Source organism: Emys orbicularis, chromosome 14, assembly GCF_028017835.1.
Source record: "Emys orbicularis isolate rEmyOrb1 chromosome 14, rEmyOrb1.hap1, whole genome shotgun sequence".
NCBI classification, from domain to species: domain Eukaryota; kingdom Metazoa; phylum Chordata; order Testudines; family Emydidae; genus Emys; species Emys orbicularis.
Genome location: NC_088696.1, coordinates 39,823,113 through 39,880,639, shown reverse-complemented (window position 1 = coordinate 39,880,639; position 57,527 = coordinate 39,823,113). Strand labels below are relative to the sequence as shown.

Sequence of the window (57,527 nt, the reverse complement as noted above, 5' to 3'; positions counted from 1 at the left end):
GGGCTCCGGCGCGCGCTCCTGCCCCTAGCTTGCTTCAGTGCGCGCGCGCCTGTCCCCGGGACCTCCTGAGGGGAGGGGCGGCAGCCCCCTCCCAGAGGCTCTGCCCAGCCCTATATAGAACCTATAGGCTCTTTGCCCCCTGGAGACCCAACCCACCCTAGCCCCTATATAAGTACTCTATAGACACTCTGCAGTCGCCCTCTAGACTATATGCTATGATAACACTCTTTCCCTTCCACTAGTGTGTGAGCAGGATGTTAAACAAGGGCTACTAAAGTTAGATATTTTTAGATTGCAAGTCTGGATAACTTGTACCCAAGAGTTTAAAAGAGCTGGCTGAGGCGCTCACTGCACCATTCATGTTGCTTTCCAATAAGTCTTGGCAAACCAGGGAAATGCCAAAAGACTGGAAGAAAGCAAATGTTGTGCCAATATTTCAAAAGCGTAAATGGGATGGCCAGGTGGTCTGACATTGATCCTGGGCAATATAATGGAATGGCTGATACAGGACTCGATTCCTCCCCCGCTTGCTTGCAACACAAAGGAAAGGCTGTGAAGCTCAAGACAACGTTCTGTCTAGCTAGACACCTGAGTGTGAATGGGGCAGAAGAATGACCTGAAACCCTCTCCACTGGCTGAGGCATAATTGCCTCAAGCCTGATGCTGTGACCACGGGAGCAAGCTCATGGCCAACCCTGACTAGGAAAGCAGAAGCCGTGTTGAGCCCTGCGGTCGCTGAGCCCCCTGTTGAGTGTGGGGAGACACAGGCAGGGAAGGGGGATTGCCAAACATGGTTGTCCTGTCCACAGGTAAGAGAAGCCCCATAGAAGGGTAAAGCAGCCGGAAGGCCATTGCTGGTAACGGACACATCATCACAGTGTGGTCGTGGCCATGGTGGGTTCTCTTAACCAAGAGACCCGGAATCACAGCCCACCCGGGGGTGGGGAGGACTCTGTCCTGGGGGTGAGGGCAACACATTAACCCCAAAATGGGAAATGGGTCCCTTGCATACACACAGCCCTGGGGTTGGAACACAACTCCAGAGGGGGCCTGCCAATGTAGGGGGCACTGTGCATCACCAGAGTAGGGTGACCAGACAGCAAATGTAAAAAATCGGGATAGGGGGTGGGGGGTAATAGGAGCCTATATAAGAAAAAGACCCCAAAATCAGGACTGTCCCTATAAAATCAGGACATCTGGTCACCCTACACCAGAGCCACAGACATATGGCTGGGTTAAGACCTACCTTGCAGAGGGACAAATCTACACTGATCCCCCATCCTCCCCCGCAAATGCTCAAGGGGTCACTTCCTACCCCAAGCAAAGGATAAGATAAGAACACCCCAGGGTACAGCCAAGATGGCTGACACATGCAGGAATGTGGGTTTACTGCCCTCCTCGCTCCCTGGCAGACGAGGGCAAGGAGGCGGTGGCAGGGCTCCATCCCAGTTTCAAACCCAACAGTTTTGGGGTGGCAAAAGAATGAAAACTCCCCATGTGCATCCTGCTGGTGCCATCCAACAGACCAGACCTAAGGGAGGATGTGAAACTGCTCTGGATTATGTATTGGAAGTTTGATTGATTAGAAACTGTGCTGTAAGAATCATGAAAGTGCCTGGTAGGACAGCTACCAAGGGATCGGAAATACAGTGTTTCCAACTCTCATGATTTTGTCATGCGTCTCATGATAATTATTGTTTTCCTTAAAGCCCCACCTCCTGAGGTCAAGTGGAGGTGTGATGATTTCAGCCTTCATTCTTAAAGAAAAAGTAACTTTCTAGCCCTCGTGGCTGTAGAGAAAGCTTCCAAATGTGACCGCAGTGCAACCTAAAGGCTCAAAAAGCAAGAGGCAATAAAAAGAACACCCAATCTATTATTTTTACATAATCTCATGATTTTAAAGCCAATCTCATGATTTTTGGTGCGCCTGACTCATGATTTTTGAACATTTGGCAATACTGGAAATAGGCTGTGGCATCTATGAATAATGTTTGTGTGTTCAAACTTTCCCAGCTCACTGGTTAAAGTAACCCTGCTCAGTTCAGTCTTGAAGGGGGAAGAGATATGACAAAGTGGGAATTTTCTGTAATATTTTTATAAATACTATGTGTGCCTCAGTTTCCCTCTATGTTGCATTGCTACCCAGTGGGTGTAAAACGGCCAACACTGCTCTTGGAACAGTGCAGGAGGTGTGAGTGTCACCTCGCTGTCTCTGGAATGAAGAGAGTCATTGAAGAACTGGCTCAATTCAGGGGTCCAACAAGACAGAGAGACGACCCAAGGACTGAATGATCAACACCTAACACATGAAACCCAGCAGGTGGGGCTTGGGAACTGAGCTGGAGAGAGGGTGTCAGAAGGCTGGAATTGGGGTGGCCGTTTTGGAGGGACTCAGGAACAAGGACAGAGACTAGCACCAGAGATGAGTCCATCACAGCTTGGCTGGCCCATCATGGCTTAGCCAGGGTGGACTATGGCTTAACTTCTGCCTCTCTGAGCTAACCCCGGTGTGTTCAGATTCTGTAGCCAGGTGACCAATCGATGGTGCGTGGTTTGGAGAGGCTGCCTGTGTCGCTGTGGATACTCACTGAGAGCACTGCACCCTGACGGGGGACAGCACAGATCTCCCACAGGAGTCTGGCTGGGCTGGATTCGGTGCAGGGAGCCACGAAGAGAGACGGGGTCACTGGTGCCCACAGCCCAGTCTCAGAGTCTTGGAGGTCACAGGCCTGCCCCGGTGGAACGGTGTGGGACCTCGGGGCCCAGCCCACCACAGGGGCACTCCCAGGAGACTGGTTACAGGTCGTGGAACCGCATGACAGGGTATGCTAAGGAGCTTGGATGAAGCTGGAAAATCAATTTCCCCCAACCCTGTAAGAGGGGGCTTGCATGTGAAGGGTGGAAGACCCCCCAATCCAGAAGAAAGCCCCTAAGGTATGGATGCTGGACCTTAAAACCCACAATGTTTGGAGTGGGTCGGGGAAGAGTTACAGAGCTGCACAGGGAGTTCTGGCCAGGAGAGAGAAAGAGATGGGCAGGCTCATAGCAGTGGGACGGGAGCCCAGTTTAGGTGCAGGACCCACTAAGGTCAGAGCACGCTGACCTGCGGGAGGAGCGAGACCAGCCTTGCACTGCAGGAGAAGGACCCTGGATGCCTCTAGAGGACTCTGACCCCAGCTCAAAGAATGCTCGGGAGTGGTGAGGATACTGAGGCAGGGAACAGCGTGGAGGTTTAGTGTTTTTGCATAGACCTGTGCATTTCTGGTGCGATTTAGTAAAGAGCAATGGTGACGGGGTGCTAAGACAGAGGATCTGCACCCCAAGAGGGGTCTAGAGACCCCCAGTAAGGGCAGTGCCTGGGCTCTGTTCAGACTCCAGCGGCTTAAAGCACACGGGGATTCAACATTTGGATCCTCTCAGCAGTATGCTCAACAGGCTCTCCTGGGACTCCGACACCTTCGGAGAGAGAAACGGGCGCCTCTGGCAAAGAGGTGTTTGCACAGTGTTCCTCAGTGCCCTGGGCAAGCACGTCAAGGCCAGTGTATGCTCTGCAAGCCCTGGCCTGGGCTGGCTGGAGTGATCCTAGCCTGGCCTCATAGTGCTTTATGCAGGGGCTAGCCCCCTGCTCCAGCGGATATTTCCAGGGAGGTGCTTCTCTCACAGGCCAGAGGCAGCTCTCAGTCTGCTGCAGCAATGCTTCCCACTAGGCCTAGTGCTGATGGGCTTGTGATGGCAGCAGTTAGCAAAGGCCCGGCCCCAGAGGTGTGTGCCCGCTGCAGCCGGCAATGAGGGCATGCCTGGAAGCGGAGCACTTTGCACAGTTACTGCAGAGAACAGAGACCATTTGTGCAATGGCAGATGCTGTCTGAACGTGCTCCCTTTGGTCCCTGTGCACAGCCTGGTGGGACCCCAGACGTGGGGCACTGGCCCCTCACTGCAGTCAGCCTCACAGGGCCTGTCACAGGCACTCAGTTACCTGTGGCTCTCCGGCTCTAGGATGGGGGCAGGATTCGTTCTCTTTGAGCTGAACAGCTCAGCTTCTCAGTGAGGCCCCACAAAGGCCCCTGCTTTGCAGCGCCCCTTGGGCTCAGATTTCTTGGGTGCAAATCCAAGCCTGCCTGCTGCAGAACCCAGCTCAGACCTGGCACAGGCTGGGATTGCCCTGTGGCCAAAGTGGCCTGATGAGTGTGGTGGTCTGTCTCTGGCTAGTGGCACCTAGAGATTAATGAGTCTGCTACAGCCTTGGCTAAGAGCCACGTGGCTTTTAGCTCATGCAGTAGAGGCTCATCTACTTCAGAGGTCCCAGGTTCGATCCCGTCTGCCAACAACCAGGGTCTGTCGGCATTACACTAGCTGGCCAGTGATGGTAGTGTCATGGTGACACCTGCCAGCGTGATGGAATTAGCTGGCAATGTAGTTAATTACCCATCTGCTAATATGCAAGTAACAAGCCTCTAATGTGTAATTAATCACCATTCACAACACAAAAGCCAGTCATAGCAGGAGTGGGTGCTGCTTTGCCCTCCACACGCACTCGGATTTGAACCCTTTGCTGGAGGGCAGTCGGTCGGGAGCAAAGCTGACCCCCGCTGCCTTCAGTTCATTTTGGGGTCCTTAGTGGCCCTCTGACCAGAGAGGTTCTTCCTGGCCCGTGTTGGCTCTGGGTTGGGTGGGAAGAGGGGCTTTTGCCCTCCCTGCTCCTCCGCACTGGCCTGGGAGCTGCCCAGCAGTATCTCGTTGATGTAGCTCAGTGTTTGGTTGTCGAAAACCATATTGAGGTGTTCCACTCCCGGCAGCTCCATCACATGCACTCGCTGCTTCTGCTGCTTGGCCCAGCGGCTGCACAACTTCATGCTGCGGGTGCTGACGGTGTCGTCCCCGTCCCCATAGACCACGTCCACGGGGTCCTCATAGGGGAAGTGCTCATCGTAGATGTAGGTCTCCACTGTTGGGAGGCCCGTGCCGTAGAGGCAGTAGGTCTCCACGCCAGGGGGAGGCAGCCCCTTCAGCAGGTCCTTGGTGTCGTTCCACATGTACCAGCCATCCTCAAAGTTGACGTCGAGGAAGAAGCGCCGGTAGTCCCGGTACGTGTAATTGTAGGACGGCGTGGAGATAAAGACGTGTGATTCGGGCCAGGCTATGTTGGTCGGGAACATCCAGGGGCTTGTGGTGGCCATGCGCTGTTCCTCACGCAGCTTGATGTTTGTGACCATCGGGATGCCCTGGTTATCTCCTGCAATTCACACGGGCACTCATCAGGAACAGCAGCTCTAGCAAAATTAACAGATGTCCCAAGGGTCCCAAAGCAGTGTACAGACTATATATACAGAGATCATTCACTGCTGAAATGCCACCACTGGGGGGCGGGGGGGGGGGCAAAGCTGCTGCTCAACAGATGCGCTGTAATTCAGGGCAGGAGCCCAAGAGAAATATTGTTTTGAGGTAAAACTATTGGATTATTGGCTAATCCAAATGATGGAACATCCAGCAGCACAGCCCTCAGCACCTTGTAGCCCTGGGGTCAGTCCTGACTGCGTGGGGAGAGCGCCCCCTACAGAGCACCCTGCCCTGCTGCAGCACAGCACCCTATTGCACCGCACTGGGGCATTGGGGTCAGCACTAACTCTAAGGGGAGAGCGCTCCCTATGAATCCCCCACACCACTCCTTACAGCCACAGTCCTTCCCTGCTGGGCACCTGTCCCTGCTTCTCTAAGCCCGACCAGAAGTGTGTGTGTTGGGGGGGATGGGGACAAGGTTTTGTGCTGGGGGAGTTTCTCAGCTGGTGGTGCTGGGTGTCCGGCAGGAAGGGAAACGGTCCTAAGCCTGTGTTAGGTTTTCTAAGCCGGCTCTGTGTGTGTGTTGCGGGGGCAGGGTGTTTCCAAGGGTGTTGGTCAGAACAGCTAACTCTCCTGGTTTTCCTGCGAGTCTTGTCATATTTGGTGTATTTTGGAAAGACCCTGCTCCTGGAGTCCTGTGATTATTCCAGAGAATATCCGCGTCCTTTAAACCAAAAGTAAGTTTCTGACCCTCCTTGCTGTGGAGAAAGGCATGGAAACGTGACTCTAACGCAGTACTAAAGGCACAGAGAGCAGAAGGCAAAGGAAAAGCACCCACAATGTCTTTTTTTTTCAAAATGTCATGATTTTTAAGCCCAACTCATGATTTTTGAATGTCTGGGGTTGACAATACTGGGTGAGGGCTCAGTGGTGTTCTGAATGGGGGAGAGACTGGGTAGGAAGTCGAGGGGTTCTGTGTCTCAGGGAAGAAGGTGTGTGGGGGGGTGTTTCTGAACTTGTGGGGGTAGGGCTGGGGGGAGGATTAGAGTGGGGAGGTGTAATGTAGAGGAAATAGTTTAAAAGACCTCCCTGTCTTCTGCAGCAGAAGCCACCCGAGCCCTGCCAGAGCAGCAGTGTATACACAGAGCTAGTCCTTGCTTAGTTCGTTCTTTGGACCCTAGCTGTATCTGTTGGTTTCCTCATCTTCGGAACGTGGTGTAAAGAGAGTACAGACACAATGGAGAGGGGACCGGCTGTGTTGGCAGGGTGGGGTGTGGGGGAATGGAGCCAGTTGGTGAGTGAGGGTGGGTGTAGGGCTGGTCAAAAAAACTCTCGACAAAATGTTTTTTGTTGGGAAACGTTGATTTGTTTCAATGGGGACTCTTTGCAGGAACATATTGGCTGCGATGCAGCTTTCATCAGGAGAGGACGCTGGTCACAATGGAATTTCTGGTGGGGAGAGAGACCTACCCCAGACCAGCCAATGGGCCCCGTTGTATAACTACAAGTCATCAGGCCAGAGAACAAAGCAACCAGACTCTGTAGGCCACTGGGGTGGGTGTGCACCTGGGCTGTAGGAGACACAGGTTCACGTTCTGCCATTCTAGGGGTGTGCCCTGATGCAGGGTTATAGAGTCAGTTTCTCTGGCCCAGGGATTATTTATACAAAGTGGAAGAACTTCAACAGGAGAGCCTGAGAGAGCCCTGCCCCAGAATAGCCCCTTGCCTGCTGATTAGGGCTCTCACCTAGGAGGAGGGAGAGCTTAGTTCAAATGCCCCCAAATCAGGATCTTGAACCTGGGTCTCCTGCATCCTAGCTGAGTGCCCTAACCACCAGGCGAGGGGCTATTCGGGGGGGAGGGAACTGTTTCCCAAGGAGCTGTAAGTGGAGTGAATTGGGAGGAGGGTGTGCGTGGTACATGCAGCCAATAGCAGGTAGAGCTTCAGTGGGAGTCTTTTTACTGTTGTTCCCTTTCTACGACAGGCATTTCCTCCCCGCCTGCTCTGAAGTGCTCGTCCCTGGCCAATGCGGCAATGCTACCCACAGCAAACCCTGGGCGGGCTCCCTGTGACTGGACTTGTGCTCCCTCAGGGGCACTGCCGTCAGACACCAGGTGGTTGGCGAGCTCCTGATGGAGCCGTTTGCAGATCTTTGCCCACCCTGGGGGCTCTACAACAGATTCACACCTCCCCATTACTCCATGAAAGGAAGGCAGGAAGCGGACAGTGGGCGCCATCACCCACCGGAGGCCAGGACGAGCATGGACTTGACGGCCCCGCCCCAGGGGGCACCGAGGGAGATGAAGCCCGCGATGAACCGATCTTTCCAGGCCTGGGGCTGCTGCAGCAGGAAGTAGAGGATGTTGAGGTTGCCCAGGCTGTGTCCGAGCAGGAAGACCCGTTTCTGGTAGGTGTCATGCATCTCCTCAATCAGCGCCTTCAGGTTCTGGAAATACTCGGGCTGCTGGTCTGGGGAGAGAGGGGCATCGTGCCATGGGCAGGCCAGCCATGGCCAGCAGGAGCCCAGCCGGGGGCAGGTCCCTAGACCCTGGTACAATGAGACACAGTAACCCAGGTCTGGACCCTCCAGTGGAGGCAGAAGAGGAAACGCACTGGGGGGCACTCATACAGGCCCCCCCCACGAGAGAATCACTCCCTGCAGGGTTCCTCCTCCCACATCTCTGCCAGCATGGCCCCCCCTCCCCTCAAGGGTGTCTCTTTCAGGCTCTCCCACCCTTCTCCCTGCCAGGCTTTCTGGTCTGGTCTCCCTCCTGGGCACGGGGCTCTCCCTGGGCGCCAAGCTGTCTGTGTGGGTGCCCTGCCGCCTCCCTCCCTGGCTGTCTGGGCTGAGATGGAAGCTGGTCCCAACCCTGCACTTACTGGGCCCAATCCTCCAGTCGTAGGGGGCAGCCCGTACCGTCTGGTCCCGCACGTAGCCGTTGTTCACCAAGTTCTGCACCAGGGTGTGTAGGTAACCTACAGAGAGACAGCACGGAGATTGGGGGGACCCCAAGAGAGACAGCATGGAGGTAGGGGGACCCCCAGAGATACAGGGCAAGGATTGTGGGGGTCCAGGGAGGTACAGGGTGGGGGTTGGGAGGCTCTAGAGACATAGCATGGGAGTTGGGGGCAGACTGCATTCCTCCCGCTTCTTGGCTGTGGGCAAGCTCCTGCCTGGCCTGCCCAGTGTCTGGGTTCCTCTGGCCAGAGGCGTTGGCTCAGTGCATTCTGGGCATTGTGCTCTGGGTCCCCTCACTCCCTGGGATGGTTATGCCGAGTGGCATTGTACAGCCCTCTCCTCTCAGACACGGGTCACTGCACCGTGGGCTTTGCAGAGATCTTGCCTCCCCTGGCCCTCAGCTTCCCGCCGCCCCCTCCCAGCTGTGGGGTCTGGATGTGCAAGGGTCCCGGAGCTGGGACAGATTCAGGGATAAAGGGTAATGGTCCTGGGCTTCAGAGAGCCCTGCAAAGCCAGGCCTGGGCAAATCCTGCAGCAGCTAGGGACCCTTTTCTACTGCTGGGCACCAGCAGCAGGATCAGCACCCTCGGGAGCTCCCCCCAGACCACGGGGACCCCTCGCCTTGGACACGAGAAGGGCGCCCCTTACCTGCCAGCTTGCTCTTGTCCAGGTACTCCACGGAGTAGGTCTTGCCAAAGCCGGGCACGCGGATTTGCACCCCAGGCGCGTTGGACATCTTGCCGGTGCTGCGGTTATACACCACTCTGCAGGGACAGGACAGGAGATGGCAGGTGGGTGGCAGATCCACCCCGCCAGAGCACAAAGGCGAAGCCTCTGGGTGGGGACAGAAATCCAGGCAACCCCCATCCCTCATGGGAAACACCCTGCTTGGGAATTCTGGATGGGGGTTGTGGAGAGGGCTTGTTTCTATGGCCCATTGCTCGCCGCAGGGCACGTGTCAGCCCTGAATAGCCGATGAGGTGGCTGTTAAGATTTTGTGTTATTCATGGGTATTAAGGCTTGAGGAGCGCATTGTGACCAGTCTGTATATCATGGGCCAGAGGATCTCACCCAGGGATCCCTGCATCGGCCCCAGCCCTCCCAGGTGAACTAGAGCGGGTCAGGTGCGTTGCAATGGGCAGAGATGAGTCCTGGTCAGCTAGAGGCAGAAATCCCTGGTGACAATGCAGAAGACCTGCTGTGAGGGGTTAGGGGATGGGGAAGAGGTGCCCCATAACTTGGCATTTCCTGGCTTTTCAGGGTTTGCCACACTGACCAGCCTGACCCCTCCAAGGTAAAGGTTTTGTTTTGTTTATGTAGGAGGATTTCAGGTCTGGGGGGGCAGGGATGCCCTCCAGACCCCCCCCTCCCCCCGGCGTGTGGGGACGAGGAGGGAGCGCCCATGTCTGAGGTTGCAGGGAAGAGGGGGTTAATTGCTTGCATGGAGAGGCCTGGTAAATCCATCTCTACCCTTCCCAACTCCAGCACAACGGAGCCTGTCGAGTGCTGATCTCTGACCTGTGCCCGCCAGGCCAGGCCTGGCTCCCAGAGCACAGGAGTCTCCGTCCAAGCTGCACAGCTTTAACAGAAGCTGGAGAGCCCCCGGCCCTGGAACTCAGAGCGTCTCAACCCCGGGAACCTTGGCCGTCTCTTCCCAGCCGAGCCGAGCTCCGTCACATGAGCCCTCTTCTCACAGCTTCCTGACCCTAGAACACAGGGGGCAGCCCTCTTCCCTGAGCGCAGTCTGCGGCTTCAGACCCGCTGGAAACAATCTGGCAATCTCGACTCAGCGGCAGCCTCACGTTCACACGGCTAGCAGAGCCCTCAAGTGTACCACAGCCTAGCCGAAACGGGGGGAGCGGTCCTCATTAAAACAGCCTCGGGGAAGGTGCACTGTGGTGGGAGCCAGGAGACCATGAGATCAATTCTCACCTCGTCTACTCACATCTGTTTATATTTGCATGTGTGTCACAGCCCTGAGTCCTGAGCAACGCCTGGGGCCGGGAGTAGGTAAGAGCCAGCCTCCCTGTTGTACAAATGAGGTAACTGAGGCGATCTCTGGTCACTCTGGGAATAGAACCCAGGTCTCTAACAGCAGACCCCAGTCGCAGACATGCTACCATTCAGAATACTGCCGCTAACCACCAGCCCACACCCCCTCCCAGAGCCAGGAATAGATCCCAGGCCAGACCTTTATCACCTGAACTAGAGGAGCTCTAAAACATTGGCTTGTCCAACGCTGACACTACAGTGAAGAGACCGAAGGCACCAGCAAAACCTCTGAGGAACAGGAGCCATTTTCCCAAAGGCAGCTTGTGGCACCAGTCCCGTTGGAAACAAAGGGAAACAGCAGCTATCCGCTAGGGACGCCTCTTCCACTAGCCACATAGTGTCCGTCTTTACTGTGGGCATGAGTGTCGTCACAGACTCCGAGATCCCAAGGCCAGAAGGGACCACTTGGGTCATCTAGTCTGACCCCCTGTAGAGCACAGGCCAGAAACTGGCCCAAAATAACTCCTAGAGCAGGTCTTTTAGACAAATATCAAATCTTGATTTAAAAATTGCCAATGATGGAGAATCCACCACGCCTCTTGCTAAATCGTTCCAACGGTTAATTACCCTCATTGACATCTTATTTCCAGTCTGAATTTGTCTGGCTTCAACTTCCAGCCATCGGATCGAGTTAGACCTTTCCCTGCTACATTATTAAATCGTTGTTCCCTTCTCTTTGTCAAGCTAAATAGATTGAGCTCTTCGAGTCTATCACAACAAGGCAGCTTCTTATCTTTTAATCATTCTCATGCCTCTTTTTGGACCCCTCTCTAATTTATCAACATCCTTCTTGAACTGTGGCTACCAGGACTGGACAGAGGATTCCAGCAGCGGTCGCACCAGTCCCAAATACAGAGGTAAAATAACCTCTGCTCATACTCAGAATTCCCCTGTTGATGCATCCCAGGCCTGCACTAGCTGTTTTGACCGCAGCTTCACACTGGGAGCTCCTGTTCAGCTGATCATCCACCACAACTCCCAAATCTCTTTCAGAGTCCCTGCTTCCCAAGATAGAGTCCCCCATCCTAGAAGTGTGGCCTACATTCTTTGCTCCTAGATGTAGACATTTATATTTAGCTGTATTAAAATATGTGTGTTTTAATACGACTAAGTTTATTTGCCAGTTTACTAAGAGATTCAGATTGCTCCGACTCAGTGACCTGTCCTAGTAATTATTTACCACTTCCCTGATTTTTGGGTCACCGGCAAACTTGATCAGTGATGATTTTATGTTTTCTGCCAGGCCACTGATAAAATTTTAAATAGCGTAGGTCCAAGAGCCGATCCCTGCTGGACCCCACTGGAAACATACTCCTCAATGACAATTCTCCATTTACAGTTACATTTAGAGACTATCAGTTAGCCAGTTTTTAATCCATGTAATGTGGTCCATGTTAATTTTACATCATTCTAGTTTTTAAATCTTCAATCCTATTTGGTAGCTTTGGTTCCTGTGATGGGGTATACAGACCCCACACTGGGTAGCACAGGTTAATGAGTTCTTGTGGGCTCGAGTGGCCCCACCCCATCACACCTGTGAGAGGCATCAGAGTTGGAGGGAGGAACTTAAAAAGGGCAAACCCAGCACAGCTGGTGGGAGAGCAGATCTTTGGTCCTCAGCCCCTGGAGCAAGGCAGGAGCTCCTCAGCTGACCACTGCCCTACAACTCCTCCCTGAAGAAAAGGAGGGTCACGACGCTGATCCACTTTTGATGGGACTATTCTTCCGTATTAGCCTGTGAGCCCAGTTGGGGCCAAAGCTTCCCAGAAGGAGCTGAAGAGAGAGCCTTAGCCCCCCTTGGGGCAGCTCATGTCTGTCCATGTCTTTTGTCTTTGTTGATAGCCCCAGAAGCTGCACCAGCGTGGTGGAACACCCACACAGCACAGGGCAGAGGCTGGGAGCGTGCAAAGCCTGGGCTAGAGCGTGCCTCGGGGAAGGAATGCAGAGACAGACCAGTTACCAGGAATGGGAGTAAGGGCAAATGGTGACCAAGATAGGAAAAGCACCGATTGACATTGCTTAATTACAATCTAACTTCCTTAGATGAACAGTGAAGGAATGTTGGTGGTAAATTTTAGTGGCATGCAAACTGACTGAGAACAAACCAGCCATTTGGGAACTAGAGGGTTATGGGAAAAGGGTCAGATATAGAACATTTCTTAAAAGGCCCATTTTAACAAGGTAATGGGTCACTTGCAGATCTCCAGGAAATGCACCTCGCTCCCAGGTGGTGTAATGGAAGCTGGTGAAGAGGCAGTGTATTCTCCATGCAAATTGAGAGCTTGAATCTCTGCTGCATGGGAACAGCAGGACCCTGCTTACAGCCCCTCAGTCCTCCTAACCCCACACTGGATGCAGATGGGAGGACACAGAATCAGGGCCTGAAATGGTGTATTGGAAACTGTTAAAATTATAAGCTATCACATTACGTTCTCAGGGGTTTTCCCCAGCCTGCTTGCAGGCTAGGGGGCATGGTAGGGAAGTGTGTGATCAGAGTCTTCAGCAGCCAGACTGCAAAGAGCTGACCTAGAGTAATTTGGGCCCCTCTGCCTTAGGGAGCAGCCTGCTTTGTCTCTCTCTGGTTTTGGTGCGGTAGGGTTCTGGAGGCTAAGAAATAAAGCCATGTCTAACTTCAGTTTGTATGCTGTGAATATAACACCTACGGAGGTTAAGAAACCATTCAATGAGGTGGGCTAGTCAGAGTTCAGTGGCCTGCCTTTGCAAGCCCATGGCTCTAGATTTATAAGAGCTAGATTTATGGGAGCTCTCACTGGCCAGGAGCTTTCCTTAATTCCACTTCCATTTTCCTAGTGCTCACATCTAGGCCTCGCCACACCCTGTCTCACTTTACAGACCTTCTCCCTGCTCTTCAGGTATTTGCAGACCCTCACCATGTCCCTCTGAGGAGCCCCCAGTCCCAGCCAAGTGGCCACACTTCGCCCTTCCCCAGAGCCCATCCCTCCCGGCCCGTGAACCTCCTCTGCTTCCCTCTCCATCGCTCCCACCTGGGGATGGCTTTCTGGGACGGAGGGGCCCAGAAGAGGATGCAGCATTTCAGGCATGGCTGCACCAGGGCCCTACAGAGGGATGGGGCAGAGCTGCTGCTCTTTGGGGTGCTGTGTCTCACTGTGGCTCTCCCAGCTCCCCTGTCCCTCCCGGGAGCAGGGCTTTTACCCCAGCACTAGCTGAGTCCTCAAGGGACTCTCCAGATTCCCACCGCTCCCACTTTGACCTCCTTCCATGCCGCCTCCCTGCGTTCGTGGGGCTCAGTCCCCAGGGCAAGGAGCCTGCGCAGCTTGGGGGCCGAGCAGGCTGCCATGGCCAGGGCTCCCGCCCCGGGGCTCTGAGCTGGTGTCACGGCTCTGTGCTCACAGGAGAATCTTGTCTTCGCTGAGGTAACTGGGAGTTCCAGGCGGCCCTGGCTACTGGGTCCCCCGCAGCCCTGACTAAAGCCCTGGATGGACCTGGCCTGATGTGGCTGCGAGTGTGGAGGGAGGGCGACACTCAATGGCGAGGTGGCAGGCGCTGGGTGAGTGGGTCCATCCAATGCCCCTGATGCCAGGCGAAGGGCTCCCCTTGTCCTCAGTGGGCTATGGGGCCAGCTGGCCCGGCACCAGCGAGCTAGGGCTGGCAGGGGGAGCTCCGGGGTGGGGTCGGGCAGGTACCTGGTGTTGTCGATCCAGCAGGCGACGCCAAGCGGCAGGAACATGTGCAGGTTGATCCAGAGGGTGAAGTAGTCCTCAGTTTTGCGGTGGCACATCCAGTTCACCACGTTCGGCTTGTCCAGCTTGGCCTCCAGCTGGTTCCCCAGGCACGCAGGCACTGCAGGCACCAGAGACAGAGGGGAAGCAGCCAGTCAGACCCCAGCGCCCAGCACGACAGGTCCTGGGCTCTGCTGCGTGGGGGCTGCCGGGCAGCCTTGGCTCCACAGCAGCCCTCAGGAAGCATTGGCAGTGCCCGGAGGGCTGCACCTGCCAGAGCCCATCCCTGCTGCCTCGTGTCACCATGGGGCTCCCTCAGGCTAGGGCTCTCCTAGGTGGGTGGGGCCCGCATGGTGCCAGGCAGGGACGTGCTCAGGCTGGGACACCTGTAGGGGGGCAGGGACCACACGGGTGCCAGGCAGGGACGTGCTCAGGCTGGGACACCTGTAGGGGGGCAGGGACCACACAGGTGCCAGGCAGGGATGGCTGCACAGGGGTTGCACCAATGTAGCTGCCCCCCTGCAGCCCCTCAGTGTAGACACGCAGCACTGGTATAATAATGGGTGACTTACATGGGTGCAGCTCACCCTGGTTTGAAACCCTACGTGGGTGTGTCTCTCTGGGCACTGGTGCAGGCTGCAGGCTCTTGCTGCACTGTGGTGGCCCGCTCTCCCCTGGCAGCACTTGGGTGTCACTTTGATCCTCTCTCGGATGAGCCCCAAAGCCGTTTTCGGCAGGCCAAGCATCCCTGGCTCCCCAAAAACACGGGGGGAGTATCGGGACTAGTCAATCGTTGAGGGGACTTCAGAAAAGCCAGTGGCGCAAAGCTGGCAGCGAGACTGTGACTGGTCAGTGGAGCTGGGGCTCCTGCCATGGTTAATCGACTCCTCCCCAGTTCAGCCTGGCAGGAGGAAAGCAGCCCAGGGCTGAGGCAGGGGGGCCCTTGGGTGGGGACTGAGGGCTGTTGGCAGAGCTGGGTGGCTGCAGTTGGGACTGAGGGGCACCAGCAGAGCTGTGGGTGGTGATCTAGCTGTATGCTATGCCACCAGCCCACCAGCCTCTAGCTATGTGTCCGGCCCTCATGAGCCCCAGGCTCGCCGGGACACAATGTCACACAAGAACATTAGATAATTATTAAGGGAATTTGTAACTGGGACTCCAAAGGTTATCACGGAGCTCAAGGGCGGCGGGCCGGGCAGAGCTTCTGCCAGCAGCCCGACGGGGGGGATGGGCTGGCAACCCGAGGAGCTGTGCCCGGGGATGCGGACAGGACTGAAGACTCCGGTCCGGAGTCGGACCCCCAGTGCTTGCTCTGTGCTCCCGGCCTGTTCAGAGACTCACGGACTGTCCTAGGACACCAACTCATCCAGGGGGGTTTAGGGTGCTGGGACACCAGGGCCACGGGGAGACCGACCCGGGCACAGGAGGGGACGAGGCAGGAGGCTGCTCTGGCTACAGTGTCACCACTGGGACGAGGGCGGTCAGAGCAGGGGTCAGGTACCGGGAGGTCAGAGTGTGAGGCGGGTCAGAGGGTGGACTGAGTCAGGCATCAGGAGGATTACCAGGAGATCGGGCTCCAGGTTACAGACAGCAATTGAATAGCAAAGTCGAGGGCAAACCAGGGCCAGAAGCCAGAGCACAGGGTCTGGAGTGCAGGCAGTCAGTCTGTGTTGTTACTCAGTCAGTTCCCCTTCATGGCTTCCTGGTTTATATACTGGTATCGGCCAATCAGGGGGACTGTGAGGGGCTGCCACTCCAGTCCCACTGGGCGGTACTTTCTGTTGAGCTCAGCCCCACAGGGTCCTCCTGTGGGTACCTCACCTAAGCCTCCCATGGCAATGTGGAGGTGTCAGAAACCCAGAACCTCCACGGGCCTCAGTTCTAGCTCTGTAGGGTCTAACATCCAGCAGTTGAACTCCAAGCCAGGCCCTGCTGATGCTCCTGGGACCGGGGAAGTTCCATGGGTGAAACCAGGGCCAGAAGCCAGAGCACAGGGTCTGGAGTGCAGGCAGTCAGTCTGTGTTGTTACTCAGTCAGTTCCCCTTCATGGCTTCCTGGTTTATATACTGGTATCGGCCAATCAGGGGGACTGTGAGGGGCTGCCACTCCAGTCCCACTGGGCGGTACTTTCTGTTGAGCTCAGCCTCACAGGGTCCTCCTGTGGGTACCTCACCTAAGCCTCCCATGGCAATGTGGAGGTGTCAGAAACCCAGAACCTCCACGGGCCTCAGTTCTAGCTCTGTAGGGTCTAACATCCAGCAGTTGAACTCCAAGCCAGGCCCTGCTGATGCTCCTGGGACCGGGGAAGTTCCATGGGTGAAACCCAGCCTGTGGGGAAGTGTACCTTTAAAAGGCTCTGGCAAGAGCCAGTTGTTGGAGTGTGCAGAGACTCATGTTATGCAGTGCTGGGCAGCTAGAGCTCAGACACTGACTATAGCAGAGTTCTGACAAGCACTGTGTGATCACTGAACCCCACGTGGTACCAGCGATAAAACAAACGGAGAAGAGACCCTGAGTAGAAGAATGGAGCAGGCCAAAGCCCCAGCAGAGCTGAAACAACTGGAGAAGGTTTAAACCGGGCTTGACTCTATCTGCGGGCGATGGGCACCAGCAAAGAAGAAGGTAGCCTTATTTCCCACAGCAGCTGGTTCTGAAGCGCTGTTAGCTCAGGCAGGGGAGGCTAACTATGGAACTGTAGCTCAGAAAGGTGAGGAGTGGTGCACTCCAAGTCCAAATGAAACCTAGGAGAGATGTTTTTAAGCAGAGAGAACAAAAAGAAGGTGAATCCAAGAGAAGTTTGTGACTGAGCTAAGACTGAAGAGCCAGTCTTGCCATTTTAACTGAGCACCTGATAAGAGACCAGGTCATGATCGGGACCTGGGACAAAAGACTGTCCACTCTCAGATGCAGTGCGGACTGTGCTTGCTGCACCGACGGCTCAGGATGAGACCCTGCAGAAAGTAATGAAGGCGATTTCCAATTGAAGTGGGTTTGTCACTACTAGGTCCTGTTTAGAGGCACCAGGATGGTGATTCCTAAGGTGTTACAGAAACATATGCTAACAAGGATACATGAAGATTATTTAGGGATTGACAACTCTAGGAGAAGGGCCAGAGATGTTTTACACTAGCCTCAAATGAACAGTGACATTGAAGAACCTGTCAAGGCTTGTTGCATATGCCAAAAATACAAGCGAAGTCAAGCAAAAGAGCCTATGTTGTGGCATAGGAAAAACTGGCCCCCCTGGAGCACGGCAGGCATAGATTTGTTTACGTTGGCTGGAAAAAACTTTGTACTTGTCCTAGACGATGATTCTCACTTCCCTAAGACAGCCTTACTAGAAGATACTACAGGCAAGCAGGTGATGGTGCATATCAGATTTATTTTTGCTAGACGTGGTATACTTGACATGCTAATATCTGACAACAGGCTGCGGTTTAGTGGGCATGAATTTAAGCAGTTTGCAGCGAAGTACAGGTTTAGACGTGTAACTGCTAGTCCCCACAGTCCCTAATCCAGGGGTTTAGGTGGAAGATGGTGTCAGAATTATAAAGTGCCTACTGAAAAAGGCTGCAGAGTCAGACTCTGATCCATATGTTAAATTATGGAAAGGCACCAAGGAACATAACATAAGAACGGCCGTACTGGGTCAGACCAAAGATCCATCCAGCCCAGTATCTGTCTACCGACAGTGGCCAATGCCAGGTGCCCCAGAGGGAGTGAACCTGACAGGTAATGATCAAGTGATCTCTCTCCTGCCATCCATCTCCACCCTCTGACAAACAGAGGCTAGGGACACCATTCCTTACCCATCCTGGCTAATAGCCATTAATGGACTTAACCTCCATGAATTTATCTAGTTCTCTTTTAAACCCTGTTATAGTCCTAGCCTTCACAACCTCCTCAGGCAAGGAGTTCCACAGGTTGACTGTGCGCTGTGTGAAGAAGAACTTCCTTTTATTTGTTTTAAACCTGCTGCCCATTAATTTCATTTGGTGGCCCCTAGTTCTTATATTATGGGAACAAGTAAATAAGTTTTCCTTATTCACTTTCTCCACATCGCTCATGATTTTATACACCTCTATCATATCCCCCCCCAGTCTCCTCTTTTCCAAGCTGAAAAGTCCTAGCCTCTTTAATCTGTCCTCATATGGGACCCGTTCCAAACCCCTAATCATTTTAGTTGCCGTTCTCTGAATGCCAGGAAGCACGGGCTGTCACCTGCTGACATTTCATCCAACGGAAAACTGAAAGCAAGAGTGCCTGCACTGTTAGAAACGGATGTCAGAGTCACTGGGGACTTGTAGTCCCCAGTGACTCTGACGTATAAAGAGACAGATAAGGCAAAATAAAAAACTCAGCATGATTTTGGGTCACAGGAGCTACCACCATTTCATTAAAAATGATGCAGTGCTTCTCTGTGAAGGGAAACAAAGGTTGCAAACAGCTGTGGGGTCCCAAGAGGTTTCCCTGTGGTCATGTGAGGTTGTCACCGCAGATGGACACATACTATGGGGTGTGGACAGGAGGCAGCGTCTCCTGCCTAGCAGTTAGGGCCTAAGGTGGCAGGTACATCCGATGGCTCATCTCTGGTGGCAGCCCTGCCTACTAGATGCTGCTCTCGAGGGCAGCACTGACTAATGGGTACAGTTCTCAGCTGCAACCCCACCTAGTGGGTTCAGTTCACGGGCAGCAAGTGGGAAGTGCTGCACCTATGGGTGCAGTTCTCAGGTGGGGTAGGGGAACCTGGGCCCTCCCACTCCATGGGTTCTGACCCAGGGCCCTGGGAGGCTCTTGCTCACCCCATGGTGCCGTGCATCAACTTCCCTGAGTCACTTCCTACCTAGCCCTGACCGAGCTGTCCAGCTGCCTTTTAAACCTTGCCTCCAACCAGCGCATGGTCAGCATGGGAGGAGAAGTGGGGCCTCCTGAGCCCAGAGTTGCTCCTTACCCCCGTCCTGTCCAGTGAGGGGTTAATACACCTTGTCAAACCTCCCTCCCTCAGAATCGGTGCTGGGGCATGGTCCTGTGGTTCTTGTGCCCACAATCTCTTGAGAAAAAAAATCTGTGTTTTCATGATCCTACCCTACCCGGTGAAGGCTTTCAAAGCTGTACGGCTGCCGGGAGAGGTACCACCGCATAATCCAGGGGTTGGTGTCTTTCGTGGTGTTCAGCCATTGTAGCGGCACATGGTCGGTCACTTGCCGAAAGACATTCATTCCCCCGCAAGTAGCACCTCAGAGCATCCATGGCCCATTTCACTGCTAGGGCCTCCTTCTCGATGACTGAGTAGGTGGTTTCTCGGAGGAACAACTTCCTGCTGAGGCACACTCTGGATGTTTTTCCCCATCAATGTTTTGGGGTAGCACTGCACCTAGGCCCACCTCGGAGGTCTCTGTTTGGGATGTAAACTTCTTGGTGACGCCAGGGTGGGTGAGCATGGGTTCTCAGCTCAGCTGCTCCTTTAGCTCCTGGGAGGTCCTCTCGCAGGTCACCGACCACGGGACCTTCCTTGGGTTGGTGTTCCTTGCCAGGTCTGTCAAGGGCACTGCGGTGGTAGCGAAGTTGGGTATGAAGTGCTGGTAGTAGCCCCCGAGGCCGAGGAAGCGCCGTACCTGGTGTTTTGTCATGGGGGTGGCACATTGCGCCAGGGCCTGCACGTTGTCAATGAGTCGTCTCAACCGCCCCACTCCTACTTGGTACCCCAAGTAGGTCACCTCTCGCCGGGCCAGCCAGCATTTGGTCGGGTTGGCTGTGAGCCCTGCCTCCTGACGGGCTTGTAGTATGACTGATACGTGCCTCAGGTGGTCTTCCCAGCTCTGCCTGGAGATGATAATGTCGTCAATGCATGCCGCAGCGTACGACCCGGGTGGGGCATCCTTACCCCCACTTGGACAGTGTGGCTGGGTGCTCGCCTTCCAAGCCCCTCCTTGTAGCTTGGGGTGGCGCAGCAGCATGCTGCCTCAGTTTCCCCTCTCACCTGTCTCCTCAAATGCTCCAACCAGGCCATAGCATTTAAAAATAGTCCCCTTCTGGAGCGGGACCCCTGGTGTAGCTCTTGGAACACACTGCCGGCCTCGAACAGCTGCCCCAGTCCCCTCTGAGCAAGTCTGCCAGCAGTCTGAGTTCTGACCTGTACATGATGGGCACACAACCCTTCTGCCCAGCCTGTACCAGTGACGCACTAGGGCAGGCCGGGCCCCCAGTCACTGCATCTCTCTGCCTCCTCGCCGGGGACAGGGCACACAACCCTTCTCCACACACACACACACACACACACACACACACACACACACACACACACACACACACGACTTGCTCAGAGGCAGCATGCCATCCACATGCCTCCCACGTGCTGTCCACATGCCATCTACATGCTTCCCACACACCATCCACACACCACTGGCATGTTGCCCAAACATGTCCTACACAGCCTTCACATGCCACCCAGGCACCTCCCAAACGCCGCCCACTCACCTCCCATATGCTGATCATATGCTTCCAACACGCCTCCCATATACTACTCACACAGGGAGCTCAGAATGGTGTTTTCTCGCATGTCAGTACATATCAAATACACGGAACATGCCACCCACATGCCATCCCCTCAGGGGAGATGACAGCATCCCTGGGGTGGCCTTTCGGACACACATGACCACAGACTGAGGGCTTTCTTCCCACACCCTGACTGCAGAGACAGGCGGTTCTAGGATGTATGAGGCGAGGCATTTCCAGGAGAGATAGGGAAGTATTAATGCCATTGTACAAGGCACTGGTAAGGCCTCATCTGGAATAGTGTGTGCTGGTCTGGTCACCTGTGTTCAAGAAGGATGAATTCAAACTGGAACAGGTGCAGAGAAGAGCTACTAGGTTGATCAGGGGAATGCAGGGCCTGTCGTATGAGAGGAGACTGGAAGAGCTCGGCTAGCCTAGGCAAAGGAGGGCTGAGAGGGGCTGGTTTGAAGCTGGAGCTTTATGAGTGGGATGATATGATGGGGCTGCCTATGATGGCAGGGACTGGATTCAGTGACCCAGCAGGTCTCTTCCAGTCGGATGTTCTCATCACTCCAGCTGAGGCCGGTCTCTGCCCTGGGACAGCATGACTCATCAAACACAGCCCCTCCCAGCTGTGCATGGGGTCAGACAAACAGGGCAGAGTCCAGCGGCAGTGTGAGAACAAACAGCGCAGCAGCTTCCACGAAAAACGCCAGCCCAGTCCCACTGGGCGACATGACCGGGCAGGCCTCTCTGGCTGGCTTCCCTTGTGGAGCGTGGGAATGCTCCTTCCAAGCTAGGGGTGGGCAAGGCTTTGGCTAAGAGGGTAAGTGCCGCACATGCAGGGCGGAGTAGGGAGGTGATGTTACCTCTGGATATGCCACAGGTGGGACCATTACTGGATTCTGTGTCCAGTGGTTGTCCACACTTCAAAAAGGATGTTGAAAAACTGGCAAGGGTTCAGAGCGTAGCCATAAGAATGATCTGAGGTCTGGAAAAACCTGCCTGACGGTGAGAGACTCAAGTATTTCAATCTATAAGAGAAGGTTAAGAGGTGATTTGATCAGGGTCTGTAAGTACTCATGTGGGAAGGAGATTTCTGAACCCAGAGGGCTCTTTGATCTAGCAGCTGTGCTGTCGTTAATCACTGTAACTTCAAACCACGAGAACACAGAGCCAGGACTGGAACCCAGGGGCCCTGAGCCCCAGCACTCTACCGCTGTCTATCAAATACCTGTGTGACCCGCTGGCAAACTGTGGGACCAGACCCCCTAGGCTCCACCTGAAGTGTACCCCTTTAGTTCACATGCAAGAGCTCTGTGTGGGGGATGTGACGATTGAGGGTTCAAACCCTGCTAGCTGCACGTGATGGAATTTCTGGTTGCCCGTTGTCTTAAAAACAAACAAACGAAAGCGCCAACGTCTGTATAATTCACAAATGGAGAAAACAGCGTTTAAAAGCGTTTACAGTTAAAACGGTCAGTGCTGGTGCAAGATACAGCAAAGAACAGTGATCCCTAGGTCAGCCATGTCCCGCACTTTTGACACATGTTGGCTGAGTTGAAGCTGGAGAGGTGGGACGGCCCAGTGGTAGGGCCTGTGCCTGGGACTCAGGTGTCCTGGGTTTCAGTCACTTCTCTGCCACAGACTTTCTGGGTGATCTAGGGCACTTGCTGTGTGCCTCAGTTCTCCATCTGTACAATGGGGCTAATGACATCCCTCCCCAATTATGAGGTGCACAGACACTGTGGAAGTAGAGGCCTTATAAGTAGTTTAGAGACGTGGCAGCCATCTTCCCTGAGGTTGCCAATGGCTTCAGCTCCATTGGAAACTATGGGAGACAGTAACCGCTAGGGGGCACTCGCCCCCAGTAGCCCTCTCTGCTGAGTAAGCAGGAAAACTTGTCTCTCTCACCAACAGAAGTTGGTCCAATAGAAGATAATTTACCTCACCACCCACCTTGTCTTTCTACTGAGAGCCTGAGTAGCTACAATGTTGGGCCTCATGTAAATTATGTGAAATTGCAGCCACTTTTGTGTAAGGGAAAATTGAATTTAGTGGTTTCCAGTGACAGGAAACAACCGCTAATCAGTTTGCTTAATTGCGCCATCATTTCTGCAAGCGCACTTTCATCACGAGCGCACCAAGAGTTTGAACAACGTGAATAGGAAAGCAGCCACTTGCTGGCGAAAGAAAGTCGGAAAAGGGGAAAGATGGCCACCAAGATTTCTTAACACTCCCATTATTAATTAATGGTAACTCATTAAGGAATCAACGTAGCTGACAATCCACAGAAAATTCCAGCTTTACGCAGAGAACCCCGGCTGTAAATCTGGGGACGAGACACGCTCTTCTTCACACGAACCAGAGACATACAATCCCTGGTGTCAGTGACAGCTGGAACCTCATCCCAACCAGTCAGAGGCACTACACCGGCCCTGTGATGGACGTGCCACTAGTGCAGATGAGCAAGTGGAGGGGCAGAAAGGCCCAGAACCGCAAAGGTGCCTAAATACCGATGCGGATTTGGGCCCAGGTGCCAAACGCCTTTCCTGCCAAGAAATGGTGGCCTCGCTGTCAGTGTGGGGCTCACACTGGCATAAAAACAGTTAAAAGAACAGGAGTACTTGTGGCACCTTAGAGACTAACAAATTTATTTCAGCATAAACTTTCGTGGGCTACAGCTCACTTCTTCAGATGCATAGCGTGGAACACACAGACAGAAGATATTTATACATACAGAGAACATGAAAAGGTGGAAGTACGCATATCAATTGTAAGAGGCGAATCATTTTTGCTTGGGGCGGCAAAAATGCTAGAGCTGGCCCTGCCGGGGGCGCAGTGCAGGAAGCGGCTCAGGAAGTGGGACAGGCAGAGGATGCAGTGCAGGGAGCGGCTCAGGAAGAGGGACAGGCAGTGGGTGCAGTGCAGGGAGTGGCTCAGGAAGAGGGACAGGCCGGGGGCGCAGTGCAGGAAGTGGCTCAGGAAGTGGGACAGGCCGGGGGCGCAGTGCGGGAAGCGGATCAGGAAGAGGGACAGGCTGGGGGCGCAGTGCAGGGAGTGGCTCAGGAAGTGGGACAGGCCGGGGGCGCAGTGCGGGAAGCGGCTCAGGAAGTGGGACAGGCTGGGGGCGCAGTGCAGGGAGTGGCTCAGGAAGAGGGACAGGCCAGGGGCGCAGCGGAGGAAGAGGGACAGGCTGGGGGCGCAGTGCGGGAAGCGGCTCAGGAAGTGGGACAGACAGGGGGCGCAGTGCGGGAAGCAGCTCAGGAAGAGGGACAGGCCGGGGGCGCAGTGCAGGAAGTGGCTCAGGAAGTGGGACAGGCCGGGGGCACAGTGCAGGAAGCGGCTCAGGAAGTGGGACAGGCCGGGGGCGCAGTGCGGGAAGCAGCTCAGGAAGAGGGACAGGCCGGGGGCGCAGTGCAGGAAGTGGCTCAGGAAGTGGGACAGGCTGGGGGCGCAGTGCAGGAAGCGGCTCAGGAAGAGGGACAGGCCGGGGGCGCAGTGCAGGAAGTGGCTCAGGAAGTGGGACAGGCCGGGGGCGCAGTGCAGGAAGCGGCTCAGGAAGTGGGACAGGCAGTGGGCGCAGTGCGGGAAGCAGCTCAGGAAGAGGGACAGGCCGGGGGCGCAGTGCAGGAAGTGGCTCAGGAAGTGGGACAGGCCGGGGGCGCAGTGCAGGAAGCGGCTCAGGAAGTGGGACAGGCCGGGGGCGCAGTGCAGGAAGTGGCTCAGGAAGTGGGACAGGCCGGGGGCGCAGTGCAGGAAGCGGCTCAGGAAGTGGGACAGGCCGGGGGTGCAGTGCGGGAAGCAGCTCAGGAAGAGGGACAGGCCGGGGGCGCAGTGCAGGAAGTGGCTCAGGAAGTGGGACAGGCCGGGGGCGCAGTGCGGGAAGCAGCTCAGGAAGAGGGACAGGCCGGGGGCGCAGTGCAGGAAGTGGCTCAGGAAGTGGGACAGGCCGGGGGCGCAGTGCAGGAAGCGGCTCAGGAAGAGGGACAGGCAGAGGACGCAGTGCAGGGAGCGGCGCAGGAAAAGGGAGAGGCCAGGGGCGCAGTGCAGGGAGCGGCTCAGGAAGAGGGACAGGCAGTGGGCGCAGTGCAGGAAGTGGCTCAGGAAGAGGGACAGGCAGAGGACGCAGTGCAGGGAGCGGCGCAGGAAAAGGGAGAGGCCGGGGGCGCAGTGCAGGAAGCGGCTCAGGAAGAAGGATGGGCCGAGGGCGCAGTGCAGGAAGAGGGACCGATGAATAACTGAACAGCAGGAGAGAGAGGAAAGCACAAGGAAGGCCCCGCACCAGCTCTCCGTCCTGTCCCCACGCTGGGTCCCAGGGCAGAGACCTGCCTGCTCTGTGGCTGCAGCACCTGGCACACGAATGACACAATCCTTCCAAAGGATTGTCCTGAGCTGGCCAGGCCGGGCTCCTTGGCCGGCTCTGTCTCCCCCAAAGCTCTCCGCGCGCAGGGTGCAGGCTGCCCCCAGCACTCAAGCAGAGCCCCCAGGGAATGGGGGGTGTCTCCGTGCTGCTGTGACCTTACCGAGTACCACGGGCGGGGTGCTGTTGGAGGGGGCTGCCTCTGGCATGGCGCTGGGAGGGAAGAGCACATTGAAGAGCCAGAAGTGGGCTGTGGGCTGCGGGAGCAGCAGCAGCGCCAGCGCGAGCAGCGGAGCCCTGAAGCCTGCGCGCCCCATGGCAGGTCCAGCTGGGATCCCTCTGCACCTCGGAGCAAACAGCCTTTTCTTTTATCAGCGCACCGGGTCGGGCCAGGAGGCGCGGGGGGGGGGGGGGAGGGGAGAGCCAGAGGGGGACGGGAGGGGGAGGGAGAACGGAGGGCAGAGTGACAGCGCTGCACACACTGTCCCCAGTCTCCCGCTGCAGCCAAGGGCTCTCGGCTCGCCTGGAAACCAGCCCTCAGCCTCCCAACGGCAGAGATACCCAGAGTGGGCGCCCGCGTCTCCCTGAGCTGACCCCCACTGAGGGCTGGGGACAGCGCCCCTCCCCTGACAGCCCTGGCCAGCCCCACCACAGGCCTCCCGCGCGGGGTCACGCCCATGGGAACACAGCAACTGCAGGCTGGTGCTACCGAGCGTTACCCCACGGGGCAGGGCGCTGGGGCAGCAGGGATCCGGCCCTGCACAGTGCTGGTGTCTCTGGGCCACGGGTCACGCCCCAGGGCCCCCGCCTGTGGCCTTTGCACTAACTTGTCCCGCACAGCCCAGGCTCTCGGGAGCTCAGCAGGGGCTGTTCTGCAACACAGCAGCCAGACCACGCTGCTACTGCCCACGGGGGGCAGGCCCCACGGCCCCCACGGCTGGGGGGAGTCTGCCCACAGCCAGCAGCGCTGCTCCAGAACGGGTAAGTCAGGGAGGTGAAGAAGACTCGTGTGTGTGTGTGTGTGTGTGTGTGTGTGTGTATCATATATATATACACACACACACACACGTCTTCTACACCTCCCTTCTACACACACCCCCTTCCACACATATACACACAGCCTTCTCCACCCCCCTTCTACACCCAAACCCACCCAGCCTTCTACACACACACACCCCTTCTACAATCACACACACACACACAATGGATGTTTTTCATTTTGTTCTAAATTTTCTGTAAATTTTTTGGATGAAAAATTTGGGCACACAAGATTTTTAAACAATTCATGTAACGTTAGTGGGGCAAACTCACTTTTGCTCCCTTGTTAATGTTTCCCCCCACCCCACAGCAGTGAAGAGAGTAAAGAACAGAGAAGGGGGGATGGCCCCGCCCCCCCAAAACAAAATAGTTCAAAACCAGAAAATGGCACCGACACAAAGAATTTCCACAAACATTTGCATTTTGGTCGGCAAGGCGTTTGCTGCTGAACTCCGGTCCCTCAGGAACTGCTGACGAGCACCAGTCCTGAGCAGAAAGCAGCAGGCTGGGAGTGCTGGAGCCGCCAGTGGGTTATGCCTGCATGGCAGTTCCTCGGCTGTGCGTATATATCACAATAGCTTTCGCTTGGAGTGGCTCTGTGCAGTCACATGCAAAAAAACAACAACCCGTCCCTCCCATGGAGTTGGCATTTCCAGGGCCCAGCCCTTGCTGCTCGTTCCCTTCCAGACCCGGAAAGTGCAATTCCCAGGACCCCAGCAGGCAAATCACTGCCTGCAGAGCTAAGGTGACCCCTCCCACATAACCTTAACTCTGCCCTGGGCAGCTCTGCCCTGGGGGACGTCTCAGTACTGAGGGCCCAAAGGCGGGAGCTGCATGCTCTGGTCACCATCAGGCTGTGGCTTCGTTCCCGTTGGACTTACATAATGGGTCAGTAAAGCCGCCTGAATGGCTGGCGGCCCCATTATCCCCCGGCACACCACGCTGGCGGACCGAGCGCTCGTGAGTGACGGGATTGGGAACTGGTTCTTAGTGCCAGACCCGAGATCTCCGCTGGGGCAGCCCCCTGGAGCCAGAGATGGAGCACCCTGGGGTGGGGTGTTCGTGGGTCCTGCACTGCCAAGGAGATGGGTTCCACACAGTGCCACAAGGCTACCTACAGCTAACGAGTGGTGGCCTGGGGGCAGGCAGCTGGGATGCCCTGGCCAGGCCAGGGCCCAGTCAGAGGGCGGGTGGCGCAGGTGGTGGTGGGGCATGCGAGCTGTGGCTATCTGGGCAGGTCTGCAGCCCAAGGGCCGGGGTGGCTGGGAGGAAATCAGTCTCTGCCCTGTCTCTGGTGTGTGGGGCTGGACCAGGACGAGTGGGGACAGCTGGCTCTGGTGTGGACCATCTGAGTGAGCTACTGCACCTAGGACTCCTGCCATGGGGGCAGCGGTGGGTGGGGCTCCAACCTCCTGCCAATGGGGGCAGCGGTGGGTGGGGCTCCAACCTCCTGCCAATGGGGAAGGGCTGGTTTGGGCATCCTCTAGTGGGGGGGGGGGGAGTTCCTGGGAACAGCAAACACCTCTTCTGGGGCATTTGGGGGAGAGAGTGGGAACTTGCTGTGATCTCCCAGCCTCTCCCTGAGCGATGGTTTATTGCTAGGGGCAGGGGACACGTGGTGACCCCCAAAGTTACGTCTCACATCAGTCCCTGGCTTCAGATACTTCTCACTCTGAGGGCGTCTTCACTGCAGACTTAACCCGGGCTCCTGCAGGCTACTGGGCCGAACAGAACCGAATCCGGTCCACGTGGCGTGGGTGGGGTCCCTCTGTCTGGCGGCGATGGGCATGGAAGTGGGCGGGATTTACACTCGAGTGTCAAGATGCTTAAGAACATTTGCCAGGTCTAAGAATGTTGGTTCACCAGTGTGAATAGCAGACGTGATACTGACACGCCCTTTCTCGTGAACAGAGGATGCAATCGTTTATTTTTAATGCAGAGTTGGCTTCATCGAGCAGTTTTGTACTCCCGAGACAATAATGCCAAAGCAAAACTCTTTCTGATGAATAATTCAATCCGGTTCTTTCCCCACAGACAATCCAGTGGCTGATGAGGGAGAGCCAGCCCGTCAGTTTTGGGCACACGAGGATCTAGGCCAGCCCCAAGCAGTCTAGGAACATTTCAAACCAGAGCAGGCTTATTGCGTGTACAGAATGACAGTGCAGTAAATGACAGTTTCTCTCCTGCAGGCTGCAGGCCTCCGGCACCAGGCAGCTCGGTCACAAAACAAGCCACCCGTGGAGTGCAGCTCACCGCGCAGGAGATGTCCGGGGGGAGTTAAGAGAGAGCTTGGCGTCCAAGTTCTAGGAGAGGCTGACGGCAAGGTCCCAACCCTGCTCCAGCCCTGTTATGCTGGTAAAGGGGCTGGAGTGGTGGAAAGGGGCCCTGGAAAGCCCGGATCTGACTAGGGGAGGCGTCCCTGGGCCAGGCTGTGTGGCAGACACGTGCAGCTGCTTTCCGAGGCCCTGTTGCAGGGGCATGCTGGCCGCATGCAGCACTGTGGCCTGCAGGGCAGCCCCTGGAGGCTGCTGGCATCTAGCCAGGCCCTCGGGGCTGTCTGGAGCAGCCGAGGATTGGGGGGGGTCACAAGGGCCTCCTCTCCGAGGTGCAGCCCCGAATCTCTTGGGGTGCTGAGAAGAGTAAAGCAATGGCTGAGGGGGGTGCTCACAGATTCCAGCCTCTGCTGAGCATGTCGGGGTTCACCGGGAAGGAGAATGGCAGTCACTGGAGGCGTCTGTAACTGTCCCACCACGCTTGTTAACCCAGGGCCGTCAGCGGCAGCCCCGCACTCTGCTCTGAGTTACCTCTAGCAGACATGGGGCAGAAGAGCCAGCGGCAGACCTGCCCGCCCCCTGGCTGCAGGGAACTGGCTCTCTCAGTGGGGTCGGTCTCTCTGCAGGGTCCCCAGCAGGAGCTTAGCACAAGTCTCTGACTCCAGGCACTGGGCGAAGGATGGGCTGGCCAGGCCAGTTACCTGCTGCTGCTGTGTTCTGGCCAGGTGGCGAGTTGAACAAGTGCTCTGGGTGGACCCCAGGCTTGGGGGGAGGCTGCTCCTGGAGTCTTGTTTAGTTTTCAAACATCAAGGGATCTATTCCGTGCAGGAAGGCCCCACTCACAGCCTGCTCAGCCCCAGCTCTGCCCCGCCCAGCGGCTGCTCTGCGACCAGGGTTGGGTCGGTGGATGGTGCCTGGCGTCTGCCCTGCCCCGAGCTGTGGAGTTTGTCCACGGGAAGGGCTATTTCTTCCCAGCTCTGCAAGGCCTGGTGGACCACGCAGCAGCCTCACCAGCAGGCGTGTGGGGGGCTTTGAAGGGTCTCTGATAGCGGGACCCAGGTGTGGCGAAGAGGGCCTGCTAGTGCGGGCTCTGGCCTGGTCCCCCACCGGGATTTCAGCTGGGGCACAGCCCTGGCTCAGGCTGCCAGCGCAGTGGGAGCCGGGTGGGTGTTCTCACCACAGCAGGGATGGAGGAGCTGCTGCCGCCTGTGGTGTCTGTGTCCTGCCCTGCCGAGCTCGTCGGGACTCAGCTGTGCCCCCCCAGCCCCCTTGAGGGACTGGCTCTTCCTGCTCTCTGAGTAGCTGGGGAAGACACAGGCCCTGCCTTCTTTGCGCGGGCACCAGGCCTCACCCTGGGAGTGCCCCATGTCTCTCGATTGTTCTGAGAGCCGCTGGTCCATCTTAGCGTCCTAGTGGTGGGCCTGACTGTGGCCCTTTCCCCAGAGAGCTACAGCAGGGGACCGCATGGAGGCAGGGGGGTGTGAGTTGTGAGCGTGCAATGGAAGCGAGCTCCAATAGGAACCTTGGGCCGCCTGCACGTTGCGTTTGAGCAGGGGGCCAATGTGCAGCGTTGCCGTGGGGCCTGGCGCCAGGGCGGCTGCGTGTGCTCCAGAGGGGAGGCACGTGGGCCAGGTGACTGCAGAGCAGCGGCGTGCAGAACGGTCACCGGACAGGGCAGTTCAGGTAGGAGCTGCCGCCGCGTGGGATAGTGGCGGGAGGACGGTTGGACCCAGCGTGGTTCTATCTTATGAGCAACAAAAGCAGTGTAGCTCCCCCGGGCGTGACGCTGGTTGCAAAGCGGGCGATGGGGCTGATGTAAGCGCGGCGGGGCAGCGAGCAGAGGCTGCATGAGGGGGACATGGGCAGGTCCTGCTCCAGTAGGGGCAGTTCTATGGGCACACGGAGCTGGCATGGGCCACCCCATGTGTGGCTTGGTCTGTCTGCTCGGCACCAGGAACAGCCTGAAGAAAAGGTGCTTTTTAGATGGCGTTTGCTAACATGAAGTGAAACAGCATCTACTAGCAAGGACCACCTCCCTCCCCTTCCCCCCCGGGGGACCTGGGCAGCCAAGCTCACCGCACCTGTGTAGGTGGGGAGGGCAGGCCGAAGCCCAGACCCGGGCATCTCTTGGTCTGACAGTGCCCGAGGCTGAGGCTTCCAGGGCAGACAAGCCGGGGGGCGGCTTGAGGGGGGTGCAAAGGGCTGCTGGGAGGTCTGTCCAATGGGCATTTTGTGCCTGTTTCTCTGACGCTGCCTCTCCCTCAGCAGCCAGAGGGGGGGCTTAGCAATCGGCAGCCGCCCACCCTCCTGCCGCAGGCTTGGGTGTGGCACCGCAGCCAGGGAAAGTCGGCAGGAAGCAGCTGCTCGGCCAGGGCCGAGGGTTAGGGGCGTTCCTCAAGACCGCTGTTGTGCAGCTGTCTGGGATTTCAAACTGTTCCCCAAATCCTCTCCTCACCCCAGACGTTGCTGCCGATGGCTGGGATGTTCCAGCCTCTGGAGCGTGACCCCCGTCTGTGTCGTTGGGCTGTGACTCCTGAGCTGGGAATGAAACAGCCCCTCGGCCTGACAGCTGCCCGTGGGACCTAGCGTGTAGGTGACTCCAGCTGGCCTGGCCTGCTGCTCTCCGCACCTGGGCTTCATGCTCCCACCAGGACAGGTGGCTACTGTCCTTGGGCCCCTGCACCGTGACCCTCCCGGGGTGATCATGCCTTTGAGAAGGGGTAGCAGGCCCTGCCCAGGGGTGTTGGCTCAGAGGGGAAGCTCGCCCCTTCCTGGCTGGCAAGAGAGACTCTCTCCCCAGGTTCTTCCTGCCAGCAAGACCTGCCCAACTCCAGCCAATCTTTTGCCTCCTTGAAACTGCCCCAGGGAGAGGCTGGCACAGGGCAGGGGGAGAACAGGTGATTCGTGCTCAGGACACCCGGGACGGGGAGTCGCTGCGTCCTACCCTGCCCGGCAGGACTGAGCTTTGCCCAGGCTCAGCTGGGCCCAGCCCACCCTCCCCAAGGGACTGGCTCTTCCTGCTCTCTGAGCAGCTGCCCCCGCCGTCTCCCGGCCCAGCCTCTGGCTCTCGCTCCAGCTCTTTGAGCCAGGCCCCAGCCTTGCATCTGGCTTGGCTCAGATGGGTCTGAGACTCCCTGCAGCTGCTGCTCCCCAGGCCTCTGGACTGCCTGGCCCTCCCAGCCCCACGAGCTGAGGGGGTGCCCCCTCCTGAGCCTCCTTCCTTAGGGGTCTCCCCCCAGGCCTGGCCTGAGCTAGACACGCGCCCTCAGGCAGTATTACCCGCCAGGTGGGGGAGCTGATCTTGGCGGGAGGGCTGTCCCCTCCCCCTTATAAAGGAGCAGCCAGCCTAGGACAGTGCCATGCACGGCACAGCAGGGTGTGACACTGGCGTGTCATGCTGGGCTCGGGGAGGGAGAGGTGCTGTGGAGAGAGGGGCATCAGCCATTGCCATGATCTCTCCCTGCCCCAGCCAATGTTCAGGCTCCTGAAATGATTTCTTCAAGTGTTTGTGCAGCGACAACAAAGCATCCAATTTTTTGTCCAAAAGATGGCACCACTAATGATAGGCAGGACCATGGCTGGAGGGGGCAGTGCCCTGATCCACTATGGCACATGGGGGGGGAGGGGGTGTCCTGGGCTGGGGGTGCAGCGGCCTGATGCAGTATGGCATGTGAGGGGGGGAGTGTTCCTGGGCTGGGGAGGGGGGGCAGTGCTCAAGCCACTGTGGCATGAGAGGGCAGCACTTTGCTTTTAAATTAATGTAAGAAAAAGCAAAAGGAAATGAAATGTGCTCAGGCTGTGGCAAGGTGCTGTCCTCGCCCCCCACGCCTGGCCCTGCAGGCCCCCTGCCTGGCCCAGCTCCATGGCACATCCCTTGGCCTGGGCTGTGGTGCAGGCAGCTCACTGCCGTGCCCAGTCTCCAGTCTGACCCCAGTACCCATCGCAGGGAGACTCCCCCTCACTCCCGTCATTCTGCCCTCCCGGCTGGCTGCTGGAGCTCCTCCACCCCTCGGAGGCCAGGGCAAACCACCCCCGGACGGGGCTGGGTAAGGCCAGCAGCCCCCCCTGCTGCGCGGGTCTCCCTGGCTCTGAGGAGAGAGGGGAGCTGAGCCCCACAGCTCCTGGGCCCCAGGCACAAACAATCCCCCCACACACACACATTCCTCTCTCCCAGCACCTGCCTCTGCCATGCCTAGCCCACCGCTGCCCCTAAACCCTTAAAGGATCCCTGATGTCCCAGAACAGGGGTTGACTGGCCCCATCCCCACTACTCCTTAAAGGCAACAGACCCCCCATTACCCTGCCCAATGACTGGGCACACCCCTTTGCCCTTCTAAGGGGAACCTCCTTCCTCAGGGCCTGGATTCCCTGCTTGTTGGTCCTGCCTGAATTCGGGCTCTAAAGCCCTCAGAACAGGGCGTTTCTCTCCCCCGGCCCAGTTTCTCTCCTTTTGGGAACCTGAAAATAACCTCTGGTGAACAGCAGGGGTGCTGGCACACATGGCCTGGCACGGTAGTTTCCTCAGAGGTTGGGCACCAACCAGCCTCTCATGAAATGCTGCACTGGGAATTTTTTGATGGCATTTCTTTTACAGGGAGCTCTGGCAAGCAGCAGTGACGTTTGGTCTCTGCTTAATCTAACTAGGGTCGGTTCTTGGGGCAGAGTCGTTCTCTGGGAACTGGGGATTGTGCCCAGCCTGCATGCTGTTTGTGACCACCTCTGCTCCAGGCCTGCTGTGTAAAGTGAAAATAATCAAACTGCATTAAGACTATACCCAGACTCAGCGTCACCCATATCTGCTCCAACAAGAAGCCGACCCGCAGAGCCCTGGCATCTGTTACTGCTTGGCAGAAGGCAGCAGTATAAAATAGGACATTAATCCTGGTTGTTTCTGCTCCTCTCTCTCTGGCAGCCCAGCGAAGGAAACGGAGACGCCGTTTTGAAATCAAGAGCTTATTTTACTGGACCGACTTGCTTTGCTTCCCAATTGGACCTGATCCATTCAGTGCACATTATGCAGAACTCAGCTGCGAGCTCTGGCTTCAAACTCTAGTCACAATTCATTTCTTGCCAGCAAGAAAACAAAGAGCTAATAAATAGAAAGCGTATTGTTACAGGGGTCTGGAGGGAACCGATTAGATTGTATACGTGTGTGCGCGTGCATGACATACACCCTCCCCCACGCCCCCCTCGGTGAGGCCCCAGAGCAGGGGCCACTTTGCAGACAGAGGAGCTGTCGGCCGTGGCGTGGCCCCTCTGGCTCCAGGGTGGGTGAGTACGGGGATGGGAAATGCTCCTGGGGCCATGCATGGCTGGGGCTGGAAGCGCGGCGCGGTGCCCCGGCGGGTGGGGGAGGGGGATATAGCAATCTCTATTTAAATTCCATTAAAATAGACTATTTTAAAAAATTATTTCTAATAGTTATAAAAACACCCCAGGCAGAGCCAGGCGGGCTGAGGCAGCAGCTGGCTGCCTGGGCACTGAGAGCCGCCCGATGCGCCCCCAGGACCAGCGGGACGTCAGGCTCTAGGGGCGTAGCCTGGCTGGCAGAGAAGGAAGAGGGTGCATCGAGGGCTGGCAGGCCTCCCCCAGCGAGGCGGGGCTTCTCCAGCCCTGTACGACCCTGTGTGCCCAGCGCACAGCACGCTGGCATCACTGCTACACACTGGCAGGCGGCTTGGGGTGCCGCCATTTGGATTCCATCAGCACCTCTCTTCCTTTGCTTGCAGAGGCAGCCCCGGGCTGACCCGGCTGGGAGCCCTGGAGCCGGCGGTGCGCCGGGGAGGAGGCTGTGCGTGGCATGGGCACGGCTCCCGCTGCTCTCTGTGGCACTCTGCGCTGGCTTTGGCTTTCCCGCAGACCTTGCTGCCCCCGAGGAGTGGTGGTGATGGAGTCCCTGGTGCAGAGGCCGGGGGAATATGGCTGTGTCCTGGGGCTGCTGGGGCCAGTGGAGCAGGTTAGAGCAGCTCTGAGGATCACCCTAACTTGTGCCCCAATCACCGGGGCCCTATCCAGGGTGTTGGACTGCCCTGCCCTAGCCCGGAGCCATGCCAGCAGCTGGAGATGGCTTTGGGCCAGCTGGAGAGACATTTCCCAGGGTGCTTTGCAGCCCCTCTGCATCCTTTCAGCCAGCAGGTGCGAAGGGGTCCTGGGGGAAGCTGAAGTCTGGCCCTGGGCTGCTTCTGGTGCATGGCTGCAGTGGAGGGGAGGCTGGGTTCCTCCCCAGAACAGGAGCATTGGCTTCCGCTGTTAACCCTTTGGTAACTGGCCCAGATTCTGCCCCAGCAGAGGCCGGCCCCAGGGAGGAGCAGTGCAGCTGGCCCTCGGTGCGTTCCCTTGGGGATCTGGGTGGCTGTGCTTCCTGGGGTCCCACGTTCTAGTCAGACTCCCGGACTCTGGCTCAGGAGCAGAGGAGCACGGCTGCTGGCCCGTGCAGCTGCAACCACGTTGGTCTTTAGGACAGGACAGGGCTTCTTGGAGACCGTGCAGCCGAGCAGCTTAGCCCCTGGGCGGATCCCAGCCTGCGGCTGCCCTCTGCCAGCTGCTGATGTCGGACCTACCTTTGTGGGGGCTCGGGGGTCAGCACGAAGGCAGGGATTTTGCAGGAGCCCAATGCGCTGCTGCAGGGGGGAGCAGACAGAGCACCGGCAGCCATCCCGGGTGGGCGAGGGGGGCGCTCTCCGCGAGACCGGCCAGCCAGGCGGCTCCCACCCGGCCAGCGCGCTCCGTCGCCATCCGAGGGCCCACGCGCATGGCCATGGCTCTGTGGGAGCAAGAGACTGAGAATGTTGTTCCTTAGCCCTGCACCTGCCAGCAGCCGCTGGCCTGGGGCCGTGCGCCGTCACTTTCCGGCCCGGGCCCCGGGCCGCAGGGTGCAGGCCCCGTCTAGATGACGTGGCAGCAGTTGAACTGCCCCAGGGACAGCAGGCTCTCCTTGGAGCTGGGCCTGATCTTGAAGGCCAGAGCCTTCTCGCACAGCGGGAACTGCAGGAGCCTGTCCTTCAGGTGGGTGCTCTTGTTTTTAGCAGGGTCTAACTTGATCACGTTGTCGGCCGTGGTTTCGCCGCCGGCGGTGCTGCCGCAGTGAGGGCTCTCAGCTGGGCGCGCAGGCCTGGGGGAGGAGCCTGTCTCAGGGGGCCTGTCACGTTTCCTGGACTTGTCTTCTGGAACTGGCGTCCCACGTGAAGGGGCTTGGAGGCTCCCGGCAGAGCCAGCGACGGGGCCCTCGCCGCTCCCTGGATACAGGGCCTTGCCCACTTGCCCCAGGCTGCCCCCATCCTCCATTTCTGTGGTGGTGGTGTCCTCCTCTGGCCCCGAGCTGCCTTCAGCCTGGCACCTCTCCAGACCCGCTCCCCCGCCCTCCTGGAGCTCTGCGTCCCCCTGTGCCGCCGGCGTCCCTGCAGGGAGGGGGCTGGGGGCGCTCTCCCCAACGCTCACGCTGAGGTGGTCTGTGGCCTCCTGCGCTGCACCGTGGCTTGTCGCCTCTCGGGGCTGACCCGGCTCGCTCCTGGGACTCGGCGCCCCCCTGAGAGGCAGCAGCTGCCAGCTGCTCCCCGGGCCCTGCTCCAAGAGGCCTGGCTTGGTGGCTCCAAGGCTCTTCTCCCCCTTGCTGTGGGTCACAGCGCCACGGCAGAACAATAGGGAGACCTTGGAGCTCTGGAAATCTCGCATTTGCTCTTGGTTTAGCGAAGAGCTTCTCCGTCCCATTGCGCTGGCCTTCCCCTCCTCCTCCTCGTCCTCCTCCTCCTCCTCGCAGATCTGCTGCAGGGCTGGGGTGCTCTTGGCCATGGGGGCGTCCGCCAGGGCGGGACTGAGCAGGGCTCGGACCAGCTGCTCATTTCCATGGAGGCCGGGGGGCGCGTCGTCTTCCCCGAGGGCAGAAAAGGAAATGGGTCTGCCATCTCTTTTCCCAGAATCCTCTGTGGCAGCCCAGGGCTGGGGGCTGGAGAAAGCTGCCAGTCTATCTGGCATCTCTGCGAAGGGCGAGAGGTCCCGGGTGTCGCCCATGGTGCTGAATGGGTCCGACAGGTTGGCACTGAAAGAGAGGGGAGCGTGCCCAGGATCAGGCCCAGGGTGGGAGCTGCCAGCCGGAAGTAGCTGCGGCAGGGGCACTGAGTGAACCCTGGGCTACCCGCAGCATGGATCCAGAGCTGGGGTTGGGGGAGGCTTGGCCTGAAGAACCCATCACTGTGGCAGCTGGGTGGCACTGCGAGCGTGGTGGTGCAGCAGGCCGGAGCCAGCGGCGGATCGGTACTACAGCTGCCCAGCCAGGCCTCCCAGGCCCTGGCACGATCCCCAGGGCCATGGACAGGAAAACCTGGGTGTCGGGTACCCCCCACCCGGCTCTGTGCCAGGCTGGATGCCATCCCCCCCAGACAGGAGTCGGGGAGAGTTTGGGCCCCAGTGAGGTGACACTTCCCACATCCCTGGGCAGCTCCAGCGAAGGGATGTGGTGCCACGCACAGAACTCTGCTGCCAGCGCCGCGGGCTCCCCCCGCACAGCACGCCTGCGGGGAACCTCGCCGGCGGGCGGGGCCGGCTGTGCCGGTGGCCCCCGGGGCGGTGGCCTGGTGCTGAGCCGTGGCCTGTCCCAGCCGGAGGGCGCCGGCTCACCTGTTCTGCACCTGCTGGGCCAGGTTATAGACCAAGCTGAGCTTGTGGCTTTGCTTCTCCTGCTTCTCCCGGAGGATCCGCTCCGCCAGCAGGAAGTACGTGGCCGTGATGTGGTTGTAGCGATCAGCCTCCAGGGCCCTGGGGGGATGCAAGGCACAGGTGAGAGCCGCACCCCGGAGGAACCCAGCAGGCCCCAGCACAGGGCTCTGGGCGCTACCAAAGAGCGGCGTATGAGAGCGGCATGCTGGCTGCTCATGGCATGGGGCACACCAGAGCACTGAGCTCCCAGCCCCGGGCATGACCCCACTGCCCCTTGGTCTGCAGAGAACGGCCTGGCCTGCCCTCCCCCTGCATCCACCCTGCTCCCCTGATCTGCAGAGAACCCCTGCCCCCCACCCTGCTCCTCCAGTCTGCTGGGAACCCCCTGCTCTGCCCCACCCCCCACCCTGCTCCCCTAGTCTGCAGAAAACAGCCTGCCTGCCTTCTGCCCCCCCTGCTCTCCTGGCCTGTCCCCCAGCCTGCAGGAAACCCCCTGGCCTGCCCCCCTGCCCTGAAGGAAATGCCCTCTCACATCCAAAAGTGCAGCTGCCCTGCTTTCGGGGGGGGGGGGCGCGGGGGATTGCTGGTGCCAGAGGACCTGCCCCTCTCTGTCTCCATCGCTCCGCGCAAGGGCTGGGCTGGATATCAGTCACTCAGCCAAGCCCTGTGCAGAGCTCCCTGCCCACTGTCCACGAGGGATGGGGAGGAGATGCCAGGCCCAGGGCACCACACAGACGGGAGATTGGTGCAGAGACCCTGCTGCACGCCTCCCCCCGCCCCCGCCCGCCCGGCCGGCACTCACTCCTGGATGGCGTCCTGGTCCGCTATGTTCCCACACGTCATGGCCTGGATGATGATGTCATGTTCCTCCTGGGACACCCGCTTGTGCGACGTCAGGGGCAGCAGGCAGCGGCTGGCTGGGGAGGGGTCCACGCCCTGCAGCCAGGGGTGCGTCTCAATCTGCTCTAGGGAGGCCCGCTGCTTGGGGTCCCGCTGCAGCATCCTGCCGACCAGACTGCCAGAGAGCAGAGGGGAGCAGGGTCACAAGCCAGCCGGGAGACGCTGCCCCAGGCCCGCAGCAGCACCCGCGGCGGAGATGCACAGAGCCACAGGCTCCAAGGCCAGATGGGACCATGAAGTCTGAGCTGGAGAACCCACCCAGCGCTCCCTGGGGCAGCCCGGAGCTCCTGGCGTCTCGTGGAGACTGGGGGTCTTTCTCCAAGAGATGGAGAACGCACCACGCCTCTGGGACGATTGTTCCACTGGTTCCCCTTCCTGGTAAAAATCTGCACCCTCCTTCCCTGCTGAACCTGAGCCCTCAGATCTCCCTGGCACGGAGCTGGGCTGTGCAGGGGTGTGAACAGCCTGCCCCATGCCCCCCGCATGCCCTTGCAGACGGTGGCACCCGTCTGGCTGGGCCCCCGGAGCGCCGGGCAAGTCCGGAGGAGAGGGGGCGGAGGAGGCTGGGGGTGCATACTCAGAACACTGCGAGGACACGTGGGGCGGGATGGTGTAGCGGCAGTCCATGATCATGGTCAGCGTCTCGCTGTCGTTGGCCTCCTGGAAGGGCGGCTGGCCGCACACCAGCATATACAGGATGACACCCAGGCTCCAGACGTCTGCAGAGAGAAGGACACAGAGAGCTCAGCCCACTGCGGCATCGGGCCAGGGGTGTCCAGCTGGGATGGGGCACAGGATCCAGCAGGGGGGACGGAGCCAGCCACAGGCACACACGTGTCCAGGTCTACTCCCCTGCAGCCGCGGCCCCATCTCTGCAGTACAAACAGGTGTGAACCAGGCAACCCCTGGGAGGAGGGAAGCTTCCTGGAGGCCTGGAGAGGTCTCAGGCCTGACCTGCACAGGTGAGTTGTGTGAGGAGCATGTGATGGGGCCAGTGAGGGGCTCCCTGCCCCGGCCCGTGGCCTGGTTTGAGCCTGCCCATTCGCAGCTCTGTCTCCCTCCAACCAGCACGCTGCTTGCGCCCCACACAGCGCCGGCTGCATTGTAAGATGGACTGTGGGAGCCCTGGGCCACGACTGCGTGACCACATGTCTCTGGCCTGGCCCTGCTGGCTTCCCAGTCCACCTGGCTCTGCACGGACATCAGAGCACGTGGCAAAGTCACAGCCGGTCCTTTCAGGAAGCTGCATCTTGAGCCAAGACTCGAGCCCTGTCTCCCCAATTTGCAGGCCCCCAGCTGGCCGAGCCATTTCCAAACTGATCCGAGTCCTCCTAGGAATAGGAAAGCATTTGGGAAATTAGCCCTTCAGCAGAGTTGCTGCTGCAGCCTCCATCCCCACCAGCTCATGCCAGGCTAGGTGGGTGCCCAGGAAATACCAGCAGCAGCCTGGTGCACTGCTCCAGAGACCCCAAAGGGAAGAGCCAGGAAGTCCAGAATGAGTGGGCTTTGCAGCGGCATGGTGGTGTTGCTCACAGGGTAGAGCCGGTGCTGTCACTTTGATGGGGTAAAAGAGGGAGCTACCCCAAGTGCAACCGACACTGTCTGAGTCTGCAGAGAGCCTGAGCCCATAACTCTTACGGTGGGGGGGGGGGGGGGGAAGCCGCCCTGAGTGTAACTGATGCAGTGGTGCTGCCTGGGTCTGCAGAGAGCCTGAGCCCATCACTCTGAGAGCGGGGAGCCGCCCTGAGTGTAACCGATGCAGTGACGCTGCCTGGGTCTGCAGAGAGCCTGAGCCCATTGCTCTGAGAGGGGGGAGCTGCCCCGCGTGTAACCAACGCAGTGACGCCTGTATTTTCATTCCCCCTCCCGCTCAAATCACACATAAACACTGAACCAGTGCCAGCGTGACACCAGGGAGCACTTCCTGCCGCCTTTCACCAGGAGGAAACTATATCTTCCTGCCCTTTGTTTGCTGCTCCTTGACCAGGTCCTGCTCTAACCCAGCTTCGTGGGAAACCCAGGACTGGGATAAAGCGGGATGGAAGGACTGGGGAGGGGGGGAACCCAGGGCAGGGATAGCAGGGGGCTGCGGGTGGGGATTGAGGGGCACCAACAGAGCAGTGAGAGGAAAGCCTGCATTGCACCTAACTGCATTGTGCCTGTCTCCAGCCAGCATGTTTCAGTCCCATGTCCGCCCCCTGCTCCATGGACACTGACTATTACTGAACCCATCCCCAAGCGGGGAGGGCTGCAGGGGGGTGAGTCACAGTCCACCTCCAGCTGAAGCGATTACCGGTTATTTATAGCACGGGGCTGTCTCTCCCGGGGGGCGGGGGCAGCTTAGCTGTCCAGGCCCTGGGATTTGTGCGTCTGCTCACACTCAGTGTGCGGAAGGCTTTGCTGAGCAGGGGCGCATGCAGCGGGAACTGCTGGGGGGAAGCATCCAGGGAGCTGTGGGGCAGAGCAGCATGTGCATGCCCCACACAGCTGGGAAAAGGGATAAAGGAGCAGGGATTACATCAGCGCCTCTCAGGGCCTTAAGCTGCTCAGGCTCCCTGGGAAAGCGGATTGCGGCCGGAGAGCGAGGGGGTGGGGTGGGTGAGGCCTGGTGGGGTGGGGGAAGGGCAGCAGCGTCACACACAGACAGGGCCAGGCCCCCAGGGGAGCACGAGCTGCTGGATCCTGGCACCCACTATTGGAGCACTGCTCGGGGGCATCTGTGCCCCCCAGGCGCTGTTTGGTTCTGTGCCAGTCGGGGCTGCAGGAGGGCTTTGAGGGGGACATTGCGGCTGGAGGCTCCGTGCCAGTCGGGGATGGGGGTGGGGGCTGTGAGGGGGACATTGGGGCGGGAGGCTCCGTGCCAGTCGGGGCTGCGGGGGGGGGGGGAGGCGGCTGTGAGGGGGACATTGCGGCTGGAGGCTCCGTGCCAGTCGGGGATGGGGGTGGGGGCTGTGAGGGGGACATTGGGGCTGGAAGCTCTGTGCCAGTCGGGGCTGCGGGGGACATTGGGGCTGGAGGCTCTGTGCCAGTCAGGGCTGCGGGGGTAGGGGGCTGTGAGGGGGACATTGGGGCGGGAGGCTCCGTGCCAGTCGGGGCTGCGGGGGTAGGGGGCTGTGAGGGGGACATTGGGGCGGGAGGCTCCGTGCCAGTCGGGGCTGCGGGGGGGGGGGGCGGCTGTGAGGGGGACATTGGGGCTGGAGGCTCCGTGCCAGTTGGGGCTGCGGGGCTGTGAGGGGGACATTGGGGTGGGAGGCTCTGTGCCAGTCGGGGCTGCGGGGGGGGAGCTGTGAGGGGGACATTGGGGCTGGAGGCTCCGTGCCAGTCGGGGCTACGGGGGGGGGGGCTGTGAGGGGGACATTGGGGTGGGAGGCTCCGTGCCAGTTGGGGCTACGGGGGGCTGTGAGGGGGACATTGGGGCAGGAGGCTCCGTGCCAGTCGGGGCTGCGGGGGTGGGGGGCTGTGAGGGGGACATTGAGGTGGGAGGCTCTGTGCCAGTTGGGGTTACGAGGGGGGGCTCTGAGGGGGACATTGGGGCGGGAGGCTCCATGGCAGTCGGGGCTGCGGGGCTGTGAGGGGGACATTGGGGTGGGAGGCTCTGTGCCAGTCGGGGCTGCGGGGGTGGGGGGCTGTGAGGGGGACATTGGGGCTGGAGGCTCCGTGCCAGTCGGGGATGGGGGTGGGGACTGTGAGGGGGACATTGGGGCGGGAGGCTCTGTGCCAGTCGGGGATGGGGGTGGGGACTGTGAGGGGGACATTGGGGCGGGAGGCTCCGTGCCAGTCGGGGCTGTGGGGGGGGGAGCTGTGAGGGGGACATTGGGGCTGGAGGCTCCGTGCCAGTCGGGGCTACGGGGGGGGGGAGCTGTGAGGGGGACATTGGGGCTGGAGGCTCCGTGCCAGTCGGGGCTACGGGGGGGGGGAGCTGTGAGGGGGACATTGGGGCGGGAGGCTCCATGCCAGTCGGGGCTACGGGGGGGGGGGAGCTGTGAGGGGGACATTGGGGCTGGAGGCTCCGTGCCAGTCGGGGCTACGGGGGGGGGGGGGAGCTGTGAGGGGGACATTGGGGTGGGAGGCTCCGTGCCAGTCAGGGCTGCGGGGGTGGGGGGCTGTGAGGGGGACATTGGGGCGGGAGGCTCTGTGCCAGTCGGGGATGGGGGTGGGGACTGTGAGGGGGACATTGGGGCAGGAGGCTCCGTGCCAGTCGGGGGTGTGGGGTGCAGCGCTGGACCCCAGAGGCTGTGGGGGTGGCTGTGCAGGAGCACGAGGGGCCCAAATCCAGCCGTTGGGGAGCTTGCAGGGCTGTTGGGGACTGGAGCTTCCATTACCATTCAGGGTGCTCAGGAGGGGCAGGGGGTTGTTCCTGTGCGATGCAGAGCTGAGGGGGGAGGGCAGGGCCTGGCTGTCCTGGGGGCAATGGCCTGGGGCTGGCTTGGGTGAAAAGTGGCTCTGTTTGTTCCCCCTATGGACACCAGCCTGGCCCCATATCTGGGCAGGTCACAGAGAGATGGAGACACCCAGAAGCTGGAGCCGGCTGTGCAGTTCTGTGCCAGGGCTCGTCCCCCATCCATCCCCCCCGGCAGCGGTGCCCTTGCTGGCCCAGCAGCGCCGACTCCTGCCCCCCTCCCCACACAGGCCGGGGCAGGGGGCTCCCTGTACATCAGCAGAGCTGGGGAAGGGTAGGGCCCGGCTCCTTGGAACAGGAAAGGCCCTTCCTGCCATAACCCTCTGGGCTCAGCTCAGCACAGACTGTTCCCGAGCGCTTCCTGTGGCCCAGTGACCCCACCCCCGAGCGGCCCCATGGACAGCCCCAGCAGCCATGCCGGGCTCTGCCCAGGCCCAGCCCACACCTCCGTGCCACACAGAGATGGGGGCAGGGGCACAGGGATGGTGCAGAGACAGGGCTAGAGGGAAACGCTGCCTTCCCTGAAGGGAAGGGGAGTCAAGACCAGGTCTTTTGGCAACACTGGGGATGCCCCCACGACTGCCAGGGCTTCAGCTCAAGGAGGCCGGAAGGCTGGGCCAGGCTCTGCGTTACTGCCAGCAAAGGGGGGCCCTGGCACACCATGCCACAAGGCCCCCCCTCGGGGGTGGTGACAGGGCTGCCTTCCGCCCAGTGGCAGGGGCAGCAGCAGGGTCCCTCTGGACAGGCACCCTAGCAGCTGGGGTGTATTGACATGGGGGGTGGGGCCTGTTGTGTGACTCCTCCTGCTGGGAGTGGGGCTGGCCCTGAGCCGTGAGACTGGGTGTTACTAGCTGGAGAGGGGCCAGGGCAGCTTGCCCCTCTCGCAGCTGCTACCTGCTGCGTGCAGCCTCCAGCAACGCAGGGCAAGAACCCGGCCCCAGGAAAGGCAGGAACCAGGGCTCGGAGTCAGCCCTCGGCAGGCAGCAAGCTCTTGCCCCAGCCTGGCCAGCGTGAGCCAGCCCCTGCGTCAGGGAAGCAACAGCCCGAGGGGCCAATGCCACCATGGGCACTGCAGCCTGGAGCAGGAGGGACACTGGGACCATCTCCCCCTGTTCCTTCTGGGTGCCACACGCCTCCCTGGGCCACAAGCAAGGGGGCTTAACCCTCCCAGTGCCAGCACAGCTTCCTCCGCCCCAAGCCAGCCCCGCACTGGGCTCCACATACTCGCTGCTTGGTTGGCTTGGGCTACAAACTGCCCGGCCCTGCCTCACCATGCCCCACCCCTTGCGCATTCCCCACACGCCCCCTCCCGTCCTGTCCCCTCCCTGCATGGCCATGCTCTGCTCCCCCCCCCAGCCCCCGCCACGGGGTGGGGCAAGTGCATGGTGAGCTCCAGCCCTGACCCTCTCCCTTGCAGCCCAGCCCAGCTCCACCTAACCTGTCAGGGGGGCCTGTCACCTCAGCCCAGCTCCACCGGCCCCTCCCCACCCCAGCCCAGAACTCTGCCGCGGCTCTTCGGCACGACAGGCCCCACTGGGGGGGGGGCACCCGTCCAGTGTCACACTGCACCGTCCGCTTTTGGGCTGCTTTGTCCCCAGCCGGTAAGGGGCCAAAACCGGACGCGGTGGCAAACGGGGGGGGAAGAGGGTGCAAACACCATTTCCAAGAGTGCCCTGCTCCGTCCCCACCAGCGTGATCCACGTGCAAGGTCAGGCCGGCGGGGGCGGGCGGCACCCTCTTGGAAATGGTATCCCCCGTGTATATGAGGTCACACTGGGGGCGGGGTCACAGTGGGAGGTGGGGGCCATGCAGGCCCCAGAAACGCCCGCATGTCTGGTGTTCGGGGCACAAGGCCGCAGCCAACCTGGCCACTCGCCACCTCTCCAGCCCATCCGCCACTCCGCATCGAAGAGTCCAAGGGCTCGCTCCTGGTCTTCATGTGCTCCATGGCTGGGCCCAGCGGATCTAAAGGATCATGAGGACAGTTCCTGCACCTCAGGCCCAGGGACTCTCCACCACCAGGAGGAAACAGAGCTTCCTCGGGGGCCAGCCCCAAGCCCCAGCTCCCCCAGGGCCATCCCAGACCTCCCGCTCCCAGTGCTGCTCCGCTATCAGCCCAGACACTTACAAACAAACCCCCCACGCACAGCTCTACCCTGGCACACGTAGAGAGAATAAGCCCCAAGTGATGTTCGGGGTCAGCCATGTCACTTAATGCAGGACTGGAGAGCGTTCAGATACCACGGGATAAGAGCCTTTGTAGAACTGAACCGAGTGGGCCTCAAAGCCACATGCCCCTCTGCCGCCCCCCCCCCCCGACCTCCCCCATAGTCAACAGCACCTGGCCAGGCTGCACCCCACAGCACTTGGGTTCCCTGTATGGCTTTGTGCCAGGGCAGCATGGGCGAAACACATGGGCGCTCCCCCTCCACGCACATATCTGCGGTCATCTCCATACTCTGCCAGCAGCGACTTTATGTTTTCTTCCAGACGGCTGATAAAGGTATAGAGCAGCACCGGCCCAAGATCAGATCCCTGGGAGACCCAGTCACAATTATGTTTTCAGATCTATCAGTTAGCCAGTTTTTAGTCTATTTACCATGGGCTACACTTATTTTGAAGAGTGCTAATTTTTTAATCATGTGGAACTAAGTCAAATTCTTTACAGAAGCCCAATTCAGTTGTATACAGTTACTGTATCAACCAAACTTGTGATCTCATCAAGAAACAAAAATGTCAACTTGGTTTGGCAAGACCTAGCCTCCATAAAACCATGTTGACTGGCATTAGTTATGCTGCCATTCTTTACAAACTGCATCCCATATCAGCCTCTTCATGATTTAGCCTGGGATCAGTGTCAGGCTAACTGAACTGTAGTTTACCAGATCACCATATTTACCCTTTTTAAACATCAGCACAACAATAGCTTTTCTCCAGTCCTCTGGAACTTCCCCAGCATTCCAAGTTTTGGTGAAAGTGAACATCAGTGTCCCAGACAGCTTCTCAGCTAATGCTTTTTATATTTTTAGGTGCAAGTGATCTGGTCTTGCAGGTTTAAAAGGTTTTACTTTAGCAGCTGCTGTAAAACATCCTCCTTAGTTACTACTATAATAAAAAAAGAATTTCATTACCCCTGTGAGCCATGAATACATCACCCAGCTTCTTCCCAAATACAGAACACAAATATTTTCTGAACACTCCTGCTTTTTCTGCATCATTATTGACAACTGTACCATCCCCACTTACTATCGGACCGAGACCACTACCAGGAATTCTGTTGTTCCTGATATAGTAAACATTTCCTTTTTCTTGTCCTTAACCTACTGGCCATAGATTTTTCACTGATACTTTTAGCTTCCCTTATCAATTGTCTGCATTTCATAACTGCTAATTTATAGTACTTGCATCAACTTTCCCCATATTTTTATATATATGGGGAAATTATATATATATATATATATTATTATTGCTGCTTTCACCTTCCCTTTTAATCTGTTTTTTTTGTTTTTAATCTGAAGCAGCCTTCTTTCATGATTTTGGGATTGTGGGTTTTTTTAGGCATCTAGTAAATTATTTAACAGCTCCCAATTACTGTTCATGTTCTGTTCCAATTTTTCTTCTCACTCAGTTTTGCTCATGATTATTTTCAGTTTGTGGAAACTGGCCATTTCAAGCACTAAGTACATACATTCCTGGAGAGGACTATTTTCTGCTTGAACATAATAGATTAAATTAGATCGTGATCATTTGCACCTAGGCAACGGCTAATTTTTTAATTCAGTGATCAATTCTTTACCTGTCAGAATGAAGTCAGATACAGAACCATCCCAAGTTGGTTGCAATACCTTTTGAGTCTGAAAATTATCAGCTATAGTTTTTAGAAACTCCCAGAATTCCCAATTATCATTCATATTTGCATATTCAAATATCTCCTCCTACTCTGTTTTGCTCATGATTGTTTTCAGTTTTGGGAAGTTGGCCCTTTTAAAGAACCGTGTGTGTATGTATATATATATATATATATATTTTCCCCCTGGATGGGACTACATTCGGTCTGCACCTAGCCAATAACATTAAGTCATGATCGCTTACACCTAGGCAACCATCAAATTTAATTCTATGCTTAATTCATCTGTATGAGGAATGACCCCCAAGTTGGTTGTAAGAATTCTTGAGTTACAAAGTCATCTATAATTTTTAGAACCTTTCAAGCATATCTTACTAGTGGCAGCATGAAAGCTCCAGCATGTCTCCCCCTCCACAGACAATGAAATCCCCCCCGATAACACGGTCTTTCTTTCTACACATTAGGGATGGATGTTTAAGCAGCTGCTCATCCTGCTCCCTTGTCCGACTGGTCTCTATAACAGCCGCCACCCAGTATCCTGCCTTGTGACACGTCATTAATACACTGACCCAGTTAATACTCCTGCCCCTCTGAACTGAACTGTCAGTCACTAGTGCAGGGGGCAGGATCTGTGATGTCCAGGCCACGCCCCTTCTGCTCACTCTGTCCTTCCTGACCAGGGTGTATCCAGTGACATCAACATCCCTGTCGTGTGACTCCTCCCACAGGGCTGAGTGACACCAATCATAGCCAATCTCTAATTCCTCCCTTGTTGCCCATGCTATATTAGCCTCTGCATGCCTCAGGCCCCCGCATACCCCCTGCCCCCGCCTCGCAGGGACATTGGGAGGGGATGTCCATAAACGTGCACGAGATGCTCAGGTCTCAGGCTGACCGGAGCCTTATACACACATTGGTAATGAGAATGCGGGACCTATCCCCAGCCTCCCATCACCAACCCTCACAGACGTGCCCGCTCAGCGCTCTGGGCTGTGCCAGCCTCACCCAAACAACCCGGCGGGAGCCAGAAGCGGGCGGCCCTGGTCACTTACCTACGGCTGGGGCGTCGTACTCATCCCCCAGCAGGATCTCGGGTGCTGAGTAGGCCAGCGAGCCGCAGCTCGTGGTGAGCATCTTGCCGGGCTGGAAGCGGTTGCTGAAGCCGAAGTCAGTGAGCTTGACCACGCCCTGCTCCCGGAAGAAGACCACGTTCTCGGGCTTGAGGTCGCGGTGCACCACGTGCAGCTTGTGGCAGTAGGAGATGGCGTGGACGATCTGGGCGAAGTAGTGCTTGGCGCGCCCCTCGGCCAGCCCGCCGTCGTGCCGCATGATGTGGTCGAACATGTCGCCGCCGTCCCCCAGCTCCAGGATGAGGTAGAGCTTGGAGTGGGTGTCGATGACCTCGTAGAGCCGCACAACGTTGGGATGCTGCACCAGCTTCATGCAGCGCACCTCCTGCAGCAGCTGCCCCGCAGCGCTCACGTCCAGCTTGCTCTTGTCGATCACCTTCACCGCCACCTTCTCCCCCGTGAAGACGTGCCGCGCCAGCTTGACCACGGCGAAGTGGCCTTTGCCCAGCGTGCGCTCCAGGTCATACAGGCCGGCTATCTTCCCTTCGTAGCAGCCCTTGGCCCCCGCCATGGCTGCACCGGAGCGTCACAGGGGGCCGGGCATCAGGGAGGCTGGGCACAATAGAGAAGCCACTGAGCACAGGGGACACCAGGCACACTCCCTGCCCAGACACCCCACTGAGCACAGGGGGAACCCTGACCTTTCCAGCCCCACACCCATCCATGTGCGCAGCCCCACACCCCAGAGTGCCCTGAGCAAAGGGACATCACCCGCTTGGCCTACACTTGCCCAGACGGAGCCCAGCTCTCCTTCACACACGCCACGTGTCGCTGACTCTCACAGTGCAAGGAGCTGTCCGGGGCCATAAGAACGGTCGTACTGGGTCAGACCAAGGGTCCATCCAGCCCAGTGTCCTGTCTACCGACAGTGGCCAATGCCAGGTGCCCAGAGGGAATGAACAGAACAGGGAATCATCAAGTGACCCATCCCCTGTCACCCAGTCCCAGCATCTGGCAGTCAGAGGTTGAGGGACTCCCAGAGCACGGGGCTGTGTCCCAGACCATCTTGGCTAATAGCCATTGCTGGACCTGTCCTCCATGACCTGATCTAGTTCTTTTTTGAACCCAGTTATACTTCTGGATTTCACAACATCCCCTGGCAAGGAGTTCCACAGGTTGACTGTGCATTGTGTGCTCATGCCCATGGCCTGTGCAGGATGGCATGTGGCCAGGTGCCCCCATGCTGCGGGCATTGGGCTGCTGCCCAGCTCGGACCAGGCCTGAGTTCTTGCTCTGGGTTCCTATGGGGTCACACCTTGACCCCCAGATCCGGGGCCTCCTCTCCCCTCTGGGCTGAGCCTATCACTGCCCCGAGCTCCCCAGCCAGTAGTCTGTACACATAGCCATGCTGGGGTGGGGTCTCCAGCAGCCGCACAGCACGTCGGCCCAGAGACTTCCCCAGCCAAGCCGGGGTGTTACTGATTTATGGGAGCCACAGTGCTGGCCAGGTGCCACTGGGGGAGGGGTGTATGTGCACAAGAAGCTCCCCCCCTTTGCAGGTTACAATGGAGTGGGGTGTTTAAAGCAGCTCCCCTACCCAGGCACGTTCTTGCTCCAGCTGCAGCCCACGAGGCCAGCAGGCTGTCCCGGGGGGCAGGGGGCCCAGTCCGCGTGGTTCCGACACCTGGTCGGAACCACGCGGGCCAGGGCCTATGCTTGGAAGCCAGTGGTTAGCAGGTGGGGGATGTGGCCAGTTGATTGGTACCCTGAGCCATCCACACCACAGCTGTTGTCAATGACCATCACCTGGGCACAGCCTGGGTCACTTGGGGTTCTGGGGTCACTGGGAGATGAAGGGGAGTGAGCCCAGCACAGGGTAACCCCGCAGACAGAGGGGAGGGGGCTGTGGTAATCCCTTGCTGCCTTAGGGCTCTGACCCACCCCTGGCATCACAGCTGCATGTCAGGGAACTGGGGTTCCCCAGGATGGGAGGGGCATCGCCTGGGGTCCGTGCCCTGGGAACAAGGCATGGGGTAGGGCCTGCCGCCCTGAGACACTAGTGCAGAACAAGCACAGCTCCTTGGGCTGGCAGCGTGCCCATGTTTGGCTGGCGGGCTCCCTGTACGCATTGTGTTGGTACACACGGCACACGCTGCTGGGAGGGGGACTTCCTGGCATCCGCCAGCCGATTTCCGTCTCCAGCACTGGCTGCAGTGCCGCTCCCCCCTGGCAGGAATCAGGCCGGGTTCTCCTGCGGGGGAGGGCAAGGGCACAGCACCCTCTGGGACAGGCTGACCGACAGGCTGGGCCCTGGGCCCCCCTCAGCCATGGGTCAGCAGCCCAATGCATCACACAAGCGTAGCCAGGCTGGGTCAGGACTTGGGCGAGGGCCTTGCTAGGAAAACCTGGGTCCTGGGGGTGGGGGGCTGCGCCTCTCTCTGAGCAAGTGCCCAGCCAGCCCCGCAGCAGGACAGGGTTCCCAGACACTGCTACACACCCCGAGCACGGCCCCAAGAGCCGGGCTCCCAGCCTCGCCTTCCCCGCCTAGCTTCCCCATGGAGCCGGCTCCATTCCTGCGCTTCCTGCTCTGCGGGCCGCAGCATGCCCCCCCCCCCGGCTGCAGGGAGCCCCGGCCGCAGCATGCCCCCCCCCCCCGGCTGCAGGGAGCTCCGGCCGCAGCATGCCCCCCCCCCCCCGGCTGCAGGGAGCCCCGGCTGCAGGGAGCCCCGGCCGCAGCATGCCCCCCCCCCCCCGCTGCAGGGAGCCCGGGCCGCAGCATGCCCCCCCCCCCCGGCTGCAGGGAGCCCGGGCCGCAGCATGCCCCCCCCCCCGGCTGCAGGGAGCCCGGGCCGCAGCATGCCCCCCCCCCCCCGGCTGCAGGGAGCCCCGGCCGCAGCATGCCCCCCCCCCGGCTGCAGGGAGCCCCGGCCGCAGCATGCCCCCCCCCCCCGGCTGCAGGGAGCCCCGGCCGCAGCATGCCCCCCCCCCCCGGCTGCAGGGAGCCCCGGCCGCAGCATGCCCCCCCCCCCCGGCTGCAGGGAGCCCCGGCCGCAGCATGCCCCCCCCCCCGGCTGCAGGGAGCCCCGGCCGCAGCATGCCCCCCCCCCCCGGCTGCAGGGAGCCCCGGCCGCAGCATGCCCCCCCCCCCCCGGCTGCAGGGAGCCCCGGCCGCAGCATGCCCCCCCCCCCCCGGCTGCAGGGAGCCCCGGCCGCAGCATGCCCCCCCCCCGGCTGCAGGGAGCCCCGGCCGCAGCATGCCCCCCCCCCCCCGGCTGCAGGGAGCCCCGGCCGCAGCATGCCCCCCCCCCCCGGCTGCAGGGAGCCCCGGCCGCAGCATGCCCCCCCCCCCGGCTGCAGGGAGCCCCCCGGCTGCAGGGAGCCCCGGCCGAGGCATGAGCCCCGGCTGCGCAAGGTCCACAGGGAGCCGGGCTATAAATAGCAGCAGCGCAGAGCCCAAGGGCCGCGCAGCAGCGGGCAGGTCCCGGCGCACGGGGCAGAGCAGCCGCGCAGGCCCCGGACGGACCCCCCCAGCGCCGGGGCCGGCCGCGCAGAGGTGCCCCCGGGCAGCACCAGCCGGGGGTCGGGCAGCAGGCCGCGCCGCCCGCAGCCCCCGACTTACCCGGCTCCCAGGCGGGTCGGGCTGCGCCCCGCGCCGCAGGCTGGGCAGGGTCCCCGCGCTGACGTCGGGACCGGGCGGGCGGCGGCTCTTAAAGGGGCCGGTGTGCCCTGCGCGCACAGGGCCGGGCTGGAGCCGGGCGCTCTGCGGGAGCCGCCTCCGAGCTGCCCGCGGCGGCGGAGTCCCGGGCTGGGCAGGGCTGAGCCCGCCCCTGCCGCGGAGCTGCGCAGAGCAAGAGGCAGGTGGTTTGTCTCGCTGCGCCTGGCGCTGCACAGATCCGCGCAGCGCCTCAGGCCCGGCCTGGCCGTGGCTCCAGCTGCCAAGCGCTCAGCTCGCTCCCCAGGGACAGGCAGTTGCTGAGTGAAATTAACCTTCAAATTCAAGAGTGGCATTCTCACTGAGCAGCAGCCCTGCGTGTGGATGCCCCCGAGCAGGAGCCCCCAGGACTTCCCGGCCCCTGGATGCCAGGCAGGCAGCCCAGAGAGCAAGGGGCCAGGAGTCTGGAAGCCTGGGGTCTGGCTGCCCCAGAGGCTCAGTTGCTGGGAGCCCAACCCAGGACTTTCCGCCTCCCAGCTCCATGACAGGAAGCCCTGAGAGTCCCCAAGATTTCTAGACTCCCTGCTGCAGAGCCAGGAACTGAACCCCAGCTAGAGTTGGGGATCCCTGGGCTTCCAGTCTCCCTGCTGCAGAGCTGGGCGCCTGGAAGTCTTGAAAGTCCAGGCTCCAGCTAGGGCTCGCAGGGCTGCTAGGCTCCCAACTCCACAGCCAGGAGCTGGAAAAGAGCGGGGCTGCCCTGGAGCCAAGGCCCCTAGAACCTTGCGGCCCCTGGCTCCGGGGCAGATGACATGGCGGGGCTCCCCTGGAGCCGGCCAGGTTCTGTTGGGATCCTGCCTGGGAGTCAGAAAAAGTTCATTGAACCCAACTTGTTTTCATGAGCAATGTTGGGTTGGACGAGCCAGCGTTCTCCAACCAGCATCTGTTCAATCAGAAAATCTCCAAGCAGCTCGAACTGACGGGTCCAGACAAGGGCAAGCACCACAAACTAGAGCAGGGGTCGGCAACCTTTCAGAAGTGATGTGCCGAGTCTTCATTTATTCACTCTGATTTAAGGTTTCGCGTGCCAGTTATACATTTTAACGTTTTTAGAAGGTCTCTTTCTCCAAGTCTATAATATAGAACTAAACTATTGTTGTATGTAAAGTAAATAAGGTTTTTAAAATGTTTAAGAAGCTTCATTTAAAATTAAATGAAAATGCAGAGCCCCCCGGACCGGTGGCCAGGACCCGGGCAGTGTGAGTGCCACTGAAAATCAGCCATAGGTTGCCTACCCCTGAACTAGACTGAAATCGCTGAAATGCCACAAGCACCTCTGTGCTCAGCAGAATCGAGTGGAAAATTGGGGCTTTTGCAGGTGGCGGATGATGGACTGACACACGACGCGATGGACGGTTCCACCCACAGGCCTCTCCCAAGGAGACAAAGAGCACAGTCCACCTGGGGATGGTTTTCAAGCGTGTGGATACCTTCCTGGAGAACATCACTTGGAAATCAACCCTGGGGTGAAACTGCTACAAAAGCCACCTGGCAGAGTAGTGATTCCTTTGAAGAAGAAACTTAAAACATATTGACAAGCTCGTGGAGATGGGAGTTCTAAAAAAGGTTACACGACCAACAGGCAGGCACAGCAATATGGTAGCTATTAAAAAACAGGTCTCTTCTGTGTACGTATTGACCCCTTCCCGCTCTGCAAAGCTCTCCAATGTTCCATTACCCCTTACCAATAGATGAAGAGATCCTGCCCAGACTCAGAGTTAAGATGTGTTCTGGTTTAGGTGCCAAAGGTGGTTTCAGGCAGGTAAAACTTGCTGAAGAAAGCTCGGGTGACTTTCTGGGCTTGTTCTGGCAGGCAGAGATGACTACAGATGCCATTTGGCATTTCTCTTTCCCAGAAGTGTGCCCGAGATGTCGCCACGCAGCGCTAATGGAACTAGAGGGGTTGGTGTATTTGCACTTGAGCATTTGGTTGTGCAGACGCTCCTGCTCATGATCCTAACCTGATACAACAGAGTGCCCTACGTGAATCCCACACCGAATAAGAAACACGTGAGACTGCCTGTCAGCTGTGCTGTGCATCGGACTCCTGCCAGGAGAGGGAAGGGTTGAGCAGTTCTGGACGTGCCCTGTGCACACAATGTGCAAGACACACACAGCTCTGGGGGATTTGCTAATGATCTGTCCGAGTTCCTGACACACCTCCCTGCTCAGGGAATCCACAAGGAGACTGATCAATGAAAATGCTAGATGGTGTTGGGAATTTCGAACAGCTCCAAAAGGTAGTGATTAGCCAACTGGTCCTGCAAGAGTATGATGCAAAGGAACCTGTAACTATCACGAGGGATGCAGTGACCATGGATTGGGAGAGGCGTTCTTACAAGATGACCAGTCTGTAGCCTTTGCGACTAGGACACTGTTTGTACCAGAGCCAAACTCTGCTCACATAGACAAGGAAAGCCTAGCCATTGGTTTTGTATGCACTAAGTCTGACCAGTCCCTCCTGGGCTGTGATCTAAGCCAGGTGGGCACAGGCCACAGACCTGTGGAGCCCATCTTCCAAAAGCTGTTATCAGCTCCAGAACATCTGCCAAAGCACGTCATAGAATCCTAGAATATCAGGGTTGGAAGGGACCTCAGGAGGTCATCTAGTCCCATCCCCTGCTCAATCCAAACCATCTCATGCATGCACCATACAAATGGGGTCTGTGATGGTCGGTGCAGACTGTCCATCTGGAGCAGCTGGAACACAACAGACAGTGGTGTTGACTCCCTTGAATATGAACTCCTCCCAGTACACCAAGAGGAGGAGTTTCATCAGGAATCTGAACACCTCGGCCAAGTAGAATTTCCTTCACACGACAGCCCAGGGGCTTCTGCAGACACAGAGACCTATCTGCAGACAGTGCACTTCCAGCAAGCCACTGTGTCAGGATGGCACTACAAGAAAGAGGAGAAGCCACTTAGTGCTGTATTCGTGAATATTGGTCAGCCAGAGAAGAACTTGGAGTAGCAAATGGCGCTCCCTAGAAAGGCAGTAGGGTCAAAATGCCTAAAGACACAGGCACTGACTTTTGTTTTTGCTGGTGGGTGCTTTCCACCTTTCAGTTTCACTGTGTGCCAGGTACATGCTCCTGCCACCTACTGGTGGCTCGCGGGTGCTGAACAGCTCTGGGTGTTTGAGCCCCGGAGCACCCCCAGAGTTGGCACCTATGCCTAACGACATGCATCCCGAAATGCTCACCCCAGACTTAGTTGTACTGAAGCAAGGCTAGGGAGAGCCCTGTACTGGCCCAACATGAGCAGTGAGGAGAAAGACTTCATAAGCCAGTGCAGTCTCTGCACTGAATTCCTTGCAAATCAGCAAAAGGAATTACTCGTGATGCACGAAATACCTGCTCGGGCTAGGCGTGGAGTGCTGTACCGTGGGAGCTCACGTCTCCCTGCTGACGGCTGATCGCTGTTTGGGTTATCGGGAGACAGATCCCTTCCGCTACACACAGCCGCATCCTGCTCTGCCTTCAGCACAGCTGCGCTTGCCCAGTGTGGACCCCCTGAGGTGGTTTGCCTGTTGGGAATGTGCACAGTTTGTAGCCTCAGCAGAACGGAACAGATCACGCGCTCCCTGCGTCACAGCCAGTCTAATGGCAAAGCAGGAGTGGCTCTCATAAAAAGGCATGATAGAGAGCCCTGGCCAGCGTTACTGGACTGCAGAAATACCCGCAGAGCAGGCCTGGGCCCGCTCTGTGCAGCGCCTCGCGTCACGTGGCACACGCACTGCACTGCCTGCACACGCACTGCACAGCAGCTGCAGGAACGGCAACCAAACAAATCAAACCACGGTGACAGCAAACCACATCCTGCTGTGAGAGAGGCTCCAGAGAACCCCTGGGACAGCTGATGGTAGCCACTCAGCTCCAGCCAGCATCTTGACACAGACAAGATAGGGGGCAGGGACACGGGCACACCAAGGTCATAGACGGTAGAAACACAAACACACCAGTGCCCCTGCAACCGTTCGCTCCCAAGAACAGCTAAGGAAGAGTTGCCCGCACGGATGCAGGAGTCCCCACACAGATGCAGGATGGTGTGTGCCTGATTTCTGTGCTTTCTGGCATCCAGAGTTCAAGTTTAGCCAACTCCACATTCTGGGGTGAGGCCAGGAAGGGGGGGAATCTGCCCCCCAGGGCACAGACAGGGGGTGGAGGGTGGGTGGCCTCTTGGGAACGTTTAGCCTCCTGGAGGTACAAGTCTCCTGGTTTGTGGCCAGGGCCGTTTCTCCGCTGGAGCTCAGCCACCGGGGAGGGTTCTGGCGGTGGAAAGCGAGGTGTCTGTCAGACAGTAGGGCTACAGTACAGGTGTCTGTCAGGCAGTGGGGCTACAGTACAGGTACAGTACAGGTGTCTGTCAGGCAGTAGGGCTACAGTACAGGTACAGTACAGTACAGGTGTGTAGTGAAGCGGCCTGGCTCCCGACGGCCCCTGAGAGGGAGGAGCCAGAACAGCCACCCAGGTGGGCGGAGCCAACCCCAGAGAGGGAGGAGCCAGAACCGCCACTCAAGTGGGCGGAGCCACCACCACCTGTTCCCGCCCCCCCGGAAGTCAAGGGGCGGGACAGGAAGTATAAAAGCCAGGCCCCAACACTCAGTTGGAGCCGAGCGGCCGGAGAGGACAGACGCTCCTGCTCGGGCTCCTGCGAGACGGAGCCTACCCCGAGCCCGGTACTTGGAGGCTCGGTCCGTCGGCGTCCCCCGAACCAGGCACCCAAACACCCAGCGCCGCCCAAACCTCCCGCTCGGCAGGTACCCCGAGGTGGACTGGCCCAGCCTGCCCCGAGCGCGGTACCCCGAGGTGGACCGGCCGAGATTGCCCCGAGGAAGGTACCCCGAGGTGGACTGGCCGAGCCTGCCCCGAGCACGGTACCCCGAGGGGCCACCCGAGCCGGACCCGAGACCGGAGGAGCGGCCCGACCTAGACAGCCCCCAGCAACCCGAGGAGCCCATGGTGTGGGACCCCGCTGTCGAGCCCAGCGAGGAGCAGGTACCCATGGAGGAGGGGATGGGAAGTAGCCCGGGGATAGCAGACCCCGAGCCTATGTCAGTGTGTTGCGGGCAGGATCCCCACTGACCCCGCGGCAGACGGACTGCTGCGGATAGGGCCCCGGGCTGGAACACAGTGGAGTGGGTGGGCCTGTGTTCCCCCCTGCCACCCCCACGCCGGGTGGCAGTCTCTCCTCCTCCCTACCTGAGGGCCTGAGCCCTGAAGTACTGTGTGTTTGCTGCCCCGCCCTGATTGAGGGCCTGGGCTTAAACTACTGACTTTGTTATTGTGTGTTTGCTCAGCCCCTATCTGAGGGCCTGAGCCTAGGACTGCTGTTTGCTGCCCTGCCCTGATTGAGGGCCTGGGCTTAAACTACTGACTTTGTTATTGTGTGTTTGCTCAGCCCCTATCTGAGGGCCTGAGCCTAGGACTGCTGTTTGTTGCCCCGCCCTGATTGAGGGCCTGGGCTGCCACCAATTGACCCAGTTAATTGACCTGGTTAAGGGCCTGGGCCCCAGAGAGACTGATTGTTTGCAGCCCGCCCTGACCTAGGGCCTGGGTTGCCGTTACTTGTCTGCTCACTCCCCGGGCTAAGGAACTGAGCTTACTGACTTTGGGGTGCTCAGCTCCTGCTGTAAGGACCTGAGCCCCCCCTGGACGACTGTGTGTTGCCCCGCCCCGGCTAAGGGCCTGGGCCTCCTGACTTTGTGAGTGCTCCGCTCCCGCTACCAGGACCGGAGCCCCTTGAACCCTGGGGTATTACCCCGCCCGGAGCTAGCATACGGGCTTATTTGACTGGGCAAGTGCTCAGCTCCGGCTGCCTCAACCGGAGCTTAGGACTGGTATACTGCCCAGCCCTGACTGAGGGCTGGAGCTCCTTTCAGCCGCAGGGAGCCTTTTGTTTAGCCCCGGCCTAAAGGGAGAAAACCCGAGACCTCCCGCACCGAGGGCTGATTCGGCCGTGTAGTGAGGCGGCCTGGCGCCCAACGGCCCTTAAGAGGGCGCAAACCCCCTCACCGGACTATTACAAGGTGTCTGTCAGGCAGTAGGGCTAGTACTTGGGCAGCGAACATGAAGGGAAGTCCGGTCACTGGGGAGCCTGCGTAGGGAGCAGTGAATTGGGGTGATGTGTTCCTAGGAACCTGTTAGCAGGGCCGGCACCAGCCTACCAAGCATGTGCTTGGGGCGGCACCTGGAGGGGGGCGGCGCTCAGGCCCGAGAGCGGGGCTGCGACTGGGCTCGCCGCCCTCCCCGTGGCGCTCTGGCCGCCGGGGAGAGCGGAGCCGCAGTGGGCTCGCTGCCCTTCCCCCGGCGCTCCGGCCGGCCGGGGAGAGCGGAGCCGCAGCGGGCTCGCCGCCCTCCTCCCGGCGCTCCAGCCGGTCGGGGAGAGCGGGGCCCCGGCCGGGCTCGCCGCCCTCCCCCCGGCGCTCCGGCCGCCGGGGAGAGTGGAGCCGCAGTGGGCTCGCCGCCCTCCTCCCGGCGCTCCAGCCGGTCGGGGAGAGCGGGGCCCCGGCCGGGCTCTCCACCTTCCCCTGCTGCGCTCCCCGTCGGGGGGGCGGGGGGGCGGCGGGAGGCTTTTTTGCCTGGGGCGGCAAAAAAGCCAGAGCCAGCCCTGCCTGTTAGTGAACAGATGAGCCGCAGCGTCCTGGGCCAGCTGTAGCTTCCGCCGGGATCTGGATCTGGTCGAGCCTAGAAGCTGGATCAGCTGGTGTGATGGACAGGCTACGCCGTGTGGCCAGCCACAGATGGGTACTCCGTGTGACGGGTGCTGATTGGCTGTCCAGATTCGGGTAGT

The 57,527-nt window shown here is 59.0% G+C and overlaps 2 protein-coding genes across 2 annotated transcripts; both read right to left on the bottom strand.

Moving 5' to 3' along the window:
* Positions 1 to 4,595: 4,595 nt before the first annotated feature.
* On the bottom strand, positions 4,596 to 25,164 carry LCAT (lecithin-cholesterol acyltransferase). The gene is made up of 6 exons (XM_065416731.1): positions 25,011 to 25,164; positions 13,954 to 14,110; positions 8,885 to 9,000; positions 8,158 to 8,253; positions 7,522 to 7,746; positions 4,596 to 5,233 (listed from the first exon to the last, which is right to left on the bottom strand). Exons 1-6 carry the CDS (start codon positions 25,162 to 25,164, stop codon positions 4,596 to 4,598), a joined length of 1,386 nt encoding a protein of 461 aa, XP_065272803.1.
* Positions 25,165 to 35,043: 9,879 nt separating this feature from the next.
* On the bottom strand, positions 35,044 to 47,597 carry LOC135888917 (SNF-related serine/threonine-protein kinase-like). The gene is made up of 5 exons (XM_065416714.1): positions 47,009 to 47,597; positions 38,288 to 38,429; positions 37,613 to 37,825; positions 36,772 to 36,909; positions 35,044 to 36,193 (listed from the first exon to the last, which is right to left on the bottom strand). The coding sequence occupies exons 1-5, from the start codon at positions 47,595 to 47,597 to the stop codon at positions 35,044 to 35,046; spliced, it is 2,232 nt and encodes a 743-aa protein (XP_065272786.1).
* Positions 47,598 to 57,527: the final 9,930 nt, after the last annotated feature.

Excerpts from the sequence above, each read along its gene's own strand:
- LCAT (XM_065416731.1), bottom strand. The coding sequence starts at position 25,164 with ATGGGGCGCGCAGGCTTCAGGGCTCCGCTGCTCGCGCTGGCGCTGCTG. Across the intron at positions 8,254-8,884 it reads GGACAAGAGCAAGCTGGCAG|GTTACCTACACACCCTGGTG; the intron begins GTAAGGGGCGCC and ends GTCTCTCTGTAG. Across the intron at positions 7,747-8,157 it reads CGACTGGAGGATTGGGCCCA|ACCAGCAGCCCGAGTATTTC; the intron begins GTAAGTGCAGGG and ends CTCTCTCCCCAG.
- LOC135888917 (XM_065416714.1), bottom strand. The coding sequence starts at position 47,597 with ATGGCGGGGGCCAAGGGCTGCTACGAAGGGAAGATAGCCGGCCTGTAT. Across the intron at positions 36,910-37,612 it reads GACCAGGACGCCATCCAGGA|GGCCCTGGAGGCTGATCGCT; the intron begins GTGAGTGCCGGC and ends GCATCCCCCCAG. Across the intron at positions 36,194-36,771 it reads GCCCAGCAGGTGCAGAACAG|TGCCAACCTGTCGGACCCAT; the intron begins GTGAGCCGGCGC and ends CCTCTCTTTCAG.